General features: G+C 38.4%; 2 protein-coding genes and 1 long non-coding RNA gene across 3 annotated transcripts; 2 read left to right on the top strand and 1 right to left on the bottom strand.

Annotated features, from left to right (window-relative positions):
- Positions 1–15694: 15694 nt before the first annotated feature.
- Positions 15695–18339, bottom strand: LOC131537517 (uncharacterized). The gene is made up of 5 exons (XR_009270307.1): positions 18325–18339; positions 17853–18013; positions 16957–17030; positions 16203–16829; positions 15695–16083 (listed from the first exon to the last, which is right to left on the bottom strand). It is a non-coding gene; the product is annotated as an uncharacterized LOC131537517 (long non-coding RNA).
- LOC131537500 (protein NLRC3-like) lies at positions 17985–50098 on the top strand. The gene is made up of 10 exons (XM_058770998.1): positions 17985–18085; positions 25470–25591; positions 25899–26018; positions 27378–27497; positions 28158–29987; positions 30644–30793; positions 32249–32446; positions 47160–47330; positions 48348–48394; positions 48493–50098. Exons 2-10 carry the CDS (start codon positions 25491–25493, stop codon positions 49023–49025), a joined length of 3270 nt encoding a protein of 1089 aa, XP_058626981.1. The 5' UTR covers positions 17985–18085; positions 25470–25490; the 3' UTR covers positions 49026–50098.
- Positions 50099–53287: 3189 nt separating this feature from the next.
- LOC131547693 (caspase b-like) lies at positions 53288–64340 on the top strand. Its single transcript, XM_058788288.1, has 8 exons — positions 53288–53638; positions 56253–56529; positions 59075–59214; positions 62101–62274; positions 62440–62695; positions 62815–62913; positions 63626–63735; positions 63872–64340. The coding sequence occupies exons 2-8, from the start codon at positions 56262–56264 to the stop codon at positions 63977–63979; spliced, it is 1155 nt and encodes a 384-aa protein (XP_058644271.1). The 5' UTR covers positions 53288–53638; positions 56253–56261; the 3' UTR covers positions 63980–64340.
- The last annotated feature ends 7749 nt before the right edge of the window (positions 64341–72089 follow it).

The following is a 72089-nucleotide window of genomic DNA, read 5'->3' as shown; positions in this document are numbered from 1 at the left end:
GAAACAAGAGACTGAAATAAATCCCGAGGGGGATCCTCTGATGGCTACTTTATTCAGACAAGCTGTAATTGATGCCATGCCTCTAGCCGTAAAGAGCAGGCTAGAAGAGGTTGTTGGCTTGAACTCAAAAACTCATAAAGAATTTTGTGATCATGTGACACATGCAGTGGAGCAACACAGAAAGAATGAACTAAAGCTCAAGACCCAAGAGAAAGAGCTACAGCGCAAGCTAACTCAACTACAGCTTGAAGAGCTGACAAAGAAAAATAAACGAAAGGTTCAAGCTCCAATGATGAAAGAAGGAGAGGAACAAATGACAGTTATGTCTCCTATAAGTGCTCCGCAACCAACTATTCAACCAAGCCCTTCTACTGCAGGCCCTCCAAACACACACCAGCTTCCTGTGCCTATAATTAATGTTTACCCTCAACAGCCAGCTCCAGTGGGGTGGAGAAAAAGACCAATGCAGAGAGGCCAGAGAGGAAGAGGCAGACCTTATACTGGCCTTCCAGATTTATGCTGGATCTGCAATCAGCCAGGACATATCCGATATAATTGTCCCACTTTGTCATACCAGCAGTACCCTCAAGGGGGCAGAGGAGAAGGTTGGCAGCAGTCCATTCGAGGTACAGGAGAGGGCCCTGTTAATCCGTGGAGGGGACCAAATCAGGGATATTAGGGGTGCCCAGAGAATCCTACAGGGGAGAACCAGTTACCAATGTTAACAACTAAAGCAGATCAAGAGCCTATTATGCAAATTAAAATAGAGGGTAAAAACACACCCATGATGTTAGACACAGGAGAAATTTTTACTTGCTTAAATTCAAAATATGCTTCACATCTCCCCTTGTCTGGAAAATTCACAAAGACAGTAGGATTCTCGGGACAAATGCAATTAATTCGATGACAGCTCCAGTGTGTCTACAAACAAAAATCAAAGTATAACAATGCCCATTCTTGTGTCAAATCAAACTCCTATCAACTTGTTAGGAAGAGACGCATTATGCAGATTGGGGTTACAAATTTGGTGTTCTCCAGAAGGAATATTTATCGATGCAATAGGAACAGAAATGCAAATGGTAATTACGGAGCCAAAAGCAAATGTCTATTGGATAGGACAGATAGAACAAGATGTGAGACAGACAGTAAACAAATGGGGAAAGTTTATTGAAGCACAGATTCCTGAAGCATGATTAACAAAATCAGAATTTCATTGTACCATGATCTATGATCAGGACAGAGATGAAAAAATAGAACAAAAATGGCAGGAAGAAACTAAAGATCAAAAAGTCGAGACAGTCTCTGAGTATATCATAATAGGTAAACAAGGAGCGGCTTTAAATATTCCAAACAGCGAATTTGTAGAAAAATGGTTCAATGTAACTGATTCTGTCCCACATATTGCGATATATGTAGGAAAAAACTGGGAAACAAAAGATTTAGGACCAATGATGAGAGAAGCAGGAAAGATCAAATGGGAATCAACAGAACATCCATTGATTTTTCATTCAGCTGACAAAAATTACATCAAAATTTTGTGTGCAACCAGTTTGCTGGGTATTCCACAGGAAGTAGAAATCAGTCAAAAGAATTTAACACAGATGACCACAACATCTGAATTACTAAACAATACTGAGACTGAATTGTTTAGGGAAATGGAGAGACAGGTACCAACTGAATTGTGGTCACAACATGATACCGATGTAGGATTAATAAAATCAGCTAATCCAGTAAGAGTCCAACTTAAACCAAATGCACATCTACCCAGAAAAGCACAATATCCTTTGAAACCAGAGGCTGAGGCAGGCATAAAAGACAACATTGAAGGTTTAGTGAAGGCAGGAGTTTTAATAGAAACATCTAGTTACTGTAACACTCCAATCATGCCTATACTAAAAGCAGACAAAAACCGATGGCGTCTTGTTCATGATTTGCGAGCAATCAACGAAATAGTTGAAGATTTACCAGCTGATGTGCCAAACCCACACACGTTACTAACGAACGTCCCTCCTGATGCTAAATACTTTACTGTAATTGATCTCTGCTCCGCCTACTTCAGCGTACCATTAGCAGAGGAGAGTAGATACCTGTTTGCGTTTACCTATGCAGGAAAAAAGTATAGTTATGCAAGAATACCTCAAGGATTTAAGCATTCGGCACATATATTCAATCAAGTGCTAAAAGCCGATTTAGAAGATCTTGAAATAGACGGAACGCTAATACAGTACGTAGATGATTTACTCGTTTGTAGTTCTTCGTTAGAACAATGTCACAGAGACTCAATTAAAGTCTTAACAAAGTTGGCTAAGGGAGGACACAAAGTGTCCAAAGACAAAATACAGTATTGTCAACCTCAAGTTGAATACTTAAGAAGATTGATTGCCTATGGCACACGAGCTATAGCATCCTCTCAATTAGAAGGTATAAGTAAAACACCGATGCCTCAAACAGTAGGACAAATGATGACTTTTTTAGGAATGACTGGCTTTAGTTCAGACTGGATAGAAGACTATGCAGTAAAAACAGGACCATTAAGAGAAATGATGAAACAGGCAGGGATTCAGCATCTAAGTAATCCTTTAATATGGAACACAGATGCAATACTGGCATTTGAAACAATAAAAAAAGAATTACAACAGGCACCTGCACTAGGAACAGCCAATTATAATAAAATGTTTCACCTCTATGTGTCTAACAGAGCTGATGGGTATGCATCAGCTATACTAATGCAGGAAACCTGCAGTGGGAGGAAAAAACAGCCTGTAGCTTATTACAGCACAAAGCTGGATAATGTTGCACCGGGATACCCTCCATGCTACCAACAGGGCCTGGCGGCAGTATATTATGCTTATGAAAAAGCATCCACAATAACTATGGGGTACCCAGTAACTATTTATACTCATCACAAAACTGTGGAATTGTTAGAGCAGGGAAAATTTGTTCTAACACAGGCTCGAATTTTGGCATATTCCTCATTACTTACGTATCCAGACGTAATTATTAAGCGATGTCATACAGTCAATCCGGCAGACTTGATCCCTTTGTCTTTTGAAGGAAAACCTCATGATTGTGTGAATGAGTCGTTGGCATTTACCAGATTACGACCAGATCTTGAGTCGACACCCATTTTTGAAGCAGAAGTCACTTACTTTGTAGATGGATCTAGCTTTAGAGACCATGAAGGAAATCATACAGGATATTCAGTGATGAAGAAGGATAAGAAAGAATTTGTACCAGTAATATCACAGCAATGTGTACAACCTTGTTTTGCTCAATTAGCTGAACTGAAAGCTCTTACAGCTGCATGTCAGTTAGCAGAGGGACAAACTGCTAACATTTTCACTGATTCAGCATATGCTCACGGTGTATGTCACCTATTTGGTGCCGTGTGGAAACAAAGAGGTTTCAAAAAGAGTGATGGGACTCCCATCCAACACGGTGATCAAATAGGGCAATTAATTTCTGCTATGATGCTACCGAAAAGATTAGCAATAATCAAATGTCAAGCACACAAAAAAGGAAATGATTATGTCATTAAGGGAAACAATGCAGCAGATCTACAGGCTAAAAAGGCAGCTGGATGTCAAATAGCAGTATTAACACCTGTAGTACTTATAGAACCTCAACCTCAATTGGATGACATAATTCGAATTCAGCAACAAGCAGACCCTTACGAACAGTCAATGTGGCACCAGAGGGGGGCCAAAAAAGACTCACAAGACATTTGGCGTACACATGAAGGACACATGGTGGCGCCAATTTCACTTTTGAATATTCTTATCGCAGATGCGCATGGTTTTGACCATTGCGCAAGGGGGGAAGTGGTAAGAAAAATTAAAAAACAAGGATATTGGTCTCCTTATTTGTATGCAACAGTAGATGAATTCTTGTCTACATGCGAAATTTGTGCGAAGTACAATGTGAGAAAAGGGATAACGACACCCATAGGGCATATACCGGTACCGGACGGACCTTTTAAACATCTGGTCATAGACTACGTGGACATGATAAAGCGGGTACAAGGTAAAAGATACATGTTGGTGATCGTTGACAGATTTAGCAAATGGGTGGAGGCAGTACCGTCAGCAAATTTAGGAGCAGGGACAGTAATCAAATTTCTAATAAGAGAAGTAATTCCTAGATTTGGGATACCATCAGAAATAAGTTCAGATAATGGTTCGGCTTTCATTCAAAAAACTGTAAAACAAGTGTTGCAACAATTGAGAATAAAACAAAGACTAGGGTGCATTTACCATCCTCAAAGTCAAGGACAGGTAGATAAAATAATTGGAATTATCAAGGCCAAGATAAACAAAATATGTGAAAGTACTAAACTTAATTGGATTGATGCTTTGCCTCTAGCACTAATGAGCTATCGCATGCAAACTAACCGCACCACGCATTTAACACCTCATGAGATGCTTACAGGTCGGCCTATGCCAGTGCCACATTGTAGAGGTCCCTACAAAGGACTGCCTCTAGAGCAGTTACAAATGGAACTTCGTTCATATATGAAGAAACTAACTGCCATACATAAAGCTATCTATTTACAGGAAAAAGAAAGGAGCCCAGCGAGGAAAGCGGAGACAACGTGTCCAGTTGTCCCAGGTGACCAAGTATATCTGAGGGTGTTCCGAAGGAAATGGAATGAGCCGAGGAGAGAAGGCCCGTACACAGTGGTGAGAGCAACTCCGACAGCAGTGCAAGTGGAGGGCAGTACAACTTGGTATCATCTAAACCACTGCACGAGAGTTCCCAAGAAAAAGACAGAAAGGGAGGAAAACAGACAGGTGGACAATGCGACAGAGAGTGACAAGGGGGAACCAGAAACACAGGACGAAGTGCAAACAAAAGACAGCGCAGAAAAGGTTTCACAAGGAGTTCCAGTCGTCCTGTCAGAGGAACAGGAGAGGGAAGGGAACGAAACAGACAATGTGTTTGGAGATCCTCTTATGCTTAATGTATCTAATAATGCAACTCCAAGCTCAACCCATAGAAAGCAATCAGACTTCTCTCCAAATGCAACCCCAAGCTCCAATAATAGAAAACAACCAAACTTCTCAACAAATGCAAATCCAAGCTCCACCAACAGACACAAGAGGTAACCAACAGCAACCAGACATCCCAAGAATTGACTTTTCAGCCCGCAAATGAATCTAGCAGTGACTTTAACTTAATGCAAAATGAACAAGCACAGGTTGAGGAGGAAAAAATATCTAGACAAAATAGACACATTGCAGATGACAATTATAACATCACTATTAAAGGCAATTCAGATATATTATGGGAAAAGGCAGAAGATAATAGTTGGTATAAATGGGTAAATTACACAGCCGAAAAAGAAGAATGGGAAAACTGCATAGTTTGCCTTGAAGCGAGACCTACTTTATATATTGTACCAATACCTATACACAGTTCTAGTTGCAAAATATTTCATGACGAATGGTTTAAGACATGTCCAGGACTGTCAAACGTAATGGGCTTGGATGTATTAAAAATGGGAGGTAAATGCTTTATTGAAAGAGGTAAAGCGATAAATGTCTTTAGAAACTGTACCCAAAAAATGGCATTTTGCCCATATTGGTGCCAGTTTCTCCAATCCACAACGATTTACAGAGAAGCTACTGAATTGCAATGTGAACGTACCCGTAAATGGCCTATTATACAAGAAACAAAAGTACAAAAGCCGCAAGGAAGAATACAATTAATGGCAGATCAGGAATTTGAATGTTATGAGAAAAAGGGAAATTTTAACGTAGGAAGATTTAAAGGAAAGTGTAGCAAAATATGGCAAATACCGCGATGCACAGTTGACTATTTAGTGGTAAAAGAGGGCCCACCACCTATATTTGATGACATTGATATTCCACTGGCAGACATATGGTGGATATGTGAATTAGAATATGGCCTTTTGACAACATTGCCAGAAAAATGGTCAGGATTATGCACTAGGGTTATGTTGACATAAAATGAGTCACATCTCTTTAGACGAAGGAGAAACAAAGAAGAGAAATCTAGATCGAGAAGAGCTTATGAAAAGACCCTGCAGTTTATATAGATTCAATTGGTCAACCGAGAGGTATACCTTATGAATTTAAAGCAAGAGACGAAGTTAAATCAGGATTTGAATCAATATTCATTTGGATTGCAAAATAAAAATACAGAATGGATCAATTATATCTATTACAACCAGCAAAGATTTATTAATTACACTGATGACGCCTTATCACTTTTAGGAGAACAATTAGATGCAACAAGCGAATGACATGGCAAAACAGAATAGCTTTGGACTATTTGCTAGCTGAAAAGGGAGGAGTCTGTGTTATGTTGGGGATCAATGCTGTACTTTTATACCAAATAATACTGCTCCAGAAGGAGCATTCACAGAAGTAATGACCAAATTGAAAAATTTAAGAGTTGAACTTAAAACTAATGCTGGGACAGACGGGAAAATGTGGGATTGGTTTGATCTAAGGTTGGGAGCTTGGGGAGCATGGTTTGCTAAACTAGGAATGTTTTTAGGAGTTGCCATAATGATAGGAGGTTTATTATTTTGTTGTGTATTACCTATACTAAGAACATTGGTCGTCAATGCTACTGTGAAACAAATGGAGATGATAAAATGCCAAACAACCAGCGAAGAATCACAGAAAGAAACTTGGATGAGTATTATGAAGGATTGCTAAACAAGCTGATCTTAAATGAGCAAACTTCGGATGATGGATCCAGCGACTCTGATGACTATGAAAAGGAGATATAAAGATGAGCCATATCCTGGGTGTAAGTGCTAGCCTAACCTCTGCCCAAGGATGGCTCTCTACAATGCGCAAAGTATCTGGGCTGAAGATCAACGGATCCGAACTATTGTTTCTTGGAATATTCAATGTATTATGTTTTGAATGTGTTTTTAAGTGTTTTTATGTGTTTGATATACATAACTGTGACAACCACAGGCAAGCGCAGAACCAATCGCACGCTCATGCTTTCAACATTGTATTTTACTATAAAGGGGGAAAGGAGACAGAATCTTTTACTCTCTTCTAAGTAAAAGTGGAGAGAGACGTTTGGTTCTGATTCTCCGCCAGAGTGCTGCCGCATCATTTAGTCGTTGATGGTAAACCTGCGTGACTTACTTAGTCACTAGATAGTGTTAGCTGAAAGGACTGAATTATGAAGTAGCACTCTGGGTAGACGTAAACAAATTGTGAGACTTAATGAAGTCTCAAAGGGAGGAATGTAGAAGATTTTTATTGATATTAATCAGAATTATTTAGACTTAATCAAGGTGAATCTTGCCAAAAATGTATCTATTGAATCTACCAATATGTTCTGAAGGCCTTTTTGTCAAAGTGTGTACGTGGCAAAGCACATCTGGAAGGAGTGAGGAGGGGGCTTTTTTCCCTTTACCATAACAAAGTCAGGATGGTCTTCTCTCCTATGGGACAGATAGAAGTATGTACACTAGTAAAATATAGGATGGTACACGTGGGGTTCAATGTATAGAGACCCCCTCCCTTATGTTAATTTTTTGAGTATATATACGAGAGACGACAAGTTCTCGGGAGAACTCCTTTGCAAACGAGTTTTCAGGTTTTGTTCTATTAGAAAATAAAGCCTACTCTGGAATCAAACTCTGGCACTGCGTCTTGTTCTTTGAATTGCGGCGGACGACACTTCACATGCTGTCGTCATTCTTGAAGTATCGGAAGTGATGTTAAAATCCTTACATCTAATACTCTGAATCCACTTATTGCGAGTTTCTTCATCCAGGGGAGAAGTGTGAAAAACCTTTGAGAACCTCACAAAATGGGACACAGCAGGGGCCACCCTCACGGATGTTTAAACATTATGGAACTCTTCATTAAATAATTATATTACTGTGGTATACTTAATTTGTTATATTATAGCAATAAAATGGATAAATATCAGTTTATATTAATCGTTCATTGACAAAAGATTACGGCTGGTAATGCACTCACGCTATGGCTGAATACAGACCCGAAGCTTTTATGCCCCTGGAGATTTCACCTCTGGCTTGCTCAGTTGGGGACACTTAATTTCTAGCGATTATCGCTGATTTGATTGCACAGATACTATTGAAACTAAACTGAGCTAGACAATGACATCTCTGAATTCAATAATGAAATGCCATTAACTGAAAATTGAGTGTTTAATCTTATCATTATACATTACTGACACTCTATCTTACAATTTGATACTGTTAAGTGCTTTGACGCAATCTGTATTGTTAAAAGCGTTATATAAATAAAGGTGACTTGACTTGACCGGAAATACGTAGCTGCGTGTCGTCCACTGGCGAACATTGAAGAGAAGGGTCTGCGGACTGCAAGAGAGGGGCGTAACTTGAAGAAAGGGGCGTAACTTGAAGTTGTCCAAATCACACAGAACCACGCGAGATGTCAAAACGAGATGTTGTTGGGCTGTGTCCAAAACCGCATACTTTCTTCAATAAGTACTTACTTAACAAGCGCTAAAAAAGTACATACTCTACAGCCTGAATGCGTTAAGTATGAATGTGATTTGGATATCATCCTTTATGTTGAAGTTATCATGTGACCTAAGACGTTATAACAAGCGCAACAAAAGATATGAGTGACAGGTTTAATTCATCTTTCTCTAAGTATCTTGATACTGATGACATTTGCTCATTTTGTGGTCTTGTTGAAGAAGCTGCCCTTTTATTTTGTGATTGTAGTAGTCAATACATTTTTTGTTGATTTAAGTTCTTATATTTGTAACTCCACTAGTGTGATCCACAGTTTTATCCTTAAAGCATTTTTTATTTTATTTTTATTACAAAAATGTCTCGGTTACGTATGTAACCCTCGTTCCCTGAAGAAGGGAACGGAGACGTCACGTCGGATGACCGACGAATTGGGATCTCGCCAGAGAGACCAATCCACTTCGAGTGTAACTAAACGAGCCAATGGACATTGGCATGCGATCATTGCATCCAGCTGCCGCTGATCACAGCGTGAGTATAAGAGGCAGAGGGTGCACCGCATTAATTCATGCTTTCGCTAAGGAGCTGAGCTGGTGGCCCGCCCGCCCAGCGGTGGTACAGCGACTGTGGCGACGGGACGTGACGTCTCCGTTCCCTTTCAGTCGGTCACTCCGAGTCACGTCGGATGACCGACGAATTGGGATCCCTACCAAAGCGCCACAGGAGCTGCCCCTTCCAGTGCCCTGTGTAGGCCTCCTGACCCTTCCTACAAGGCAGACGATAGGACCGGGCTCTACACAGAGAGGGTCAACTACTGTTGTTCCTTGGGCAACCCAGACAGTAGGACTTGGATAACACTGGGAAGCGTGCCCTTCCATTTGGAAGAGGCACACTGCGGAGTCACCTCCTCCCAGAGGGGGTTAAGTGACATTTAGACATGTGAAGTAACCCCGTAGGGCCCTATTGCACATGGAAGTCTCTGAGATGGCTTAGGCTGCATCATTAGAGATAGCAGAACGTGGTCTGCCAGAGGAAACACGGCTCTAATAAGCATACCGTGGAATACACATATGGGATCCCGGCAGGGTCTCTCATATGGGCACTAGCCTCACATCAGATTTCAAGAATTCATTGGCTGAAAGGCCTAGCGCCGGACGCTCCGCCACGTCCGGACGCCGGAGTGCTGGAGGACTCGACAGGGTTTGCCTGGTTAAGGAACTCTCTGGAGAATTAGGCGAAAGAACACCGCAAGCCGACTCTGAGCCGGGCCTCTCAGTGCCACTACCCGTTTGAGGTGAGAACACAGGAGGAAACCGGTTCGACATGTAGGCTATAAAACCTAGCGAACGTGTTAGGAGTCGCCCAACCCGCAGCTCTACAGATGTCTGCTAGCGAGGCACCACGAGCCAGCGCCCAGGACGATGCGACACCCCTAGTGGAGTGAGCACGCAAGCTGAGCGGGCAGGGCACACCTTGTGCTTCATGGGCCAAGGTGATGGCATCCACTATCCAGTGGGCCATCCTCTGCTTGGAGACAGCCTTCCCCTTCTGCTGTCCTCCGTAACAGACAAAGAGCTGTTCTGAGGTCCTGAAGCTCTGAGTTCTATTCACGTACTGTCGCAGTGCACGTACAGGACAGAGCAAAGCTAGGGCTGGGTCTGCCTCCTCCAGGGGCAGCGCTTGCAGGTTTACTACCTGGTCCCTGAAGGGAGTGGTAGGAACCTTGGGCACATAGCCGGGCCGGGGCCTCAGTGTTGCACTGGAGTCAGCCGGCCCAAACTCAAGGCACGATTCGTCGACCGAAAATGCCTGCAGGTCCCCCACCCTCTTGATCGAGGCCAACGCAGTCAGGAGTAGGGTTTTCATAGAGAGAAACTTCAACTCAACTGACTGCAAAGGCTCGAAGGGGGCAATTTGTAGGGCTCTTAGCACCAATGCCAAATTCCAAGAGGGTAGGGAGGGAGGCCTAGGAGGGTTTAACCTCCTGGCCCCCCTAAGAAACCTGACAACCAGATCGTGCTTCCCCACCGACCTCCCCTCTACGGGGTCGTGGTGAGCGGAAATAGCAGCAACATAAACCTTAAGGGTGGAGGGGGACAGCCTACGCTCCAACCCTTGTTGCAAAAAGGAAAGCACGGCTCTGATCGAACATCTCCGGGGGTCCTCACGGTGAGAGGAACACCATTCGACGAACAGGTTCCACTTCAGCGCATAGGCCCGTCTTGTGGACGGTGCTCGTGCTGAAGCGATAGTGAGAGCTACCTCCTGGGGCAGATCACCTAGAACCTCCGCGTCCCGTCCAGGGACCACACATGGAGTTTCCACAAGTCTGGACGCGGGTGCCAGAGGGTGCCCCGTCTCTGAGAAAGCAGATCCTTCCTCAGAGGAATCGGCCAGGGAGGGGCTGTCGCGAGGAGCATGAGTTCCGGGAACCAGGTCCTGTTGGGCCAATATGGAGCCACTAACAAGACCTGCTCCTCGTCCTCCCTGATCTTGCACAGTGTCTGTGCTAGCAGGCTCACTGGGGGGAACGCATATTTGCGCAGGCCCAGGGGCCAGCTGTGTGCCAGTGCATCCGTGCAGAGCGTTGCCTCGGACAGGGAATAGAACCACTGGCAGTGGGTGGTTTCTAGAGACGCAAACAGGTCTGCCTGAGCAACTCCGAACCGACTCCAAATCAGCTGGACCGCCTGGGGATGGAGTCTCCACTCCCCAGGGAGTGCCGCTCGAGACAGCTCGTCGGCCACCTGATTGAACACTCCTGGGATGTGGATGGCACGAAGGGACCTCAGATGCTTCTGACTCCAGAGGAGGAGGTGGCGGGCGAGTTGCGACATGCGACGGGAGCGTAAACCGCCTTGCCGGTTGATATATGCAACGGTCGCAGTGTTGTCCGTATGGACCAGAACGTCCTTGCCCCGAAGGCGCCCTCTGAGGCGGTTCAAGGCAAGGCGTACTGCCAGCAACTCGAGGCAATTGATATGCCAACGCAGTTGGGGACCCGTCCACACCCCTGACACTGCGTGCCCGTTGTACGTGGCTCCCCAGCCAGTGGCCGAGGCATCTGTAAATACCACAGCATGCCTGGATACCTGCTCCAAGGGCACTCCTGCCTGAAGGAACGAGGGATCTGTCCACGGGCTGAAGGTTTTGCGGTAGGCCGGTGTAATCTGAACCCGGTGAGTACCGCGTTTCCACGCCCACCTCGGGACTCGGCCATGGAGCCAGTGCTGAAGCGGTCTCATATGGAGCAGACCGAGCGGAACTATCGCCGCAGCTGCAGCCATATGCCCCAGGAGCCTCTGAAAGAGTTTCAGTGGGACCGCCGTCCTGCCTGATAAAGTCTTGAGGCAGTTCAGCACCGACTGAGCACGTTCCTGGGTGAGGCGTGCTGTCTGGTTGACCGAATCCAACTCCATGCCGAGAAAAGAGATTCCCTGCGTTGGCACGAGTTTGCTCTTTTCCCAGTTGACCCGAAGACTCAACTGGCTGAGATGCCTCAGCACCAGGTCCCTGTGTGCGCACAACTGCTCTTGAGACTGTGCAAGTATGGTATGAGCCAGTCGTCGAGGTAGTTGAGTATGCGCACACCCCGTTCTCTCAAGGGAACAAGGGCCGCCTCTGTGACTTTGGTGAAGACGCGAGGCAAAAGGGACAGCCCGAAGGGCAGGACCTTGTACTGATATGCCTGACCCTCGAACGCGAATCGCAGGAATGGCCTGTGTCGCGGGAGAATCGAGACATGAAAGTACGCGTCCTTCAGGTCGATCGCTGCAAACCAATCTAGGGGACGGACGCACCCAAAAATGCGTTTCTGCGTCAACATCTTGAACGGCATCTTGTGAAGTGCACGGTTCAAAACTCGCAGATCCAAGATCGGTCGTAACCCACCGCCTTTCTTGGGCACAATGAAGTAAGGGCTGTAAAACCCCGACCTCATATCGGCTGGAGGGACCGGCTCTATCGCGTCCTTCGCCAGCAGGACTGCAATTTCCGCACGCAAGACAGGGGCATCGACGGCCTTGACTGAAGTGAACCGGATGCCACCGAACTTGGGGGGACGCCGGGCGAACTGAATCGCGTAGCCGAGTCTGATGGTCCGCAGGAGCCACCGAGACGGACTGGGGAGCGCTAGCCAGGCTCCGAGAGACTGTACCAGCGGGACCAACGGGGCCACCTACATACCCGCGGTGGGGCAGCGAGGTGGAACACAGGGACCCGGCCCGGAGCCTGTGACGGCTTGGCCTGTGACGGCGGGGGGCGGGGTCTGGGTGTGCAGTGTAACACTCACCTGATTCCTCCTCGTGAGGGAGGAAACACAGGGACCCGGCTTGAGGTTTGTGACAGCCTGGCGTGTGACGACTTGAAGCGGGGACTTGAGTGCTACCGCCCTTACCTGGTTCCACGAATGGGCAAGAGGGGTGCTTTTGGGCAACCCACTGCTGCCTGCTGGCGAGAGAGGAGAAGGGAAGTGATCCTGTGATGCACGGTTCACCACTCTCCTCCTCTTGAGACCCAGAGATTGAGGAAACTGCTCTTTTACTGATGTTTTGGGTACCGCTGGCTGCTGGGCCAGCGGCGGAACAAAAACAAAATGAAACAAAGGATTCTCCACCCGGCCCTCCTCCGGGGGAGGGAGTGGTGCGGTCACCATCTCCCGACGAGCAGTCTCCACCATCTCCGGGTCGCCCGTCTCAGGGCATCTTGCACTTGCGCTTGCCGCCAGGTTTGGCGGGGGCCTGGACGGGCTGGGCGTCCTGCCTGCGACCGGCTCCACGACGCTGCCTGGTGGAAGGCTGCTGCGGCTGCGCGGGAGCGGGGGCAGCCGCAGGGCGACGAGCAGGCTGAGGGGCTGCAGCCGGAGTGGAAGCAGCAGGTTTGATCGCCTCAGTCTGCTTCTGGGCTGCCGAGAACTGCTGGGCAAAGCTCTCGACAGCGTCGCCGAAAAGGCCGGTCTGCGACACGGGAGCATTCAGGAACTGTACCTTCTCCTGCTCCTTCATGTCAGCAAGACACAGCCAGAGATGGCGCTCCTGGACCACTAGCGTGGACATCGCACGACCCAGAGACTGTGCGGTCACCTTCGTCGCTCGAAGCGCGAGGTCCGTCGCAGCACGCAGCTCATGTAGAACCGCCAGGTTCATGTAGACCACCCTCGTGCAGGTCTTTCAGGGCTTTGGCCTGGTGGACCTGCAGTAACGCCATGGCGTGAAGGGCAGAAGCCGCCTCCCCACAGGCTCTATAAGCACTGCCAGTTAGACCTGACGAATACTTACAGACCCGCGAGGGGAGACACAGGTCACCCCGCAGAGTGGTAGCGGCTGTTGGACATAGTTGCATGGCCACAGACCGCTCCACAGAGGGGATGCCCGCGTACCCCAAAGCGGCTCCACCATCGAGGGTGGTGAGGGGGGAGGAGCCACAAGATTTGTTTCGGGCAGTGAAAGGTGCCTTCCACGATCTTGTGAGCTCCTCATGCACTTCCGGGAAGAATGGCACCGGAGGGGGGCGCTGAGACCCCCACCGAGAAACCACTCGTCCAGCCTTGAAGGATCGGGATGCGGTGGAGGATTCCACACGAGCCCGACATTCTCGGCGGCCCGGGAAAGCATAGCCGTCATCTCTGGGTCTGGCTCAGACAACGCTACCACACCCGAAGGGGGAAACGCAGCCGGGTCGTCATCCCCGGAGAGAGAGGACTCGCCCTCCGATGCAGCGATTGACATCTGGACGTCAGAGGGGGCACCGAAGGAAACGCGTGGTGCACTCTGTCCAGCAGAGGGCCCAGCGCGCTCCTTCGGCAGCTCCACCGGCTGCGGAGTGCTTGAGGGGTGAGGAACTCCTCTTGGGGAAGCCCTCGGTGTCACCCTCAGATCACCTCTGACTCCACCGGATACAGCGCCGCCCCGGGAACGAACGCTGGATCGCGGCAGAGGCAGAGGGACTCCGCCATGTTTGACATAGCGGAGTCTATTATGCAACTCCGAGATGGTCATGTCCCCACAAGAAGAACATGAACCAACCACGAAAGCTTCCTCAGCGTGCTGAATGCCCAGACACGTGAGGCAGCGATCGTGACCGTCCTGAGGCGCCAGGAAACGACCACACCCAGAAACGCACGGGTGATAAGACATCTTTAAAAAGACGCGATCACCCGAGTTACTCTTTTAGAGAAAATTTGCTCTTTATTAGTGCTGAAGCACGCAGGGGAGCTGGCCACCACACACTCCTAGTGTGACTGTCTTCACGGGAATCGATCTCTTCCTCCCGTGAGACCGCGACCACCGCTGCTGCGCTGTAACGCCCGCACTCACTCACTCACTCGCAGGAAAGGAGCGCAGCAGTAATTCACCACCGGCTCGGCTCCGAAGCGAAAGGATGAATTAATGCGGTGCACCCGCTGCCTTTTATACTCACGCTGTGATCAGCGGCAGCTGGATGCAATGATCGCATGCCAATGTCCATTGGCTCGTTTAGTTACACTCGAAGTGGATTGGTCTCTCTGGCGAGATCCCAATTCGTCGGTCATCCGACGTGACTCGGAGTGACCGACTGAAAGGGAACCCAAAATTGTTATCTCTTGAATATTTTAATTATTTTATCATCCACAAGCAAAAATGGCTTAAATCTCCTGTTTTCTTCTTTTTCTTGTTGAATTTAACTTTCTTTTTTCATCGCTCAGGCTTCTAAAAAAAAGCTGTTTTTCTGTGTATATTATCTCATACTATGATGAACACATGACATTTTTGTTTACCGTTTTGTGCCATTTATGATTGTTCATTGTTAGATACAACCATCTTTCCCTGATCTTTTATGTAATAAGTTCGGCAATAATAAAAAAAGAGGGACAGGTGCACTAACACCTCATATTATCACTAACTCAACTATCTAGTGCGGTTTTCCTCAGCGTTTGAGATGTCAGCACAAAGGATATGTCGGGCAGCTGCTCGAAGATCTCACCTTTGGAGAAGATTGTTGATTTTATACTCTAAAAATGTAAGTATTTCTACTTAAAAGTTAAGATTACCCCAGAATGAATTGCATCATTTGCCCACCCCAACACTTTCACGCAATAATAATAAGTGCTAACCAATAATTATTACTTTTTTTTTAACTTAAAATGACAAACAAGTAAAACAAGCAAAATGTAATTTTTGTCGTGACATGCATATACACTAGTTGAACAAATGCAGTCGATGTGAATACATCAATTTTCAGTCAAGCAATTAATACATTAAGAAAATATATTTTATTTAATGACAACAATAAGAAACATAAATAAGTATAAGAATGAATAAAAGGAAGCATCACAATAAATACATACAATATACAAGTCAACAACAGATGAAACAAAGCTTCATTCAAAATTATTGTTCTAACAATCATGTTTTTACAGACGGTGAACCCCACATCCTACTGCCATCTCAATACAGATGTGTCAATTCTGCAGCTGCGCTGTGCTTCACAATCTTGCTCTTCTCAATGAGGACATCGTTGACCCAGAGGATGAGGAAGACCATGATGACACCCCTGAACCACACAACCTTGAGACAAGAGCAGGAGAACATGTGCAGGACAATCTGGCTGCTGCTGTGCCTGCTCTCCATAAGCACCACTACCTACAAAACATTTAAACAGAGTTAAACATTTACAATTCATGTTGTCAGCTTTCCATTTCTTGACAAATTTCATTTCAATTTACAATCACATGCATTTTTTTTAGTTGTAGCTTTATTACTTCTGTAGTTGGCTAAACCACTGAACTGGTGAGCAGAAGGTTGCTGGCTCGTCACCATCGGTGTGTCTTTCAGCAAGGCTCTTTTCTCCAGGTTGATCCAGGGGATTGTAGGTCCCTGTAATAAGAGCACTGGAAATCACTTTCGATAAAAGCTTCATGACTATTTTTTGATGATGCTTGTGAAGCTTCTGAAAGTCAGCCTTCACTGTATGAACAGAGACCAGCAGAATAAACTTGACCAATGTCACATCCTCGATGTCTTTTGGTCTTTCTCTAGATGTTCTCGCTGGCTCTGGGGTCACTGATAATGAAGAGACCACAGCAGCATCTGGTCCAGATGAGGGCAGGTGCAGTGATGGAGCGACTCATTCATGGCACTGGATCATTTCCAGGATGCTGCTGTGGACTCTCCATCCTCAGCGCTCACAGCAGCCTGCAGACATTTCAGATCATACAAAAACACCCAAACATAATACACAAGCAGTCATTTTAACAGCACAATGTCATCTGATCTCTGTATTAGAAGTAACAAAATTATCTTATTTTATCCTTTTGTTTCAGGTTTTCCCTTTTTCCACAAATGTCGCTGTCACCTTGCCTTGCAGGTCCTGCTCCACCACAGAAGATCTGCAGCAAATGCACAGGAATCAAGAATCAGAAAAGTGCTGTAATAGTTGTTTGAAATTACAATAATTAAAATAAACTACAATTTAAGATTTAAAAGATGTTTAATTCATTTCAGTAGTGTACTCACTGAGAGGCTTTGATGGCAGCATTCCTTCATCAGTCACTCTGCACCGGATAAACACACGTGTGTCTCATCTGTCCCTGTAACATCAGACAAGAGTCAGTCAGCTGTGATTTATCTGCTCAATACTGCATTCACATGTTGAGGTAGTTGCTGATGTAACTCCCTTTTTATCCAACACAAATGTTCCTTAAATTATCATTATTACTAATGGCTAAATAAAATGGATAACTTATGTTCAGTTACTTTATGTAGATTTGTTTGTTTACATGACTTGCATTCATCTAAAGCAGTGTTGACAACAGTGAATTCTACATAACAGCACACATACATAACACACTCAGATCTGTTTCGTGTTTATTAGATGTGCTCATCTGCAATACTTATCAAAGATAATCCTGTCAGATGTTAAATAGACATTTAGTAATCATCTTTAAGATGTAGCCTATATGGTTTATGTAAATCCACTTTTGAGACGTATGTGTACTTAATGGAGCACTCCTGTTAGTTATGCATTATAAAACGTGTTTTTACAGCAAAATCACAAATATGTTATATTATGTAGATCACAGACAGGGTTTAAATAAAACCAGGATTAGGCCATAGTTCAATTAGGACATCTGAGTAGCTTTTATAAACGTGCCTTGGATAAAAACACTACTGATGGGCATCTTGAGACAAAACAATTATTTTAAGATCAATCAGTTCAAGTTGCTTTCAGTTAAAACAGCCCAGACATGCATTTTAGTCTGGGACTACTCTTGACTAGCCTTGTTGTGAAACCGGGGGATAGCATCTTTACACATTTTGAATTATATATTGCTTACACCTTAGTTTTAAAAGATGATAAACTCCATAAACAATACCACTATATGAAAATAAAAAATAAAAAACATTCTCACCTTGTCTCTATACAAGCGGCCATCTTGCCAATAACATCTCGTTTTGACATCTCGCGTGGTTCTGTGTGATTTGGACAAATTTGAGTTACGCCCCTTTCTTCAAGTTACGCCTCCTTCCAGTTACGCCCCTCTCTTGCAGTCCGCAGACAGACGCTGTTTTACTTGCAAAACGAAAGTAAATCGAGGAAAAGAAGTGGCACATTTGGAGATTTTAAAGAGCTTCGTAGTTTGTGGTAAGTTCAGAACTTATTCCTCATCTAATGTAGACATGAAAATGCCGATTGTCATTACAGGCTTTGCTGCTGGTGCTTACCTCGTGTATTTTGTTTGTTCGTTTGTTTGTGATTTAAAGTCTTATTTATTTAAACTTATTTATTGCCAATATGAATTTTGCACTATTATGGATATTATTCTACCTCATGTCACTCGCACCTGGGTACCATTGCTGGCCAAACCAAAAAGACGCTCTCACCTACACGCGTGAGGATTTGCTTTCTCTTCATTCTGCTGCCGGGTCCTCATCTATAAATCTTTCAGAGGATTGTTATGCTATCAGGCGGCGTGAAAGATGTTCGGAGAGACGAAAGAAAGAGCGGAAAAAGCGTGGTTCAAGAGGAGGTGTAAGACATCGACTCTGGAAACGTCGGAGCAGATTTCCCCTGCCCGTCATTACCCTGTCAAATGTGCGTTCAGTAAGCAATAAACTTGATGAACTTAAGATAAGAGCTAGATATGACCGTGAATTCAGACAAAGCAACCTTGTTTGCCTCACGGAAACCTGGCTTAAAGATCATCATACAACCCCGTGTTTAACAGGGTATACTACAATACGAGCGGACAGAGACGAGCGCAGCTCATTTAAATCTATAGGAGGAGGGCTGTGCGTGTTTGTCGATAACAGCTGGGCCACACAGTACTGTGTCCGGGAAAAAGTATGCACGCCGGACTTTGAGATTTTAACGATCTCCTTTAGGCCATTTTATCTCCCGCGGGAGTTTGGCCACACTGTAAAAAATTGCTGTATAATTTACAGTAACTTACTGGCAATTTTGGTTGCCAGTAAGACTGTAAATTTACAAGAGTACTGTAAATCAATAATTACAATTGTACTGTAAAAATACAGCAAACTCTTGCATGCTGTAAAATTGTTGTGATGGTGTGTAAACATTTGGTAAACTTATTTCATTTGATTCTACTAAGAAGGAACGTTTCTTAATATAAAACTGCAAACACTTAATTTGTAATAGTAAAGTTACTAAAAACATGACTTTAACTCAAATCGTTGCAGTTTATCATCAGCTATAGCACACATGCATGTGGTAAAGCACTTAACAAAGAGATCATCACTGTATCAGCAACTCTACAGTTACTGTCTTTAAATAAAGCAGCAGAACATCAGTGTTTGTGGCTCATCATTGACTGAAGCACAGGCTCTACTCTCCACCACAATGGTGACCCACAAAACTACATTAGATCTCTCTTGTGCAAAATAATACAGTTCAGTTAAATATTTACTCTCCTTATAGATAACACCTGCTGTTAACAAGCAGAATCACTGAATGAAAGAGAAACAAGAACTACATCTGACTTCAGCCACAGCCTTAGATGAACTCAACTGAAATACAAGACATCATTAAATCTCTCAAGATCTGATTAAACAACTCCACAAACAGCATTACCAGCTTCACACATTACAATTTGACTTTATTTCTGTCATATGTCTATAAAAATGATTTGAGAATTAACAGAAGTTTAGTTGTTTTATTGAAAACGTTTCGTTTGACCTCACCATTGTGGCGGTCAGGGTTTGCTTTAGTTGGGCTCTTGACCATCAAATTTTAGTCTTAGCTTTTTTCTGGCTGCTGTAACTGTGTTTGTAAAGCACGTTTATTGTAGCATGAAATGCCAGGAAAATGTGTGATTACACGCTTTTGATTGATTATTGATAATGATGTAATCATTATCTAGAGACCTGATTCACTGATCTCATTCAGAGGCTGAAAAAATAAAAGCACATAGTAAGAATTAAAGACAATAAGTGGACAATTCAGCGGCATAATTTATTCATGCCGCAATGCATGCTGGGATTCATGGGTGACTTTTGTACTGTGCTGGTACCCAGCATGAATTGCAGCATTAAGCTTTTGATTGTCACCATTGTTGAGATTCATACACTGATTCTTGATGTCTGTGTGTGTCTAATTGCTGCCGTAGAACTAAAAGTTTTGTGCATAAGACATTTTTTTAATTTTTCAGTAGCAGTTTGGCATCTCATTCAGGGTCATATAGCGGCTGTAAACACCAAACTAACAAATAAAAGAATCCACATCATGGCTTTAAAGATCAGCCTCTGATTGAGATCAGTGAATCAAGCCACTAGATAATGATTACATCATTATCAATAATCAACCAAAAGCACGTAATCACACATTTTGCTGGCTTTTCATGCTATAACAAACATGCTTTACAAATACAGTTACAGCAGACAGAAAAAACTAAGATTAAAGTTTGATGGTCAAGAGCCCAATTAAAGCAAACTCTGATCGCCACAATGGTGAGGTCAAACGAAACGTTTTCAATAAAACAAATAAACTTCTGTTAATTCTCAAATAATTTTTATAGACATATGACAGAAATAAAGTCAAATTGTAATGTGGGAAGCTGGTAATGCTGTTTGTGGAGTTGTTTAATCAGATCTTGAGAGATTTAATGATGTCTTGTATTTGAGTTGAGTTCATCTAAGGCTGTGGCTGAAGTCAGATGTAGTTCTTGTTTCTCTTTCATTCAGTGATTATGCTTGTTAACAGCAGGTGTTATCTATAAGGAGAGTAAATATTTAACTGAACTGTATTATTTTGCACAAGAGAGATCTAATTTAGTTTTGTGGGTCACCATTGTGGTGGAGAGTAGAGCCTGTGCTTCAGTCAATGATGAGCCACAAACACTGATGTTCTGCTGCTTTATTTAAAGACAGTAACTGTACAGTTGTTGATACAGTGATGATCTCTTTGTGATTTACCACATGCATGTGTGCTATAGCTGATGATAAACTGCAACGATTTGAGTTAAAGTCATGTTTTTAGTAACTTTACTATTACAAATTAAGTGTTTGCAGTTTTATATTAAGAAATGTTCCTTCTGAGTAGAATCAAATTAAATAAGTTTACCAAATGTTTACACACCATCATAACAATTTTACAGCATGCAAGAGTTTGCTGTATTTTTACAGTACAATTGTAATTATTGATTTACAGTACTCTTGTAAATTTACAGTCTTACTGGCAACCAAAATTGCCAGTAAGTTACTGTAAATTTTACAGCATTTTTTTACAGTGCAGATTACTCTTATATTCACTTGAATGTTGGTGCTGCAGGGGAGAGAATAGCGGAAAGTTTTAACGATGCGCTTGCCCGATCTGCAGACCAACCTGTTTTAATTATTGGGGATTTTAATTCTTGTGACTTATCTGAATACCTGCCTACACTTCAACAGTATGTGGACTGCCCTACCTGCTTAAATCGAACTATTGATCGCTGCTATGGAAATATCACCAATGCTTATAAAGCGGTTTGCAGAACTCCCCTCGGGAAATCCGACCACAATGTAATACATCTCTTGCCCAAGTATAGGGCTGCTGTGAAGAGAGCGAAGCCTGTTATTAAGCAGATACATGTGTGGTCTGACAGGTGTAAAGAGCGACTAAAGGACTGTTTTGAAGAGACTAATTTGGACATTTTTTTTTCAGTCATGTTAGGATGCCGATGAACTCACAGACACTATTACGTCGTAGATTCTGTATCTGAAACTAAAACTGTGAAAATTTTTCCTAATAACAAGCCTTGGGTATCTAGACAGCTGAAAATGTGTCTTAATGAAAGGAAGATTGATTTTTGCTTAGGAAATACAGAATTACTGTGTGTGAAAAGGAGACAGTTGAGGGGGGAAATTCTCAAAGCAAAATTTGATTTTAAAACGAAAATTGAGAGTAATTTTTAACAGGTACTGTCAGACAGGCTTGGAAGGGACTAAATACACTAATGGGCAGGTCACATAAAAAAGATTATAGTTTGGTCAGAAATTGTCAAACCTTTATTAATGATTTGAATAATTTTTATTGTAGATTCGACACAGTGGAAGGTCAGACAGAATGCGATGAGATGTGTAGAGGAATCTATAGTTATTAAGGAGACAGATGTTATTGCAAGTCTTAGAAAACTAAAGTCAAATAAGACCTCGTCTTCTTAAAGACTGTGCTCCTCAATTAAAGGGAGTTTTTACAAGGCTATTTCAATTTCTCTTGGACAAAAGTGCAGTGCCAAAATTATGGAAATACTCAGTGATTCAACCTGTGGCAAAAAAAAACAGGTGCAAGTATGCCAAATGATTATCGACCTATTGCAATAACTTCTATATTATGCAAAACTATGGAGCGAGTTTTAGCTAATCATTTAACTTTAAGTGTGGCCTCTAAGCAAGATCCACTTCAGTTTGCATATAAGAGAAATAGAGGCACAGATGATGCTGTACTGACTCTTCTTAATACAGTTACTAAACATCTTACAAATCCTAAAGGATATGCTAGGGTTTTATTTGTAGATTTTAGTTCAGCTTTTAATTCAATGAAGACACATCTTCTTTTAAAAAGGTTAGTGGATCTTAATATCAATCAAGGGCTCGTCCTCTGGATTAGAAATTTTCTCTCTTGTCGTCCACAAAGAGTCTGTGTTAGAGGGGTGATGTCTGATGTGCTCACTGCGAGTAATGGTTGCCCACAAGGTTGTGTTCTTTCCCCTGTGCTGTTTTCTATTTTTACTAATGAATTTACAATTAATGAGGAAAATTTCAGATTATTTAAATATGCTGATGATATGGCCCTGGTTGGCCTGTTGGACAAAACAAATCATGCATATGATCTGGCCTACCTGACCCACATTAAGGCTCTTGAAACTTGGTGTTGCTCTAGCCAACAAGAAATTAATGTTGCCAAGACTAAATAATTAATTATGTGTACAAAACGAGATGTGATATGTGAGCCGATTTCACTTGAGAGTCAACAAGTTGAAATTGTGGAACATTTTAAGTATCTCGGATCAGTTTTGGATTCTCAGTTGAGTTTTGCTGATAATTCAGAGTATATTTTTAAAAGATGCTCTCAGCGACTCTTTCTTCTCAGACAGCTCAGTGGTCTTGGTGTTAGTAAGCACATTTTGGAACTTGTGTATATATCCATTGTTGAAAGTGTTTTAACGTTTCATCTTTCTGTCTGGTATGAGCATCTAAATTGCAGACTCAAGAACAAACTTTCCAGAATTGTATCCTTTGCAAATAAAATAATTGGCAGGCCTCAGAATCAACTAACACAACTTTACGTGGAAAGGACAAAGAAGGCGGCGAGAGTTATTCTTGCAGATGGCTCTCATCCTCTTTTTAGCCAGTTTGAGCTCTTGAAGTCAGGTAGACGTTATAGAGTTCCCCTAGCAAATAAAAATGTGAATAAGAGGTCCTTTATCCCAAATGCAATTAGAATTATTAACTCAGCAACTTTTTAATTAAGCAGTGTGTAAGGCTTGAATTGTATCCATTTTTTCTTTGTGTTGTGTGTGTAACGTGACTAGTTATTGTGATTTTATTCTATTTGTATGTTGTTATTAATTTTGTGTTGGTGAGCCAAAGACAATTTTCCACTCAGGTGGACAATAAAGTTGTACTTTAAACATTAAATAACTCACGCTTTTAACTAATGCTCGTGTGATGCGTGTGGCACACTACAAAAGCAGAATACTGCGTTTCTGCTGCATCTAAATGACCACTCCGTTATTCAAGCCTGTAAAAGGCTGCAGTGAAGATAGTTTGCGGTTTGATGTTCAGATTTATTTTGGATATAAGTACACAGTGCACTGTCATAGACAACCACCGAATGTCATTCTCCATGATTTGTGAATTCATGAGGTGACGCTGTCCTCCTGAAAAATCAGCTTTTTTTTTCGTACCGACTCTTAATTGTATAAACACAGAGAATGCTGGAATACATAATCATTGTTAGGTTGAGCTCGATTTGTGGAAACTTTCTTAATCGCATTCCTTCGCATGTCAGTGTTTCTCTTTGCTCTGCCCCCTTTTTCTTGTATTATGACATCACACGGCGCTGTACCATTTCGAAACCATTACATAAATCAGATTATAGCGTGCTACTAGTGGAACTCAGGCTCCCTCTAGTGGTAAGCAGATGAATCACTAAATGAAATATTAATGTTAATACATTTTAATTTAATATTTTATTTTTTTGTTTTGTTTACATTTAAGTACAGTACAGTTTTTATTTAACTTTTGCTACAACACATTTTAATTTAATCATTATTTAAGTTTTTTTTAATTTACCAAAATGTAAGCACAGTGCAGTGTTGATGTTCAAACTGTGTATTTATTGCAATGTTAAAGTGGCTGACAACAATAAATATTCTTATTAGGAATTAAACTGCCTCTGTGCACTGTGCAGAGCTGTAGCTGAATAGTTAGGCCTACTACGCTACTGAAATTTAATGTTGGTCATTAGAGTGGTACTTGGAGAGCCAAATCTTTTCTGAAGTGGTACTTGGTATAAAAAGTTTGAGAACCACTGGGTTAGAGAATGGTCATCTATGGAGATAGAATTGTTGCTTGATTCCAAATAAATAGATTATGATTCACAAATAAATCTTAGAGTTTCACAAAAATGAATTAAATTCACAAATAAATAAAATGAGATTTGCAAATAAAAATCATATTCACAAATATATATTCATGTCACAACCAGGTGTGGATTGCTGCAGCCTATATCAGGTCAAGATGCTTTCATTTAAGACCGATGAAACAAGTATTTTAGTCTGGGACCAGGTTTAAGCCATGTCTGTAAAACCAGGCATAGATACTGGCATAAAGTTGGCTTCACGTTGGACGTTCGATATTCGCATATTTAGGGACCGTCTCTAAAGTTACATGCAATATTGGTATACATTTTTCTAATTTCAATAGCATATGAGCAGAATGACTTACAGTCATAACACAAACTGTAAACTGTACATCTAGGTGTCAACTATAATGCACAGCTTTTACATTTTAGATATTTAATCAAATCTACTGTAAATCATATGTAAAAATGCTATTTTTCACTACCGAATGGGCTCAAATGTAAACTATGCCATAATTTAAAGCTCAATAGCATTTGAGGAGAATGACTTACAGTCATAACACAAGCTGTAAACTGTTCATCTAGGTGTCAACTATAATGCACACCTTTTACATTTTTGATATTTATAAAAATAAAATGGAAGGTCGATTTGTTGCTAAAAGTTGCTAAATGACGTTGTGATGTCATTGCGCGATGACATCTTTGCGTAATTACGACGCAAAAATGTGTCACTACATCAAATCTCAGCAAAAACTATATTTTATATATGTTAATTTAGATTTGTTTGTAAACAAAGTTTGTACTACTTAAAGGGTTTGTTACTGTCGTTATTCTGTCATTTACTCACCCTCATGGAGCACAATCATGTATTGATTTCTTTTATTTTCATTTTTAACTTTTTTGCTTAAAGAGTCAATCAATTTACCAACATTATTTTTTTTGGAGAAAGGAGCAGCACAGTGCCTCCAAAATGAGTCTTTATGAAGAGAGAGAAGATGAGGACGCTGCCTTTAAAATCAGTTCTCCGACTCCAGGACGAAGCTGTGATCAGCCGATGACTTCTGACCCCAGGTAGGGCTTTTTCTCCACAGCAACTTACAGTGCATTCAAGATATATAAGTTAATTTCCTTTCCGATCTGTACCCCTCTGATTCTGAATAATTTTGGATCTTTGTATTGCAGCACTTCTCGTGTCATTGAATATATTATTGTATCCCGTATTTGTAAATTGATTTGGTTAAGAGTTTCTTCTAAATGAATAAATGTAAATCAAAGTTGGGTTCAGGTTATATACAGACATTAGCCAGTGCTTGAGACAAAAGACCGAAAAACAAGAGATGTTTTATTTTAAAATGCTGTTTTATTGAACTTTTGTCAGCATCACGAGGAAAGAACAGAAATCGGAGTTTCCAGAACCCAGCTGTGTGTCTATGAAGAGTGACGCATCCATGATAAAACCCCTTGGATTCAGTGATGAACCAGTGACCTCTGACCTGACGTTAGTAAAAATATTTACTTGCTAATTTACTGTAGAGCATCTCAAGCGAATAATGATTTAAGGATTAATGGAATAACGTTAATTGTAATCCAATACATGCAACATGCACCACACAAGGTCTTCAATCTCATATATAGTAACCAATATGTGAGCCTGGACCACAAAATCAGTCTTAAGTCGCTGGGGTATATTTGCAGCAATAGGCAAAAATACATTGTATGGGTCAAAATTATTGATTTTTCTTTTATGGCAAAAATCATTAGGACATTAAGTAAAGATCATATTCCATGAAGATATTTTGTAAATTTCCTACCGTAAATATATCAAAACTTCATTTTTGATTAGTAATATGCGTTGCTAAGAACTTAGGTTACACTTTACCTGAAGGGGTGTGCATAAGACTGACATGACACCATCATAATCATGACATGACACATAAGTGTCATTCGCTCAGTTAATGCAAAGATGACATTGTTTGAGATGTCTTTGTTATGGGCTAGGGTTAGGGGTAAGGTTAGGGTTAAGTCAAATAATGTCATCTTTGCATTAAAAATGACATAACTGAGCGAATGACATTTAATGACAGCTGTCATAAACATGCATAAAACCTCCTTCATATTCATGACATGGGTCATGTCATGATTATGACGGTGTCATGTCAGTCTTATGCACACCCCTTCAAGTAAAGTGTTACCAGAACTTAATTTGGACAACTTTAAAGGCGATTTTCTCAATATTTAGATTTTTTTGCACCCTCAGATTCCAGATTTTCAAACAGTTGTATCTTGGCCAAATTTTGTCCTATCCTAACAAACCATACATCAATGGAAAGCGAAAAATTTACACTTATGACTGTGGTCCAGGGTCACATATACAACCCCAATTCCCAAAATTTTGGTACACTGTGAAAAATGTAAATAAAAACAGAGTGCAATTATTTGAAAATCTCATAAACCCATATTTTATTCACAACAAAACACAGAAAACATATTGAATGTTTAAACGGAGGAAATGTACCATTTTAAAAAGAAAAAATTATAATTTTGAATTTGGTGGCCACAACACAATCCTCTCTCAAAACTCCAGCAACTGGTCTCCTCAGTTCCCATACATACACAGACTGTTGTTGAAAGAAAAGTGGATGCTACACAACAGTAAACATAGCCCTGTCCCAATTTTTTTAGTTGTGTTGTTGTCATCAAATTTAAAATTGTCTAATTTTTTTCTTAAAATGGTACATTTTCTCAGTTTAAACATGTTATATGTTTTTTGTGTTCTGTTATGAATAAAATATGGGTTTATGACATTTGCAGAAGGCTTGTTTTATTTTAAAATGCTGTTTTATTGAACTTTTATCAGCATCACGAGGAAAGAACAGAAATCAGAGTTTCCAGAACCCAGCTGTTTGTCTATGAAGAGTGACGCATCCATGACAAAACCCCTTGGATTCAGTGATGAACCAGTGACCTCTGACCCGACGTTAGTAAAAATATTTACTTGCTTATTTACTGTAGAGCATCTCAAGCGAATAATGATTTAAGGATTAATGGAATAACGTTAAAGGTAATCCGATATATGCAACATGAATTGCAGAGGGTCTTCAATCTCATATCTAGTAACCAATATACAAACCCAATTCCAAAAATTTTGGGATGCTGTGAAAAATGTAAATAAAAACAGAATGCAAATATTGCAAATCTCATAAACCCATATTTTATTCACAACAAAACACAGAAAACATATCAAATGTTTAAACTGAGGAAATATACCATTTTATACAAAAAAAATAAATTTGGTAATATTGAATTTGGTGGCCACAACACAGTCCTCTCTCAAAACTCCAGCAACTGGTCTCCTCAGTTCCCATACATACACAGACTGTTGTTGAAAGAAGAGGGGATGCTACACAACAGTAAACATAGCCCTGTCCCAACTTTTTGAGATGTGTTGTGGTCATCAAATTCAAAATTGTCTTCTGTTGTGAAAAAAATATGGGTTTATGACATTTGCAAATCATTGCATTTTGTTTTTATTTACATTTTTTCAGAGCATCTCAATTTGTTTTTGGAATTGGGATGTATTTTGGAATCTGGTGGTCACCAATAATATTGTAATCATTGTGATTATCTTTTCTCACAGATGCTCTCTGACCCGCATGTCATCCCATGAGACTGGAGACCTGCAGAAACCAGTGGAGGATGTCCTTCACAGAGTCAAAGAACAGCACAAAACCAGCATGAAGAACAAGTATGAGCGATTATTTGAGGGACTCAAACTAAAAGAGAATGAAACTCTCCTGAACAGGATCTACACACAGCTCTACGTCATAGAGGGAGAGAGTGAAGGAGTGAATGAAGAACATGAGGTTTTACAGATGGAGAAAACAGCCAGAACAAAACACTCACAAGACACTCCAATCTACTGCAATGACATCTTTAAGGCCTTGCCTCAACCAGGATGTGAGGAGAAAGACCAAATCAAGACTGTCCTTACTAAAGGCATCGCTGGAATCGGAAAAACCGTCTCTGTGCAGAAGTTCATTCTGGACTGGGCCGAGGGAAAAGCCAATCAGGATGTAGATTTCATGTTTGTGCTTCCATTTCGGGAGCTGAACTTGATCCGAGATCATCAGTACAGTCTTCACAGACTTCTGCTGGACTTTCATCCTGAACTTCAAGATCTGGACTCAAAGATTTATGAGGAGTGTAAAGTTGTGTTCATCTTTGATGGTCTGGATGAAAGCAGAATCACACTGATGTTTTCAGACGATCAGAAAGTTTGTGATGTGACTGAGACTTCATCAGTGGGTGTGTTGATGTCAAAGCTCATGAAAGGAGAGCTGCTTCCCTCTGCTCTCATCTGGATCACCTCCAGACCAGCAGCAGCCACTCAGATCCCCTCCAAATACATCAACCGTCTGACAGAAATTCAGGGATTCACTGAGCCTCAGAAGGAGGAATATTTCAGGAAGAGAATCAGTGACCAGAATCAAGCCAGCAGAATCATCTCACACATCAGAAGAGCAAGACACCTCCACATCATGTGCCACATCCCCGTTTTCTGCTGGATCTCATCCACTGTGCTTCAGAAGCTCCTGGAAGAAGATCTGAATGCAGAAATCCCTCAAACTCTGACTGAAATGTACATCCACTTCCTGCTGATTCAGATCAACACGATGAACCAGAAGTATGAAGAGAAAAACCCAGATAAACTCCTGCAGAACAACAGAGAAGTGATTGTGAAACTTGCTAAAGTGGCTTTCAAACAGCTGATGAAGGGCAATGTGATGTTCTATGAGGAGGACCTTATTGAGAGTGGAGACGTCACTCACGCCTCAGTATATTCTGGGATTTGCACTGAGATCTTTAAGGAGGAATCTGTGATTCATCAGAGGAAAGTCTACAGCTTCATTCATCTGAGTGTTCAGGAGTGTCTCGCTGCTTTCCATGTGTTTTATTACTATGTGACTACAACGATGAAGGAACTGAAGAATTTTGCTTCAGTAGAAAATTTGCTTAAAGGTGCAGTAGATAAAGCCCTTGAGAGTGAGAATGGACACCTGGATCTTTTCCTGCGGTTCCTGCTGGGCGTCTCACTGGAGTCCAATCAGAGACTTTTACAGGATCTACTGACACACACAGAGAACAGCTCAGAGAGCATTAGAAGAACCACACAGTACATTAAAGAGAAGATCAAAGATGGACATGAACTCTCCACTGAAAGATCAATCAATCTTTTCCTCTGTGTACTGGAAGTGAAAGATCAGACTCTATCCAGAGAGATTCAGGAGTTTGTGAAATCAGACAAACACTCAGAGAAGAAACTCTCTCCTGCTCACTGCTCAACAATCGCCTACATGCTTCAGATGTCAGAGAAGCCGCTGGATGAGCTGGACCTCAAGAAATACCACACTTCAGATGAGGGTAGAAGAAGACTGATACCAGCTGTGATCAACTGCACAAAAGCCCTGTGAGTGTGTACCTTGTTAAAAGATGAAATGTTACTTTTCCAGTAAGTAACATTTCTGCTAAGAAAGATACCACCTGTGTTTTTAATTTTTGGCACAAATTAGTTCAAAAGAAAGAAGAAATGAGTGAAAAGTTAAATGTTTATAAATGGCTAGAGATCACCAACTAGGAATAAAAATATATTGAACCAAGGATCTAAAGCATGGTTCCTAAGTCTGGCTCCGGAGGGCAGTGGGCTCCAACCATCAAAAACAACTAAGCAAACTAATCAAGGTCTTCAGATTTACTCAGCCTCCATTACCAGCCACATTTTTGATAGATAATGATTAATATGCTTAAGGAATGAAAATTTGGTCAGATCAAATTTCAGTGTGGGTGGGGTCACACTGTGTTATGTTGCAGAAATAGAAACCGAGTGACCAACATAATGTAGTGTTGCTTGCCAAAATCAGGCTATTTGGACTCATTTATCACAAATGACAAACCAGGAAGAATGTTTTAATAATATTGTAATATCTATGTAATACTTGTATATACTAAGTTCTCTGTTTTGCATTTTAGTAGATTCAATTCTGTTTCGGTTTTCAAGACTATAATTGACCATTAATAACCTGTTGCAACTGCCATGAAACTCTTTTGTTTTATATTTTCTTTCAGACTTACTGGCTGTAATCTCACTGATCAGTCCTGTGAAACTGTATCATCAGCTCTACAATCCTCAAACTGTGTCCTGAGAGAGCTGGACCTGAGTAACAATGATCTGCAGGATTCAGGAGTGAAGCTGCTCTCTGATGGACTGAAATGTACATCCACTTCCTGCTGATTCAGATCAACACGATGAACCAGAAGTATGAAGAGAAAACCCAGATAAACTCCTGCAGAACAACAGAGAAGTGATTGTGAAACTTGCTAAAGTGGCTTTCAAACAGCTGATGAAGGGCAATGTGATGTTCTATGAGGAGGACCTTATTGAGAGTGGAGACGTCACTCACGCCTCAGTATATTCTGGGATTTGCACTGAGATCTTTAAGGAGGAATCTGTGATTCATCAGAGGAAAGTCTACAGCTTCATTCATCTGAGTGTTCAGGAGTGTCTCGCTGCTTTCCATGTGTTTTATTACTATGTGACTACAACGATGAAGGAACTGAAGAATTTTGCTTCAGTAGAAAATTTGCTTAAAGGTGCAGTAGATAAAGCCCTTGAGAGTGAGAATGGACACCTGGATCTTTTCCTGCGGTTCCTGCTGGGCGTCTCACTGGAGTCCAATCAGAGACTTTTACAGGATCTACTGACACACACAGAGAACAGCTCAGAGAGCATTAGAAGAACCACACAGTACATTAAAGAGAAGATCAAAGATGGACATGAACTCTCCACTGAAAGATCAATCAATCTTTTCCTCTGTGTACTGGAAGTGAAAGATCAGACTCTATCCAGAGAGATTCAGGAGTTTGTGAAATCAGACAAACACTCAGAGAAGAAACTCTCTCCTGCTCACTGCTCAACAATCGCCTACATGCTTCAGATGTCAGAGAAGCCGCTGGATGAGCTGGACCTCAAGAAATACCACACTTCAGATGAGGGTAGAAGAAGACTGATACCAGCTGTGATCAACTGCACAAAAGCCCTGTGAGTGTGTACCTTGTTAAAAGATGAAATGTTACTTTTCCAGTAAGTAACATTTCTGCTAAGAAAGATACCACCTGTGTTTTTAATTTTTGGCACAAATTAGTTCAAAAGAAAGAAGAAATGAGTGAAAAGTTAAATGTTTATAAATGGCTAGAGATCACCAACTAGGAATAAAAATATATTGAACCAAGGATCTAAAGCATGGTTCCTAAGTCTGGCTCCGGAGGGCAGTGGGCTCCAACCATCAAAAACAACTAAGCAAACTAATCAAGGTCTTCAGATTTACTCAGCCTCCATTACCAGCCACATTTTTGATAGATAATGATTAATATGCTTAAGGAATGAAAATTTGGTCAGATCAAATTTCAGTGTGGGTGGGGTCACACTGTGTTATGTTGCAGAAATAGAAACCGAGTGACCAACATAATGTAGTGTTGCTTGCCAAAATCAGGCTATTTGGACTCATTTATCACAAATGACAAACCAGGAAGAATGTTTTAATAATATTGTAATATCTATGTAATACTTGTATATACTAAGTTCTCTGTTTTGCATTTTAGTAGATTCAATTCTGTTTCGGTTTTCAAGACTATAATTGACCATTAATAACCTGTTGCAACTGCCATGAAACTCTTTTGTTTTATATTTTCTTTCAGACTTACTGGCTGTAATCTCACTGATCAGTCCTGTGAAACTGTATCATCAGCTCTACAATCCTCAAACTGTGTCCTGAGAGAGCTGGACCTGAGTAACAATGATCTGCAGGATTCAGGAGTGAAGCTGCTCTCTGATGGACTGAAGAGTACAAACTGTCAGCTGGGGAAACTGAGGTGCGTCAGAGTTTTTTAAGTATTGTTTGTTTCTGTTACAGTTTATTCCTATGTACTTTAGTATAACTAAATATAAACCAGCACAGGTTTTTAGGGAGGCTGGTGACACACCGTCTGGTGCTTTCCTTCTTTTGTTCTTTCTGAAGACCTGGCACACATCATCCTCGCTGATCCGAATTGTAGGTGTGGGGGAGAGGGGGGTTGCTGGAGGTGGGGTGTTTTTCAATCCTGCAATAAAACTCATTTAGGTCATCTGCCAGTTGTTGATTCTGCACAGTGCTGGGGGGATGGTGTCTTGTAATTGGTGATGTCTTTCAGACCTTTCCACACTGAAGCAGAATCACTGGAAGATAATTTGTTCCTTAGCTTGCCAGAATAATTCCTCTTTGCCACTCTGATCTCCTTCTCCAGTGTGTATTTGGCCTGTTTATACAAGACTTTATCCCCCTTTCTGTGAGCATCTTCTTTGGCCTGACGGAGCTGTCTGAGTTTTGCAGTGAACCATGGTTTGTCGTTGTTGTAGGTTAGATGAGTCTTAGTAGGAATGCACAAATCCTCACAGAAACTGATATATGAAGTGACAGTCTCTGTGAGTTTGTCCAGATCAGTGGAAGCAGCTTCAAAAACAGTCAAATCAGTAAGGTGGAAACAGGCTTGTAAAACCTGCTCTGTTTCATTAGTCCATCTTTTAACAGTTCTTAATACAGGTTTTGCAGATTTAAGTTTCTGCCTGTAGGACGGTATAAGATGAACCAAACCGTGATCAGAGAGACCTAAAGCTGCTTGTGGAACAGAGTGATATGTGTCTTTTATCGCTGTGTAACAGTGATCCAATATATTACTGTCTCTGGTGGGACATGTGATGTGCTGTCTGTATTTTGGCAGTTCACGGGAGAGATTTGCTGTATTAAAGTCCACGAAAATGATTAAAACAGAGTCCGGGTGTTTCTGTTCTGTCTCTGTGATCTGATCAGCGAGTTTCTGTAAAGCTTGCGGAGGAATGTAGACACTCACGAGAATGAACGAACAAATCTCCCGCGGTGAATAGAACGGCTTGCAGTTAATGAAGAGCGTTTCTAGATCTGAACAGCACATCTTCTCACAGTTACATCTGTACACCACCTCTCATTGATGTAAAAGCACGTCCCGCCGCGGTGCGATTTCCCCTTTGATTCTGCGTCGCAATCTGCTCTGATCAGCTGGAAATTAGGCAGATGTAGCACGCTGTCCGGTATGTCGCCATTCAGCCAGGTTTCCGAAACACAGAGCAGCAGAGTTAGAAAAATCCTTGTTTGTCCGGGAGAGCAGAAGGATTTAGTTTCCGGCTCACTTCCCCCGTCTTGAAGTGTTTGACCAGAGCTATGGCTCCGCCAACTACAATGTCCAGCAAAACGTCCGAATAGTGAAAATCCGGTAAAAGATTTTGTGTTGTGTTCTGCCGAATGTTCAGCAGGTCATTCTTGGTAAAACTGATCGTATTTGAGAAGCAAAAAACAGGAAAAACAGAAGTACAAACACTGAAGAGCAACGCACAGTAGCTGCCATCTGCGGCGCCATCTTAGATCTTAAACAATTATATCTCTTAAACAATTATATCTCATGTTTAACCACTATAGAGACATCAGAGCCAGTGGTACATTCCAGAAGATCTGGCCGCGGTCAGGTACTCTCTGTGGGTGTAATGAGCTCTGAATGGTCGCTGAACTGATGGATCTCCCGTCTCCGAAAACTCTTTATCTTTATTAACAAACCGCATATTTGAAGTCCAAGTAAGCACATTCTCGCCTAAAAACCTCTTAAAACTGCATTCCGTGACACAAAACAGTATTATTTTTTAAATTATAGTGGATTTGGCCGCCTGCCATGACACTCGCTGTGAGAAGTGATACAAATGGTGAAGAGGACTAGGAGCTCTGTTTAACTCCAATATTGCATACCTATCAGCCAATCAGATTCGAGAACCAGAAAGAACTGTTGTATAAATATAAATATATCATTGAAAGTTCATTATTTTTGTTGCCAATTTCAATATCACAAAAAAATAATACTAGCCTAAGTAAAGAGTCACAAATTAGGCTACAACAGAACAAAGATCATAAGAAATTGACCTACTTGAAAAACGTAAAGCACTGAAAAATAAATATTGTATTATATAAAGAAAATGTACAAATAGACTGAATAGTCTTCACTGTATAAATTCAATATACATTAATTCTTATTTATTTTACAAAAGTGATTCAGTCAAGGACAGTAAGTGATTTTCTTTCTGATGTTTGATTTACATTATTGACACAAATGACAACGGCAGCTATATTAGGCTGCTTTTAGGGGTGTCCCCGACTAAGGATTTTCATAGTCGAATCGGAATTTTCGAATCATGCCGATAGTCGACTGATATTCGAATCATATATTTGGGGGCGGGGCAAAATACATTACCAAGAATCAAGTCAGACATTCTACAGTCATAAATACACAGGGAAAATGTGTAATGGATGCCTCGCAGATACAAATGGGGTAAATAATGTTTTATGTTTTGATTAAAAGATAGTTAACGTTAAACGTCAGCGAAACCCTTAAGAATTCACAACAATTTTTTTTTTTTTTACAATAGTGCTCTCACTATAACTTTATCGTAGTTATAAAGTTCTGTATTTCTGTTTTGAGCTGCGCGCTCCAAAGAGGACCAGTAGAATGAAGCAGCAGGTTTTTAATAAATGGGATTTAACTAATTTACCTCACATATAATATGCTTCGTTATTTATATAACATAACGTTAATATTACCACTTATAGGCTATCTGCACAAAATGCCCCGAATGCACATGAACGCGTCTGCGCGGCTCTGAATGAACTCGTTTTGTGGAAACACAACTAAACAGTAAAAAAAATCGCAGTGTTTTATTATAATAGTGTTCTCATTATAATGCTATGTACAATATATGACAGTGCCAGTCATAGTTATTAATATTCTGCATTGTTGTCCTGCTCGCACCGCGCGCTGAAGAGATAATCGCCGTACTACAATAAAGTGCTTTACTGTAGCGTAACTCAACCAAAGGCATCTTATACTAGATATACACGATACAAATAAACCGACTGAAACGTTTTAAAATCACTTATACCCTACCTGATCGAGAAAAAAAACAAAGTCTTCCACTGTGCAGCAGTGTCAATTTGAGTCTTGTTAAAGATTTAAATCCCTGCCGCCAAAATGCTCCTCTGTCTGTCACGGATTAGAAAGTGAAACTTTAATCTATAGGGGAAGTTGGATTTATTCACGCACCTTAAAATATTTATTTAAAGCTTCTTTCTTTTAAGATTCTTATTTACAGCATTATCATAATAGGCTGTACATTAACTTATTGGGAGAAAACCGGTAGTTCGATGTGAAATCAGACACTGAGCACCCCATATAGCCAAAATGGCATGATAATAATAACACCCCGCGAATATTCGACTGAGAGATTGGGAGTCAAATCAGGCTCCTCGAATCAAAGCATCGAATCGTCGACTATTCGGGGACACCCCTAGCTGCTTTAGAGGAATAGTTCACCCCAAAATGAAAATTCTGTTGTTGTTTTAACCCTTTATGAGTTTCCTTCTGCTGTTGAACACAAAACAATATATTTGGAACAATACGGGTAACCAAACAGTTGCTGGGCCCCCATGACTTCTGTAGTATGAAAAAAAACAAAAAACTATTGGAGTCAATGGGGACCAGAAACTGGTCATGATCATTCTTCAAAATATATTTTTATGTTGAGGAGAACAAAGAAATTCATATGGGTTTAGAACAATTTGAGGGTGAACTATCCCACTCATCATATAATGCAGGATCTCATATAGCCTCATAGGCCTACTACACATGATTTATCTTTAACTATGTTCATTTAAGACACAAATAACTGTGTTTAGAGGATTCTCGCAAAGACGGGCATTTTGCAACTATGCGTATTTGAACGTTTAAGCACAAGGAGCAAAAAAGAACTCCGGTTTAGTCCGGTGCTATACGAGCAGGTGCGCGCCGCACATATCAGGCTGAACCCATCTTAACGCATGCATTTACCAGAACGAATTCTGCCCCGCTGCTTAATGTCCATGAACAGTTTAAAACCATTTGATTTTACTTGCTTAAAACGCGTTTAAATGATAAGCTTAGCCTACATCATGACACGCAAACCGATTGATAGGATTTCTAATGGATTTTCTCCCCACCCTTAAGCGAAAATGTAGAGTTTGTTCAAACACAAAAAGCAATATACATCCATCAAGTTGATAATAAAACTAACCTAAAATCTGTGGGGACGATGATGCTGTGTTTTTTTCTGCTCCATGTGTGCGGTCCACTCGCTGTTCTTCCACTCCATCAGCTTTAGTAAAATAATCTGATACCTGGGATTTTACTCATTTATGTTTTCTCTGTTGTTTGTCTTTTAAGTTTTTCATTTATTGAGCCCTCTCTCTCAGAATTGCTGACATTTTTGCTTATCAAATATTGTTCTTTGTGCGACCATTTCCAGATCTGAGTGGAGGTGAATGCGGGCATATGGGGCAGCGATCACCTGATTGATACATGCACATATCGTTAAATGAATGCATTTGATTGGTAAACCAAATTCAGATTTTATGTTTTAATCTCTAATGGAATTTACGGAAAAGGTCCACTATAACAGCACTAAGAGGGGGATGTGGTGAGGCTTTGGCGGTCCATGTTACAGATGGCCAGTCAATATAGTCCTTGCTCTGGCCTCGGGGCTTCAGACCCGCCTAGCCCAGGCGGCCAGGCGCCTGCCCCCAGCATACCAGTCAACTCAATTATCTAGAGAACATCAGTGGAACATTAGACACAGACATTTGAATATTGGCTGAAGGAAACACTGCAGACTGGATTCGAACCCGGGTCGCTGCCACACACGTGCACTCGCTTTACCAGATGCGCTACCAAAGCAGACATGCGCTGGGATAAACTGCGGCACTTTGTAGTCTTTCTTTAAAAAAACAAAAAAAAACAAAAAAAAAACACCATCTTTCGGATGAGACGTTAAACCAAGGTCCTGACTCTGTGGTCATTAAAAATCCCATGACACTCATCGTAAAGAGTAGGGGTGTAACCCCGGTGTCCTGGCTAAATTCCCTCCACTGGCCTTTGTCAATCATGGCTTCCCAATAATCCCCATCCACTTGATTGGCTCTATGACTCTCTCTCCTTTCTACCTGTAGCTGGTGTGTGGTGAGCTGCCGCCACATCATCCAAGTGGATGCTGCACACTGGTGGTGGTTGAGGAGAGACCCCCCATGATTGTAAAGCGCTCTGGGTGTATTGCAATAGCGCTATATAAATGCCTCATTCATTCATTCATTCATACACTGTTTTTTTTTTCCTTCAATGACAGCACAAATTATATGGACAAATTATATAAGACTGCGAATCGCAGTGTGGGGAAATAAATGTGAAACGGCCTGTGTAGAACAAGAAAGTGCGTTAAACTTGAAACTGTTAAAAGTCAGCAGACACAGCATTAAATATTATCTGCAGAATGTTTTGCTTCCCTTTTACCTGACATGATCAGTCATTAACGCTGCATGAAACAATTGGATAAACCGGAATAACATTAGTTTTATTCTTGTACATGCACTAAAACAGACAGTTCCGTTAGTTGGTGGAAGAATGTGAATGTGCAGAACTGTGACATATGAATTGAAATTATTTAAATACATTTTGTTACATTTCATGTAGTCAACGTCTCTGTATTTATTTGACATTTTAACTTTTTGTGTAGTTTTGAGGGCAGTAAATTGAGATTTATACATCATCTGAAAGCTGAATAAATAAGCTTTCCATTGATGTATAGTTTGAAATTTGAAAATCTGGAATCTGAGCAAAAAAAAAAAAAATCCAAATATTGAGAAAATAGCCTTTAAAGTTGTCCAAATTAAGTCCTTAGCAATGCATATTACTAATCAAAATTAATTATATATATGTTCACTGTAGGAAATTTACAAAATATCTTCATGGAACATGATGTTTACTTAATATCCAAAGTACTGCATCATTATAAATTATTGTTATAATTATTTGCAACTCAAAACACTTATTTTTATCTATACTATTGTTATACTCAACAAGTAGATCTCAAATACAGTGTATTGTATTGTACATTTAATCATAACAGGTCAGCAGAGGATTCAACTAAAATAAATGACTGAAATATTACTTCAATATTTAACAAATTAAATAGTATTATTTGCAAATCCTCCATTGTTACATTTGTGATGTAGGCAAAAGTTGTGTTTGGAAACTCTGCCCTTACAGCACCTGTTAGCAGAAACACTGGATGTTTCAATTCATACCTCACATTTTCTTTGGTTTGCTCGAAAGCAAAGTCTCATCTTAAAAAAAAAATAAATAAATAAAAATACTAGCATCATCTTAAAATAATCTTATCATTCTCAGATTTGAAATACATGGTGAGACTTGTGTCTTTAGCTGCAATGAGTTTCTAGACTCTAAAGGTTTCTTCTGAAAAATGCAACACAGATTCCCAATAGTGTGCCCTCTACCGAGTTCAGATGTTTAGCAACAGTACAGCAAAACCGATTGTTGGTGAATTTCAGAGCTCATGAAGGTATAAAGTGAAGAGAGACTTAACAAGCCCCCTTCACCGAACATACTATAGCTTATATTTAGGCCGATGTTAAAATCACATTATTACAATACTTAAGACACTTTTAAGGGATGAAGGAACAAACAAGTACCAATACACAGAATGTGCTATTGTGTCTTGTGCCATAGTCTTAGGTGAGAACTCATACAGCGGCCTTGCTTACGTAAATGATATGACAACATACAATGCAAACAATCCCCACAGACATACATTATATGGCCTTCATACAGCTACAGGATCATAAGATGAGTTGCTTCATTCATCTCTTATCAACAGTTGTTGGGCTGAGTGAGTATGTATGGAGTCAATTTAATGCCGCATATATATGCAAAAGAAAATAAAGTTTTGCAAAAGAAAATGAAGTATTGCAAAAAGAAAATAAGTTTTGCAAATAAAAATAAAGAATTGCAAAATAGATAAATAAAACAGAGCAAAAGCAATGATTTTGCAATACATATTTTCCATGGCCATATCTACTAATTTATTTGCAATGCAGCTTTTATTTTGCGTTTCAGTCAAGTTTGAGTTTGCGATACCGTTTTCCCTTTGCGCTTCACATTTCTGTGCGTCTCGCTTTGTGGCGCTGTTTTGACATGGGGGTGGAGTCAGGGGACAGGGGCGTGTCCAACAGGCCTGCGCATGCCTCCCTGGAAGTGACGTCATCGGCCCGAGACGCAGATCACAGCTGATCCAGGCACCGTCACTGAGCAGAGACATGCGGGTGGATCGTTTCCTTTTATTCACTAGCTTTAAAACATGCATGTTTTCATTTTATTAACAAATCTATATGTGTATTAGCAGAGTTTGCTCAAGTTAAAGAAGTTGTTAATATGAACATCTGCTGTTTATTTCTCTCAATGTGTGCACACTTTTATAGCATTAAAATGTGTATCGTTTCATCTGGTTAACTAAATGTGCATTAATAGTGTAATAGTGCTTGTTTAAAATCTCTTAACCTGTGTACAGCGCTCTTTGTTTACATTAGTTCAGAGTTACTGCTAGTTTTAATGTAAAATAATGCAATTAACTTCACAAACTATACATCATTAAAAAGGTCTAAGACTCAAGCTTCATATCCATCTCGACTTCGTTTTTCATTTACATAACTCCTGGCATAAATTAAGAAATGACTGGCACTGGAAGTTTAAAAAAAGATTAAAAAGTATTTTTGGTTTAGTTTTGTCGTGGCCACGAGATATTAAGTCGTGGGAACGTGATAATACTGTATGTCGTGGCCATGAGTTTAATCATGCATAAACAAACCCGCGTGACCATAGCAACCTGGGATTATCAGAGACTGATCAAATATATTTATCCATCCCACAGTCCGTTGATCGTGTCTTTTTATGTAATATATGTGTATATTAGGCTATTATTATTATTATTATTATACAGCCCTGAACGTTAAGAGATCGAAATGAAGGGAAAATAAATTAAATACATAACAACGAATATAAAAATATTACCAATACTAATAAAATACATGGACTTACAAGACTTGTGGGATGGATAAAAATGTTTTCTTGTCGGCCTATTTTATTATACTTTATGTAACATTTATTCATAATAAACTTAATTCGAATGTTGTCTACATCGTGATACAGTCCAGTACGTAGCCTATGGTTAACACTTCAACCACCAGAGGTCGCTGTATACCTAAAAGCGCCAGCGGGTCAAATTCACCCATGCCATGACTACTGTTTTGATATGGCTAAAAACGTAGTTTGTCACTGTATTATGCCACTGTCTTCACAATGTCTAGAGTCATAAAATTATCATTTTTAGTCATCAGCTATGTTTTTGTCCTGTTGTTTTAAGTTCACAGCTATTTTTAAGCAGGTTACACTAATCACTTTTCTTAATGATGAATAAACCAGCCTGCAATGACAACGAGAATTACGAGGAAATAAATACATATTTGGGTGTTGTAATATTATAGCTAATAAAATGTTTCAAGATAACCCATGTTATTTAAATGACTAAAACACCCTAAATAGACTATTATAAGCAATACTAATTCACCACATTGCAAAGGATGTACAATGACAAATTCAAGTGCACAGTTTCACCTAATTAATTAATTTGTTTAGTTATATATAATTTATCATTTGAATAAGAGAACAACACCAATAAACTTGGGGTAATCATAAAAATTGTTTTATTCATTACATCATAATTCAGATTTTTTTTTTCAGGAATAAATAAGCAACACAGTAGCGAACCATAAACGATAAAAAATTGCAAACACAAATTAATATTTAATCCAAAGTTTGAACATTTATGAGTAGAGGAATAAACATCTTCATTTGAACGTGATGACAGGAATTATGCGTAAATTTGTCCTGATGGCGCTTATAGGTATAAATGCCCCATTTTTGTTCTGGTTTTATCTAAACAATTTTTTTAACAATAAACAGGGGATTGTAAATAACACAATTTCAGTAAAAGTCAATGACTGTAAGACTTGGATATTTTTAATTGAAAATATATTATGTAGCCTATTTGAAAAACAGCCATGGGTAAAATTACCCCGTGGTGGTGTTAATATAATAATTTAATAATGTATTTTTTTTTTGTATCATTTCTTAATTACATCTCTGATAATCCCAGGTTGCTATGGTCACGCTGGTTTGTTTACCCATTAGTATATCGTGGCCACGAGAAATTTAAACCAAAAAGACTCAAGTTTTTTTTTTTAAACTTCCAGTGCCAGTCATTTCTTAATTTATGCCAGGAGTTATGTAAATGAAAAACGAAGTCGAGATGGATATGAAGCTTGAATCTTAGACCTTTTTAATGATGTATAGTTTGTGAAGTTAAATGCATTATTTTACATTAAAACTAGCAGTAACTCTGAACTAATGTAAACAAAGAGCGCTGTGCACAGGTTAAGAGATTTTAAACAAGCACTATTAATGCACATTTAGTTAACCAGATGAAACAATACACATTTTAATGCTATAAAAGTGTGCACACATTGAGAGAAATAAACAGCAGATGTTCATATTAACAACTTCTTTAACTTGAGCAAACGCTGCTAATACACATATACATTTGTTAATAAAATGAAAGCATGCATGTTTTAAAGCTAGTGAATAAAAGGAAACGATCCGCCCGCATGCCTCTGCTCAATGACGGTGCCTGGATCAGCTGTGATCTGCGTCTCGGGCCGATGACGTCACTTCCAGGGAGGCATGCCCAGGCCTGTTGGACACGCCCCTGTCCCCTGACTCCACCCCCATGTCAAAACAGCGCCACAAAGTGAGACGTGCAGAAACGTGAAGCGCAAAGAGGAAAACGGTATCGCAAACTCAAACTTGACTGAAACACAAAATAAAAGTTGCATTGCAAATAAATTAGTAGATATGGCCATGGAAAATATGTATTGCAAAATCATTGCTTTTGCTCTGTTTTTGCAATTCTTTATTTTTATTTGCAAAACTTATTTTCTTTTTGCAATACTTCATTTTCTTTTGCAATTCTTTATTTTTCTTTGCAAAACTTATTTTCTTTTGCAAAACTTTATTTTCTTTTGCATATATATGCGGCATTAAATTGACTCCATAAGTATGGACATGTCTTTGGGGTTATGAAGTGGCGTCCTCTTTCAAAGGTTTCGTCCAGTTAGTTTATATGGTATGAATGTGTGAAAATCACTTTTAACAAGTTTCAAACATGTTGTAGATGGAATTAAGAACCTAGCCAGTGTACTTTCTTAAAGATGAATACACTGTAAAAAAAAATCTGTTAAATTTACGGAAAAATACCGGCAGCTGTAGTTGCCAGAATTTTACCGTGAAAAATACGGTAGCAACATTTTAGGATTTACAGAACTGTTTAAATTTACAGTGAAAAAACGTATCTCATTAACTGATACAATGTTAATACACAAACCTTTCAGTTAACTCATCTTATTTGCAGAAACCGACTACGCTTAAATTATCCAACTGCCATTTGTTTATAAACTAATATTTATAATGTTTATGTAATATGAGCACAAGAGTATTGAGAACTATTTAGTTTAAATCCGTGTAGAAAATCTTACTGATTTATGTAAAGTCATCAATCCAACCCAAATCTCTTGCAAATAACAGCAGCACACATGCATGTGCGATTAAAACTAACAGCTACATAGTTATTGCCTTTAAATAAAGCAACATGCAGCATGACATTAGTGTCCCTCTCTCCGTCCTTGACTTAAGCACAGGCTCTACTCTCCAGCACAATGGTGACCCACAAAACACAACAGGAAGTTGACTGTTAGGTTTAACAGTATTTTGCTGTTTTTTTGTCTTGATTTTACGGTTAAATACCGGCAGCTGTGGTTGCCAGTAATCTACTGTTTTTTACAGTTTGCTTCCGTAAATTAAATTTACGGTATATTTCTGTTAAAATTACATTTCACAGAATGTTTTGTCATCTCACAAATTTAACCCTTTAATCCCACAGCAAAATCCTCAGTTTTAAAGAGCACTTCTATGTGTCCACACTACAGAGTGTTGAAGTAACACTGAAGCAGTGATGAATTAATGAGAGAATTAAGTGACTAATTAAATTAGGATTATGCTTTATTGATGAACACCTGCTGTTAACAAGTAGAATCATTGAAGGAACGAGAAACAAGAAAAGATAAATAAAACTTACAGCTAAAGCCAAGATGAAATCAACTGAAATAAAACACATGAAATCTCTCAAGATTTCAGAAGAGGGTGATTAAACAACTCCACACCAGCATCTTATTACTAACCACTTTTACTTTATGTCATATGTGTACAAAAGCTCTTATTGAGATTTTAGTTATTGTACTTTCATTTGAAGTCACCATATTGGCGATCAGTGGTTGCTTTAGTTGGGATCTTGAATCGTGACTCTTTAACATTGGTTTTTGTTTGGTTGTTTTAATTAGCTGTGTTTATTAAGCATAGTTTTTAAAGCAAAAGAAGCCAAAATAATCTTTAATCATCTGAGACTGATGTTTGTGATGTCAAAACCAACATGATCTAGTTTAATTCACTGATTATACCACGTTAAGTCTCTTATTAAACATGTGATATGTTAATTGCACCATTGATTACTACAATCGAATATTGTGAAACAGCTCTAACCAGAATATGCACAAATAAATGTTTTGAACTACGGCAGAACTTAAACACACACAGACATCAACAATCAGCGTATGAATCTCAAAATTGGTGACAATCAAAAACGATATAAAAAAAAAAAAAACGGTTCAACTCTGAACATCACAAAACAGTCTACTGAAAAGTAACAACAAAACAACACCTAAATAAAAGCAAATAAAGAAAATATTAAGAACATTCAGCTGCATAATTTATTCATGCTGCAGTGCATGCTGGGAGTTTTGTACTGGCACCCAGCATGCTTTGCGGCATTTTTTTTTAAATTTTATTTTTATTATTAGTAGTCACCATTGTTGAGGTTCATGTGCTGATTCCTGATGTCTGTGTGTCTAAATGGTGTTGTAACTCTTATGGTTTTGTGCATAAAAGGCTTTTAAATTCTTTCATAATGGTTTGTCAGCTTAACTTGTAGAGTAATATTACTACCATATACAATATGAAATTAATTACGAATCACCCATATTGTTTGACACTAACTGAAATAAATCAGTGATGATGATCACCAATAACAGTTAACCAAAAATATTTAACTACAAGCTCTCTTAGCTTTTCTTGTCATAACAAATGTGCTTTACAAACACAGTTACAACAACCAAAAAAAAACTAACCTTAAAGAGTCAAGGGTCAAGAGCATAACTAAAGCAAACACCGATCACCAAGATGGTGAGGTCAAACAAAATATTTGAAATAAAATATAAACCTCTGTTAATTCGTCGATATATGACAGAAATGAAGTCAAACTGGTTAGTAATAAGTGGAGCTGCTGTTTGTGGAGTTGTTTAATCATCCTCTGCTGTTTTATTTCAGTTGATTTCATTTAAGGCTGTGGCTGTATGTCAGTTGTAGTTTTGTTTCTTGTTCTTTCCTTCAGTGATTGTGTTTGTTAACAGCAGGTGTTCATCAGTGTCTGAATTCACTCATAGGTTCTCAATCACTCTGTCTAATGGACTATATAGTGAAGTAATGTAGGACTAGTGATGAGGGTGTAGGGAGTGGTTTCAGACACAGTCTATGAGTGTCGACTCTGAGGCTACTTTCTCGAAAACAAAGGTTAGATCTATTACAGTTATTCACTGTATGTAGTAAGGAAACTTACTCTTAATCATTTAACAGGTTATTACTGTGGTATTTTACAGTTTTTTACTGTTAAAATCACAATCATTTTTTACAGTGTATGTAAGGAATAATTGATGACGGGCCGTTGAATTATTAGAAAAATAATGCACACCCGAGGTGGTGATGCGGTCACGACGCAAAGCGGAGAGAGAGAGAGATTACCTCTGTGCATCTCTCAATAGTGTTCGGCAGCAATGTCTAGTTATAGTGAAACTTAGTTCCTTTTGTTCACGGACAGCGCTGTTGTTGTTACCTCACTTGTGAGAAGTCATGTAGTTTTTAAGTTGTTTACTGATAAAATCGTAACAACATTAGTGTGATGTATGTTAGTGTGTGTGCAAACTGTAACTGTTATGTATGTGCGGTCTGTGAGGGAGAGAGAGCGGGAGAGATAGAGTATGTGCTTTCCGTACATAATAAAGCATAATTTTGTGGCAAAAACATGGACATGATCTGTCGTTTTTATCATATTGTTTACTATATTTATTTATTTGGCCAGTGTCGTTGTGGGTTTTGGTTATTTTGCTGTTGTAAGACCTTTGAAATAACAGAAATCATTTGGCGAAGTGATATGGTCATGTAATGCGGTCAAGAGCTGCCTGGAACTAAGTTAGCTGTGCGTTTCCTGAAAATAATTGCACATCTTAGAACGTTCGGCAGCCAATCAGATTCAAGCATTCAACGGCCCCGTAGTATAAATATAGTTCATCCTTCCCCAAATGCATTTGTAATAAGTATAATATTTTACAAATTAATTTGTAGTACACTAAGTTTGTGCTTGATGAAAGCATGAAATAACTACATTTAGAATGTATTTTCAGTTAGTATAGACATGTCAATCTATTTTTAGTATACTTATTATTAAATATATATATTTTGAATACAATTAAGAATATTTATTTTTCACTAGGTTGAATGGAAAGCAAATGGAACATTTCTGTCTGACTAGATTTTTTTCTGGTGTTTTGAATTGTTTAATATGCAATATACAGATCCTTTTGACCTGTTCTTGAGTCACAGAGGGTGCTTCTTAGGTGCTCTGGTAAAGAGCAGATGCAATGTGTAAGAAAGAAGGTCCAAAGCACCACCATGCCAAGAATAGCAATGTACAGTGAGAGATTTACAAATCCTTACTTTTACAAATAATTGCAACAGCATTTCAAAAATATTTTGATACAAAATGTTGAATATTTTTCTATTAATATATCAGTCTTTACATTGCTTAATGCACATCTGTTTTAATATTTTTTTTTTGTCCCATCCATGGCTATGATTATCACTATGTCAGTCATTGCATTAGATCTTTTATTTACATTGTGTCCACATTTTGTTATAATGACACAATTCTGGAGTGTGTAGAACACAACACTGAACAAAAACTCAGCCGTTTTGAGAAGTGGGTGGATTCTGACTAACTTAAACACCTCTGGTTGGCCTTTGCATTTAAGAGATGAAAAGATACGTCTGTGATTGGCTACATTGCTCAACATTGCAAAAACACATTATAAATAGAATCTGTTGATGCTCTTCAGAGCACAAACACAAATATGCACTGAAGCATGAGCCAAATCTGTTTCACCAATATGTTATTATTACAGGACATTGTAATAAGGACATTGGACTAGAGGTGAATGTTAAGAGTAGTTGATAATGAAAATCCTAGTTGTAGCAGTGTAAATTATATGGTTGTGGTAAAACACCAACTTAGAGCAAATGATGTACATGTCTTGTGCGGATGCAGTTTCAGTTGTGCTGATTTGGTTGTTCTGTGTCTCTCTCTCTCTGTCTGCAGGTTGTCAGGCTGTATGGTGACAGAGGAAGGCTGTGGTTATTTGTCTTCAGCTCTGAGTTCAAACCCCTCACACCTGAGAGAGCTGGATCTGAGCTACAATCACACAGGACCATCAGGAGTCCAGCTCAAACACAAACTGGAGGATCCAAACTATAAACTGGAGAAACTCAAGTATGTGGGGCAGTCAGGGGTGGGATTTTCCTTTTAAGTCAGTTCAATCTATGGCCATATTGACGTTGCCTCCTGGCAGCCATTCAGCATTACAATGGAATAGTAAAAATAGGTGTACTGTCTTTTATGTAGTAAAAATAAATAAACAAATGCATAAAATAGTGATTAAAATAAAACAAAAATACAGATGATTAAGAATTATTATTACACAGTTCTCTGGAATATTTGATTCTGATTGGTCAATTGCGCCACCTAGTGGTTTGTTATTCCACAAACTGATAACACAGGCTCACTCAGGTAACTGCACTTTGATTTGCATTTGGTGAGCTAATAAAATATTAAAATAATCTCACATCTCTGTCATAGTTATCAATTATATTGAAAATGAAATCAGACTTCAGTAATAACTGTACTGTAATTTTGTTGCTATGTTCATCACATTTTGTACACTCTCTAGATTGTAAGATAATAAACAAGTAAGATTTTTAAATGATTTCATCTCAAATCAATATCTCTTGCACCTTTTGTGGTAAAAAGCTGTGTAATAATGTGGTATGACTGTACCGTATCCCTTAAAAGTTCGTCTAGTTTGAACTTGCCATTTGCTTGCAACAGCTTTCTTCATGGAAGCTTTGCGTTCAGTGAGATAAAATATTTAGACTGAAATCAATATTTTGCAGCCACTTATTAACTATGTGTGAAGTAGCTGTGTAATAAGCTGGATAATGTACATCCAGCTGGTTGTTATTGCAAAATAAAATATTCTCAGGTAATCAAGACCCCTCGGCTTGATGCCTGGGTCCTCATCTCTCTGTCAGGTTTTATTCTGTGATAACAACTGGCTGGATGTGCATTATGCCTTACTTAATCTTCTAGTCAACAATAAAGTGCCATTGCCATTTCAGCAGGAAATATTATGTTTATGATTGGACTTGTTTATTATGTTATGAAGTTCAACATAATCAGCCTTTTAATAATTAAACGTTTTTCATTTGTAATTTATTTTTATTTTTCTAGTTTGGACCACGGAGCCCTTTTCAGAATCACACCAGGACTGAGAAAATGTAGATATTTTATCTCTCTCACACCCACCTGCCCACACACACACACACACACTTAAATGATTCATGTCATTCATGTATTTCTCTCTTCTTGTGTTCAGATGCCTGTGATCTCACACTGGATCCAAACACAGCACATAATCATCTCCGTCTGTCTGAGGACAACAGGAACGTGACCCATGTCGAAGAGCCCCAGTCGTATCCTGATCATCCAGAGCGATTTGAGAACTATGAGCAGGTTCTGTGTCGGGAGAGTCTGACTGGACGCTGTTACTGGGAGGCTGAATGGAGTGGGACGAGGTGGGCTGATATATCAGTATCATATAAAGGAATCAGCAGGAAAGGAGGGAATGACTGTTGGTTTGGATACAATGACAAATCCTGGAGTCTCTTCTGCACTTCTAATGGATTCCATGTCTGGCACAATAATAAGAACACTGACATTCCTGCCGTTTCACCATCTAATAGAGTAGGAGTGTATCTGGACTGGTCTGCCGGCACTCTGTCCTTCTACAGCGTCTCTGACACACACACACTCACACGCTTACACACATTCAACACCACATTCACTGAACCCCTCTACGCTGGATTCAGGGTGTTTGAATCATCATTATCTCTATGCAAAATTCAGTAACCTGCTGTGAGAAACAATATTTTATTAATCCTTCACAGGAAATGATATTGTTACAGCAGCAACCACAAATCAATCCATGCACACAGACATATCCACCTAAGTATACACAAAAAAAAAAAATTAATAAAAAATTGCACATTACCCAATAAAAATACACTACAATTGTTACACACTAAAAAGCCTGATAACAGCAGGAATATTGCACATTACCCAATAAAATACATTACAATTATTGCACATTTAAAAAACCTGATAGCACCAGAGACACGCAACCAGCCTCGTTTTGAAGCAGTCACAAACCTTTCTTACATAAAGTACAAATGTATGTTAAAGACCCACAAGACATCAAATCTGAAGTGTTATTCTTCTTAGTCTATTAGTGTTTAGCTCACATGCATGCTAGTGTACATCTAAACTTTTACCAAATCTGTTTTCACAAGCTATTCTCCTATATAGTACTGTAATACAGTATTTGCAATCAAGGTGTGTGCGGCCGTCCGCATTCAAGGACTTTGTGTGTAAGTGTGAGAGGGTCAAAACTTATTTTCATGTATGGCTCTTTACTCATATTCTACCTGCTCTCTCCACCCAGATCTTGATGTGTAATGAACTGATTCCAGTCATTTAGATTCATGCCAGCCAAGAGAGCGAATGGGGAGTGAATGATCCATGAGAAAAATATATTGTATTAATTGTTCAAGCATTCTGTAGTTTAATACTCACATGTACACGTTTAGAAAGATTATATGATGCTTGTTTGTGCCACTACATTTCATTTACATGCCTGCATTATAGAACACGCACGGGTATGATTGCTGAATCTGATCACCAACAACTACAGGCCTTTAAAATAAAGTGTTATTTTTGTGTAACTGTTCATTAGCAAGTTTATGTAACCAGTAGTGATTTTAGATTCACGCCAGCTGAGAGAGAGAGAGAGAGAGAGAGAGAGAGAGGTTGGCTGTGAATGTACAAATGTAATTGCTGAATCATAGCAACACTGTTCAATCCATTTCCAATATAAAAGAATAAAAATGTATCCTAAATCGTGAAATGGTGTCCATCGTGAGTTCTACACAACACAACACAGAGACAACCCTGTTACACATTATTTTTATTTATTTATTTTTTGATAGAGGCTTGTAGGGATGTTAGATTAAATAGAGATTAAAGGTAATGAGAGTAAAGCTTGAGTATGATCATGTGGACTAAAACTAATTGTGAGAAGCTTGAAAAAAGTTATTCAAAATTTATACACAATTTAAAAAAAAAATCTAATGCTAAATCTGGCTTCACTTCATTAAAAATCTATTCATAAGAATCAACTGAAAATTAAAAACTCCTAAAAGAGAAAACAAAACAGCTATGTCTCACAGACATAAGACAAAACAGACTGAGAGATGAGAGAATAAATCAGAAAGACACAGGAGAGTACACAATGTGTGAGTGTGACGTCTGTCTGGTTATTGTGCCGCCTCAACTATTCGATTAAATTTATATCCATGGCAGAGAGAAGAGACTTATAAAGATTTTTTAAAGTAAATAGTTATAATATTATAATTAAATCAATTATAATAAACAAATATATTTTTATCTAAGCCTCACTTTGGTCTTCAGTCGACAGCAATCCATTTTGAGCAACTGAGTTTATTTTATTGTCTCATAATTATGTTCACGTAGAATAGTCCCTCAGTACGGAGGTATTTTTGTTGCATTATTCCAAGTCAAGTCATATTTATATAGTGCTTTAAGGGTAACAGAGACTACATGAAATGTTTCTGTACCCTTTCCCAGATCTGTGCCTTGATACTATCCTGTCTCAGAGGTCTACAGACAATTCCTTGGACTTCATGGCTTGGTTTGTGCTCTGACGTGCAGTGTTACCTGTAGGACCTTATATAGACAGGTGTTTGCCTTTCCAAATCATGTCCAATCAACTCAATTTACCACAGGTGGACTCCAATCAAGTTGTAGAAACATCTCAAGGATGATCAGTGGAAACAGGATGCACCTGAGCTCAATCTTGAGTGTTATGGCAAAGGCTGTGAACACTTATGTACATGTGATTTAAAAAAAAAAAAAATTAGCAAAGACTTCAAACAAACTTATTTCACATTGTCATTATGGGGTATTGTTTTTAGACTTTTTTTGGAAAATAATGAATTTAACCCATTTTGGAATAAGGCTGTAACATAAAATGTGGAAAAAGTGAAGCGCTGTGAATACTTTCCGGATGCACTGTACAGGGGTGTTGAATGTTGGTGGAAAACCAGAGCCTGTGTGCTTCAGCACCATCTCCATGTGGAGATCTTGAATGCCACGAAGCAGCCACACAAGTTATATATTTTATTTTGATGACCTATTCAGTCAGTTTATAATGTATACCATGTTATTGTTGTTTTTCCTTCAGTCGGGTTAATAAAACTCAGTTCAATTGCAATTTATATCTGTTGTCTTTCTTGGTCACAGTGTTTATAGAAAATCTTACAGTGAATTTGAGGAAAAAATAACTATTTATATGTTAAGCTGTATTTGTCTCTTAAATGATCTCTGTGAGATCAAATTGTTGACTGGGGAGTCCACTCTTATGAAAACGAGTGAGTGAATTCGGACACTGAGTGCACCAGAAGGACTGCCGCTTTTGCATAGTTTGCTTGCTGTTTAATAATCGCTTAATAATCGTTTGAAACGGGCAGCTCCAGTAGTAAGATTGAAGGATTAATCTTGAACTCTGTCACGGAAATTATGTAAACCCTAATAGTCAATTTACAATTAGTTTGTACCTTTGTTGTATTACGCTGTGGACGATCGAGCGCTTCTTAAATTAAATTAGCAAAATCTGTACAGAACCGATCACCGGTGATCACCGCGAGGTGCATGCCGGTTAGTAAAGTGTCCGAGTTACGTCCGCCTTGCTCTGATGTCATGCTGACCTGTGCCAAAAAACTCCCGCGACGGTGAGGCGGCTGTGTCGGATTGAGCAGTCGCGCGCAGTTGCTCTCCACCGACTGCGCTGACCAAAAGCATGATGGGAAACGACTGACTGACGACACAGCTTAATGCTCATTGGTTCAGACAATCGTGATGCTGCATCTTCTAAAATGTTTTATTGAGTTGGTGGGTGAATCTGCTCTTATCCAAAATGACACATGCAGGTATATGTGAATATGGGAATAAAATCCATTTTACACAAGTAATGTTTAGTAATAAGTTACTTTATTATTATTATTTTTTTTGCATATCAGTTTTTGCAGTGCACATCAGCCATGTCAGAAGCATTCAAGGAGGAGACAACAGCAGGAAGTTTTATGTGATGCTTTTGATACGGTTTACATTGTACAGCACTGACTTTTACTACATACCAAGCCTGTAACGAATTTAAAGGCTACTTTATTAAACAAGAACAAAAGAATGTTGTTGTTTTTTTAAATACTATAATTGTAAAACTAAACTTTCATAACACAACAAAATATGATTTTAAATAAAGGTCATTAATGAGCCCATGGTTTGTTTTTTGTTTTTTTCTTTCATTATAAGTTTACTGAATGTTTGATTATTTATATAATACAAATAAAACATGCACTATGAATGCATAAGCATCTCTCTCTCTGTGTTTGTGTATATCCTTTATTTACACATTGATATGTATACGTACACACACACACACACACACACACACACACACATGTCTGTGAATGATCAGTCTAGAGATGATGCTGATCGACAGAACAAGTTTATTGTTCATTGCAGCCAATCCAAAACAGATGACGACAACGCATGCATTAGGAGCTATTGCCTAAGGGTAAAATAGGTCATTTTCACACATCTTGTTTATTTGACTGTAAAATTCTAACAGAATGTGCTATTTTCAAGTGCAAGGTGTCATTTTTTTTCAGAAAATAAATGGCTTTCAAAAAAGTACAGTTTTTGACCATTAATCTTGTGTTTTGAGTTTGTAAACATAATTTAAATAGACAAAAATAAAAAAAACGGAATATTTTTTATTTATTTTTTTTTAGAAAAAAAAGAGAAAAATCATGATCGAAATAATCCAACACTTCTTACTTCAAAATTCAACTATAATACATATATATATATATATATATATATATATATATATAAGTATTTTTGGGACACTGGGTTGCACAGTTTTCATTCAGGAGGCTTTTTGTTCATACACGTACACATTTACACATGCATGTACATGCATACACCCATTCATTTACATGCGCGGACTCATTACAGCGACGCACACACCACATGTGAAAAACTTTCACTCAGCCTGCTCCCAAAGTCTCATCAAAAATCATCCTAATCGACTCTTATGCTGTTTACTCCTCCTTGACCATGTTTTTGTTCATTTTGTTTATTATTTGTTCATTTGTTTATGCAATCCAAAACTCCGCGTTCCCTATCTCTCTATTCAAATTCACAAATTCATTATGAATGAACTGAACTCCAGCTAGAGGACATCCTCTAACGCATACCATAGTAAATAAACACATTCAAGTTGTTAAAAAACTGACACGGAAACATATGAGGCGGACTTTAGTCCAGAAAGCGAAACCTCTTAACAAAGAAAGAGCAAGCAGACTGTACACGGAAAAGCTATCGTAAGTAGAGTTATTTACATATAAATTTATGTTTTTCTACATGGCTTTACAGGTTAAAAGCAACTTTACAGTAATAAATATGACAAAAATAGCATCAGCGTCGCAAAGGTCTTTTAATTTTAATTATTCATGTTCAACTATACTACAGGGGATAATGTAGCTGAATGTGGCAATATTTAATAAAAACTGAATGTGACAAAATTTAGTGTGGGCTATCTTTCTTCAAGGAGTAGGCAATATTTTTGCTTTGATCTTGTTCAGCACAGATTCATAGAAGCTCGTTTTCACTTCGGAGAAAAATACAAATAATTAAAAAGCGGAGTGAATGTTTTTTACTTGATTAGTGGGGGGCAGGAGTGTACTGCAAATTACTTATACTATTAAGCTACATTTCAGTGAAAAAGTACCTGGATTAAACTACTTCCAGGTGAATCTAAAGTGTGCTGGCTTGCCCAAATACCCACACTTGAGGCCTTATGCTGCCTTCACGTGCTATCGGAAATTTCCTATTTCCCACTTATGAAGTCGTGATTACGAGCTTGTCGTATTCAAGTGCTTTAATGTCGGAAAGAATAAAATGTAGCATCCCATTGGTTGACAGTCATATAAACATTCACCGCGCTATACATGCAGTCTGCTGACAATTCTGGAATTTCGGTCAAATACATGCTTATTTCACTGCTTATAAAACATACAAAATGCCTCGCATGGTCGTTCATATCTAGCCTATAAATACACTCCTTTAGCCACAAGACAAAGGGATGTAGTTGTGAGAACAGCAATGGTTGTCCCCTCCACCTCTGTAATTCTCAAACACTTTTGTAGAAGTCTGACAGAAATAATGTCAGTCTGGTTAGTAATAATGATGCTAGTAATGCTGTTTGTGGAGTTGTTTAATCCTCCTCTGCTGAGATCTTCAGAGATTTAATGTATTTTATTTGCAGTTGTTTTGCAGGCTGTGGCTGGAAGTCAAGAGTAGCTGTTGTGTTTCTGCTCCTCTCTTTTTTCTTAAGCAGGTGTTTGTCACTAAATGCCTAATCAGTACTAGTTTAATCACTTAATTATCTAATGAACTGCAGTGCTGCTTCAGTCTTATTTTTAGCACTCTGTAGTATGCATACTGAGCAGAGTTCATTTCATTGTTTCATCTGGGCTGACCCATGTGGGGCCCTCATGGAAACCGAGGACAAAACTGGCTGGGGCCCAGTTAGATAGCCCAGGTGCCACCCATCTGGGCCCCACATAAGATTGTTGGCTGGGTTGAGAAGTGCAAGCCTGTCCCAGGTCTTTAAAACGTCAAAGTGCTTAACACACACTAAATCCATACTGTGCATTGCCAAAGGAGACAAAATGCCTTGGTGCTTAAACTAATTTAATAGGCCATAACTTGCAGAGTCCTGCAAGTCACCTGTAGAAAAAGACAAGACCCGCAAATCCGTGGCCACAGTACAATGCGTACAAAACCACTAACACTTAATATGACTTAATGCATTAAAACAGTGCTATTAAAAGACCAAATTCGATATACAGTTTATTAACAAAATGTACTATGTATATTGTGTTTTTCTCCCATACTGCAAAATCCTTAATGTGGCATAACGAACTGTGATAAAGAAAAATAAATAAATAAATAATAATAATTTAACAATACTTTAACCTGTTAACTGTCGGTTCCACTTTTTGAGTATAGGCCTCAAAATTACATTTCCAACTTAAATTGTTATAAATTTTGAATGCTTTGCAGCAGAGACTTAGGTTGATATCTCAAAAAATAAGCTTTCAGTGAAATTTTGTTTTGGCGTAGTACCAAGCATTTCCACTAGATGACCATCAAACCCCATTAGTAACCATATAAGGGTGCCTCCATTTCCATGCATGGTTTGAGTGATCTGAAACATGTTTTTCCATACTTTTCTCAATATTTATGATGTAGACATCACATTCAGAAGTATCAAGTGTAGTATGGCAGTATTTGATTTCAATTCAACCACGAAAAAACACATAAAAGACATGCGACAAGAACCCTGAATGTACATTATAGTTCATGCTGCATCAAAAATTGAGATCCTATTGTTTTTTCTTTATATTCGAAACACTTTTAGACCTTTTTTTCTCAAAAAATAGAATGAATGTTATCCTTTGAACACTTGACATGAACATGAATGGAGATTTTTCATGATTTTTTATATGTATCATTATTTCAAAGTAAAGGTCAGAACTCGCTCTCTGAATCTGATGAGTACTGATGAGTACTCTTCTTACAAATTAATAAATTACAGTTGCTCTGTAAAATATTAAAAAAATTAGTCACCAAATATGAAAACTAGAGTCTTTAAGCTTTCAAACGATATATAGTTTGTCAAGATTGCTTTAGGTTCAGACTAAGATATTACTGTTTAAAACATGTAATGGCAAGTGGGCCCACCGGTGGGCCCGTGACAGTTAACAGGTGAACAAGATCACAAGTACAAGAAAATCAGAAAGACATTGTGTATGCATGAGATATTAAGCATGCACTTAATAAGACATTAAACACACTGGAAAACATAGTTCTGTTTGTTAAGCGAACTGTTTTAAGAGCACAATCAAGACTGATTTGTCCTTTTTCTCCTAGTGACATAAAATGGACATCACTAAAAGATTGATGTTGGATGCACTTGACGAACTTGTAAAAGCAGAGTTCAAAGATTTCATCTGGCACCTGTCTAATGGTGTGGCAGAAGACATCAAACCTATTCCTCGAGGAAAGCTGGAGGAAGTTGATCGTTCGGATGTGGTGGACTGCATGGTAAAGCAGTACAGTGATGATGCTGGGAAGATAACAGTCCAAGCACTGCGCAACATCAAACAAAATGATCTCGCTAAGCGCCTTGAGTTGAAGTTCCGGGAAGGTATGAAATGTGAATATATTATAATGCAATAGAGTAAATATGCATACACTCTCAAAAAGGATGTGTTAAATAATACATTTTTTGTGTTATGGCCATTTTAACACATTTTGTTTAATTTTAAGTTGATCATGTTTAAAAAGAGAGAGAGAGAGAGAGAGAAACAACACAGTATGTGTTAACTATCATCCAGTCATATTGCTGCTGCGTCACTCCACAAGCTGTTAACCAAATCCGCGTCTCTTTTTTCATGACGTGGATATCATGTCAGGTATATGGATTTCCCCGTTAGAAATGTAATGTTCCCAGAGCATTCTCAGAACATCCTGCTGGTGTTAATGACATTCCCAGAACGTTTCCCGAGATGCTCATGATGTGGAGATCTTTAAAGGGTTGGGGACGTTATTTGGAGGAGCTTCAGGGATGAACACTGCTCAGAGTGTGTTTGGTCCCACAATACAGAGTGTTAAAGTAACACTGAAGCAGTGTCTTTAAAACGAGAGTTGAACTTAATGAGAATGTTAACAAGCAGAATTACTGAAGAAAGAGAAACAAAAAAAAAGAGAGAAACGAACAGAAACACAATTACAACCGACTTAGTCACAGACTTCAACAGGAAATCAACTGAAATAAAACACATTAAATTTCTGAAGATCTCAGCAGAGGAGGATTAAACAACTACACAAACAGCATCACCAGCTTCACTTAATACTAACCAGTTTGACTTTATTTCTGTCAGAAAAAAAGTGCTTAATGAGAACTAACAGAGGTTTAGATGTTAGTTTCATTTCACAAAACGTCACCATCACCATCACTGTGGTCAGTGTTTGCTTTAGTTGGGCTCTTGACCCTTAAATCTACAAAATCATGTTTGTTTGTTTTTTTGCTGTAGTTTTGCGTTCACAAAGTACATTAACGTAGCAAAGAAAACTTGGAAAAAACATGATGCTGGAAGCATGTTCATCAAATGTTGCCTTTCACACTGTTGAAAATAGAAGCTTGTTTAGAAGTTTGTTTCTGCAGATTGAATTTGAACTGTGTTTGAACAATTAAAACAATTGTGCACGAAAAGCACACATTGACATGAATAATCTGCATATGAATCTCAACAATGGTGACAATCAACAAAATATTCAGATAAACATCTTTGAACATCACAAAGCAAGCTACTAAAAAGTCACATCAAAAATAGCAACAATTAAAGCAAATAATAAGAATAAAAGAAAATACTAAGACAATTCAGGTGCATAATTTATTCATGTTGCAATGCATTTTTGGAGCCATGAATGAGTTTTGATTGGTGCACCCAGAATGCACTGCAGCATGAAGCTTTTTATTTATTGTCACCATCATTGCGATTCATATGCTGATTCTTGATGAATGTTTGTATCTCAGTTGCACAGACGTTCAAAATGCATTGTGCAAAATGTTTTTTTATTATTATTATTAAATCCAACAAATTATTTGAATAAAACTAAAACACTAAATTAATTTAATATCAAACATAATCACAGATTTACACTATTGTTATTATTATTTTAAACAGATCACTGATCAGTCAAAACCAACTGATCATGTTTTTTTTTCTGGCTTTTTTTGTCATAATAAGAGTGTTTTGTAAACACAGATTCACAACAGCCAAATAAAAACTAATGTTATAAATTTATGACCAGTGATGGTCATGGTGACATTTGTGAAATGAAACTAACATCTAAACCTCTTTTAATTCTCATTAAGCACTTGTTTCTGAGCAGTGTTAATCCCTGAAGGTCCTCCAAATAACGTCACCCAACCCTTTAAAGAACTCCACATCATGAGCATCTCGGGAAACATTGTGGGAACGTCATTGACACCGGCGGGACGTCCTGAGAACTTTACCTTTCTAGCGGGGTAGATGTTGCTCATTCTAACAGTGCTTGTGAACTACTTTTTGTATTATTAATGTTCAGTATTCAAATCACATGTGAAAATTGACTTGGTGTAAATGTAGCAGTCAAGTTTTAATTTTATATATATTATATATATATATATATATATATATATATTTTTTAATAGCTTTTTTTGTATTGCATTCATTTGAACTGGTTAAGAATAGCACATATATGACACAAATCATGTGATTTATGACACATTAGTGTGTTAAATTTTAACACATTGCCTGTGTTAAGAAAAATAACACACTGGTATTGTTAAAATGTAATTAACACAAAATGTGTTGTCCTTAACTAGACACACAGGTGTGTTGTTTTAACACAGGTTGTGTTGTTTTTAACACATCTGTTTTTTTAACACACTAATGTGTCATAAATAACACAATGTGTGTCATAGATGTGCTATTCTTAAAGGTGCACTATTTAAATATTTGAAGAATATCAACCTGTGTTAAGAAGAATAACACACTGGTTGAGTTAAAATTAACACAAAATGTGTTGTCCTTAACTTGACACACAGGTGTGTTAAAATATAACACAGGTTGTGTTGTTTTAAACACATCTGTTTTAAGAGTGTAGAATGATGCACAAAATTATGTTTGTTTTTCTGGCTTCAGTTCAGCAGCCTGTGCAGGATGCAAGACATGCTCCAGTGCCTGTGGAGCCGCAGCCCCTCCAGTCTGATGGGAAACTCCGCAACATGACTCAATCCAGCCAAGAGTTTAAGCAAAAAATGCTTCAAGATGTGGGAGATGAAGCAAGTATCTCTGTTTCTGTTAACTTCTGTGAAAACAATACCTTCAGGTGTAGTCAGTCCTGCTTTTGGAGGGCCGCCTTCCTGCGGGATTTAAAGCAGCAAGGTGTTCAGTGTTACCTGAAGATTACAGACAGGTGTGCTGGAACTGAAGTGACCCTCCAGAAGCAGAGTTTGACACGCCTGCACATTAACCTTAAATTGTTTTCCAATGTAAATTGTCTGGCTTCACAGAAAATATATCATCCAGATAAGGCAGATTCTTTGGTTTTCCAGCATCTTTTGCAATTTTGAAATGTATCTTCTGAACTGTATCCATCTTTTCACACTAAGGTCAAATGCAGAGGCGGACAATCCAGGGGTCAGAAAGTAAAAGTCCTGCCATATTTTTGTTCCACCCATGAACTCAGCAGCTGATTTCACCAGAGGAGGAACCAAGTCATTCCTTTCAAGTCACAAGCAAGTCTTCAAGTCAAATCCCAAGTCCTCAAAGAGTTAAAGTTAATGAGATAATTAAGTGACTAATTAAATGATGATTGTGCATTAGTGATGAACACCTGCTGTTATTGAGAATCACAGAGGATCAGATGTTGATGTTTTATTGGTTAAAATAATGCCACCATCATGGAGATCAGTGCTTGCTTTAGTTGGGCTTTTGACCCTTTTAGTAAGTCGAAGTAATTTGCTTATAAGCAAATGCAGTATTATTTCACAGCAAACATTTGTGCATTGCTGAATCAAAAGCTTGATGTAGCAGTTTAGCTAACATTTTCTGTTTTTAAATCGTTTGAGTGAACACCATGAAGGTGTCACGCTTTGGTTTATTGAGTGATATTCTGCTATTAATGAATTGCAGAAAAACAAAAAGTCCTATTAAACATATGCCACTGTATTGATTACATATTAAGGGGGAAGAGCTGTGTGCTTTTAGACATGAACGCTTATCATACAATCCTCAATGGTGGTGACAAAAAATATTCATACTGCAGTGCATGATGGGAGTTTTTACTAAGGTCTTACCCAGCATACATTGCAACAAAGAATTTTGTTGGTTGTCACCATTGTTGAGATTTATATGCTGGTTTGTGATGTCTGTGTGCGTCTAAATAGCAGAAGAGTTCATATGCATTAAGTACAGTAGATTTCCATTGATTTCATTATAGCTATTAGAACGACACGTTCCTTGCATGCTGTAGTTTCACAGAATTAATTTTTCAAAATCTAAACATACAAGTGAAAAGCAAAAACAATCATTCCAGCCGTAAAAGCATAGATGCTCATCGTGCAGCACTGATCTCTCTGCTTTACAACACCACATGCATTGTTACAAAGAGAAATCTAACACAGGAAGTCAAGGGTCAAGAACCCAACTAAAGCAAACACTGATCTCCATGATGGTGGCATCATTTTAACCAATAAAACATCAACATCTGATCCTCTGTAATTCTCAATAACAGCAGGTGTTCATCACTAATGCACAATCATCATTTAATTAGACACTTAATTATCTCATTAACTTTAACTCTTTGAGGACTTGGGATTTGACTTGAGACTTGCTTGTGACTTGAAAGGAATGACTTGGTTCCTCCTCTGGTGAAATCAGCTGCTGAGTTCATGGGTGGAACAAAAATATGGCAGGACTTTTACTTTCTGACCCCTGGATTGTCCGCCTCTGGTCAAATGAGCGCTGAACGGCTCACATCTCCAAAATTGTTGACACAAATTTTCAAATAGACATTATCTTTATTAACAAACTGCATTTTTAAGTCTAAACAACTACATTCTCACCTAAAAGAACTCCTAAAACTACATTCCATTACACAACAACAATAGTATTTATAAAATAATAGTGGGTTTGTTTGATTCGAGGACCAGAACAGTACAGTTACGGTGCAGCAGCAGGTGAGGAGCGAGTAGAAGGTTGGATCCAAATGCAGCACTGGTATTTTATAAAAAAAAAAAAAAAAAAAGACACACAAGAAAACTTCTCTATGATACAAAACTAGAATTTCAGAAATGCAGAATAGAAATAACACCATCAATATTGACAATAACCAACAAACTGGGCAGCAAAGTAACAACCAAACAAGACACAGGTGGTGAACATGATCAGTTACTATGGAAACTCGCAGGACATAATCAAAAATTCAGACAACCAATGAAACAGGAACTAAAACTCAGGAAACTAGAATGCAGTAACAGAAGGGAGAACAGAAGAAAAGAAGAGTCTTCAAAACTGAACATACATCTTAAAAAAAGTTTTGATTTTACAGCATTTTTAAACTAGAGTCTGTTTATTTTGTAAGGGTGATAGCAATCAGTCCAATTTGTGATTTCTGTAGCTTCTTCTACTTGAGTGAGCATGTATTGAACTCGAGTAACATCCAAAAGTTAAGTTAGTTTAATAAAAATGAACTGGAACTGTTAAACGGTCAAAAAACTCTGTCGCTCCAGTCTCACATAACAAATTCTAATTGTCCTTGCTGGAAATTACATTAGCATCATTTTCAATATTTATATGAAATATATTAAATTAAGTACAATTATTTAACAACTACTTAATCCACACAATCACTTATGTCACATCTATATAAATAAACATATAACTTCAATGGCTTTTACAGTCGAAATTGATCCAGCACAAATTTTAGAGGCTTCTGTTACTGTGTTTTCAAACTTATGGTTTATATAGTGAACAATGATAATCTTCTGCTATTAAATATACCTGTTATATTTAATTATTTATGTACCTATTAATGCATTATTATGTTTTTCTCATGATAAGAAAACAACTGATCCAAAATGTGCACTGCTAGGGTTGAGAAACACTGATTCTGTTATTCTGCAATTGCTCTGTTAAGTTGGCTTAATTGTGGTGTTTCTTCATAGATTTATAGACCAGCAAGTTCTCAGAGGAAAGGCTCAGCTCTGCTGATCACCAACATTGTATTTGACTATAAAGAGTACAACAGGGTCGGAGCAGAGATAGACGAGGAGAACATGGATTGGCTGCTGAGAGCTTTGGGTTACAGCGTTGTGAAACGCAGAAATCTCTCTGGAGAGGTACGTAAAACAAAATTCCTCCCTCATGAAACCAATACTGTCAAGTAGGTAAAGCTAATAGATTAATAGTGTGGAAATAGAAATGTGAACACATATTTAAGTCTAATTATACTATGCACTTTATAGCATGCATTTCATTTAAAAAGTTTGTTTATTTATGCACAGGCAATAGATAGAGAAGTCAGAAACTTCTCTAAACTTCTCCCTGAACATCGAGACTCAGACAGCACCTTTGTGGTCATCATGTCTCACGGGAGCAGAATTAACAATAGAGATGCCATTTTAGGTGTCCATTATCATGAGAAGAATAACCCCAAAGATGTCTACTTTGTTGACGAGACCTTCTCCCATCTGAACTCAGTGAACTGTCCCGCTCTGATTCATAAACCGAAGGTTATTCTCATTCAGGCCTGCAGAGGAGGTACAGCATGACTGATGAAACTCAGTGGTCATGATATTGTTATTTCTCATTTTCATTTCTCAGCGTGTATATACATTAATAGAGTCTTCCATATTGTTAACCATATCTCTGTCACTCAGACCACCCAGGAGGTGTGGAAGTTCGTGACCAAGTGCCTGAGTCAGACTCCTGGTTTCACGAGGAGAAAGACTTTGTCTGCTTTATGTCCAGCCTCCCTGGTGAGTCCTCAAAAACACCGAATTTGATATTGTAGTTTAGGTGAGGGAAATCTAAATCGACAGCGGACATGGAGACACGGGATGCTATTCGCTCTGTTGTGGAGAATATTCCCGGCATTTGCCAACTGAAGCCCGAACAAGAAGGGTGTTTGGTTCACATTTTGAATGGAGGTGATGTTGTGGCCCTAAGTTTAATTTATCAACTGTTACCGATTGTCAGCGAGAAACTGGGGAGGACAAAGTCCGGCAAGGCAATAATTGTGGAAGCGTAGACTTACTTCACATAATCTGCAAAAGTCGTTCACAGCCATCTTCACTCCGGTATTTCGCTCGATGGTTTTGTTTTCGCCGCATACCTGTGTTTACAGCGGATGTTCGAGGCGGCTGAGCCAGCGCATAACATACATCATAACCAAACGTTATGTGATTGGCTTACGGGTACACCAATGATTTTAAACTTCAGACAAGCGCCCGCCCACAAGAAAGTAAACGCTTGTCAATTATGCCCTTCCAGACTGTCTACGGAGCAAAGCGAAGTAGCAGAGTTTGGTATTACCAGGCTAGATGAAACCACTCAGATGGGTGAAGAAACATCATTAGCAAATACAAAAACCACAGTCTGTTCATGTCGGCCAGTGTTTCTGCAACAATGAACAAATGAGGTTGCTTTGTGTACTTTATTGTATAACCTACCAATGTATTGTCTCTACAGATACTGCATCTTACAGGAATGCTATAACTGGAAGTCACTTTATCAATTACATAGTGGATGTTTTCTGTGAACGGGCTCATGAACATCACATTATGGAGTTATTCACGAAGGTAAATTGGAAAAGAAAGATCATTTAAACTGATTTGCCTTAATTGTCATTCAAAGTCATCCCTTTAGTATACTGCTCTGTTAAAATGAATACGTTTTGTTTCTTGTCACATTTATTTATTTATTTATTTTTTTTAGGTCACCTCAGGCATGGCGACACGCCCAGGAAGAACACGTGACAAACTCTTGCCGTGTCTAGAAAGAACATCCCTTACAAAGAAATTCTACCTGTTTCCTGGGCTCTGATGTACAGGTTAAATCAAAATTGGCCTTTCGTGCTAAAAACCTGTGTTGTAATTGTAACCTTTTACATTTTATTCATTCATATATATATATATATATATATATATATACTCATTCGTTCCATTGCCATTTTTATATAGGCAATCAATTTTAATTTTTCGACTTAATCTCATCTCATTTTTCGACATTTGCTCACACACTGTAAAAAAATGTTTCATTTTGAAAAAGTGTTCTTGCTTTTAACTTTTACTTAAATATCCCAGTTACCACATAGTATATACCATTTCAAGTTGACTAAACTTAAAATCTTAAGGCAACAAGTACACTTACTTTTTCTTTACAGTGCATATGTTTCTATTACCAAATTAACCATAAAACTTTTTTTGGAACATTTCTAAATCTTTGATACTTCAAAAATGTAATCATTAAAGTTTTTCTAATTTGCTACCATGCCTTGTCTTTTGCCTTGCTCTTCCTTCTGCATCTTAATTTGTAGAAGAATTAAACATACAAGACACTGACTCACTTAGAAGACTCAACCTGATATTACTGTAGAGAGAGAGATTTAGCAGCCAAGTTCAACTGCAGGCTCTAACAAATTGGTCCTGTTGTTCCTAGTCAGAAGCCTTCATTTACTAATTACTCTCTTGTGACCCCTTCCATTAATGTTTAGAAGCTGTCTTACTTCACAGAAAAAAATCACATACATGACACTATTTACAATTAATTAATATGTCATATAATATTATATCAAACATATGAGGAGAAGTTGAATCCGAAAAGCTGTAAGCAAATCTTAGAATCTTTATCTGAGGCTAAAAGATGGCATCAGTCCACTGAAGGCATGCCGCTGCAGACCATTTAAAATGGTCAATACTCAAATTAATAGTAGTTACTAGAATGTTCTACATTTGCATTTACATTTACATTTAGTCATTTTGCAGACGCTTTTATCCAAAGCGACTTACAATTGGGGAATTCATAAAGTGATTCATCTTAAAGAGGCAATCAGACAGAGGAAGTGCTCGCAACACCAAGTCTCAGGCATTGTTAAAATAAGTACAAGCTAGCAAGGGAAGGAATAAATAAAGAGAAAGACAAAGTTTTTTTTTTTTTTTTTTTATGTTTTTTTGGACGGCAACATTAATCCCATTTTGGTCAGAGTTGTTAAATGGTTGAAACATAGAGTTCCAGTATTGAAATTCCATGTAGGCCTACTGAAAAGTAAAAATCTCAAAGCATCTGATTTTTATATGACTATGTTACAATAAGTTCCGACTACCACAAAATATACAGATGTTTAAATACCTGAATTGTGTCTTGTTTTCCTCAATTTTTACTTCCGTACCTGTATAAAGGTGGGTCTTTTCCTGTACTCCGCTCATATGAATAAAAATAGCATTAATAATAGTACCCCCTCTATTGGCGCAGAGCCTCATCACATTTGTTTTGCTTTTTAGGTCAGTTCCGGAACTTTTGAAGCCACACTCAGGCCTCAGGGGTGTTTATATATATTGTTTTGCGGTGCTAAATTCCATACACCTTCTACCTTATTTTATTTATTCTCAGGTTAGGTAAAGAAAGTCAAGTCTGTCCTATCCTATAAGCATGTCAATTTTCATACTTACAAAATAGGTCTCAGAAGACTTCTCCGTGGTCTGTTCTTGCTCAAGTCTATAAATCAGACTCTTCAGGCAGGCGAGCTTCTTTATAATTAAATATAGTTTTATTGTATATAGGTTAAATACATTACAAATAAAATACTGATATAAAAAAACGGAAATAAAAACAAAGGTTTGCAAGCTCGGTTGTCTAGAGGCATCTCTGGCAAGGCCGCCAGCACCGGAGAAGCTGTCACACAGAACCAGCATCTGATTCTCTTCATCGTACTTCAGTCCTTTATAGACAGCAGGTGGATTCCAATGTCTTGACTCATCATGAGGTCTGGGAATTCCCTACGAAGACTCCTATATAAAGTCCTCCATTTTCTAATTTTTCTTCTCCGGGACTTTCTCCTCAGATGCCTTCTTCGCTGCATCTGCAACACATCATTCAACGGTAACACTCCTTTCCTTAAAGCTCTGGCTAATACATATTTCTTTCCTGGCTATCTTCCTATTGATATATGCTATAACATTGTCTTAATAAATGCTTAATACAATAACACGTGTGGTCTCTTTCTTAATAAACCACTTTCAATAAAATGAATACAATAACATGTGTTGTGTCTTTCTTAATAAACCAACACATATAATAACTTGTAGTTACAATAAAAAGGAATTAAAGAAATAAAAAGGCAAACTTGCAATAGGACAATTGCTCATTTTCCTTAACAATTTAAACTATTACGGTTCTGAAAACTCAAAACGTTTAAAAGAACAAAGTGTGACTATATGTATAGATTGCAATAGATTAAACAAATTATTTGGTTTAATTAGTCACCTGCCAGTTAACTAGTTTCGTCTGCATTTGCAAAAAGTGTTGGTAATCCTCACTACAATAAGAGTTTTGTACAAGTGTATGTCTGATGAGATCAATCTATCTTCAGACCCAAATATTTTTAATTTAGACATTAAGTTTGTTTATTTTTAGTTGATTTTATTATAAAATAAGATGCATGTTTATATTGAAAACATCTTATTAAATATTTAAAAAATAAATTTATCTTACAACAAAATCACAACAGTGGTACATTAACTTGAGTAATTTTATTTTCTACTTCTACGAAAGTACATTACAGAGGAAATATTGTACTTGATAATCCAAATTTGTGATTGTCATTACTTAATCTACACTGTAAAAAATTGCTGTAAAATTTACAGTAACTTACTGGCAATTTTGGTTGCCAGTAAGACTGTAAATTTACAAGAGTACTGTAAATCATTTAGTACATTTTGATTGATTCACTGATCTCATTCAGAGGCTGATCTTTAAACACATGGTGTGGATTATTTTATTTGTTAGTTTGGTGTTTACAGCCGCTATATAACCCTGAATGAGACAACAAACTGCTACTGAAAAATTTAAAAAATGTCTTATGCACAAAACTTTTAGTTCTACGGCAACAATTAGACACACACAGACATCAAGAATCAGTGTATGAATCTCAACAATGGTGACAATCAAAAGCTTAATGCTGCAATTCATGCTGGGTACCAGCACAATACAAAACTCACCCATGAATCCCAGCATGCATTGCGGCATGAATAAATTATGCCGCTGAATTGTCCACTTATTGTCTTTAATTCTTACTATGTGCTTTTATTTTTTATTTTTTTGTGTTGAGTTTTAGTAACATGTTTTGTGATGTTCAGAGTTGATCTGTTTATTTATTTTGTTGATTGTCACCGTTGTTGAGATTCATACACTGACTCTTGATGTCTGTGTGTGTCTAACTGTTGCCGTAGTACTAAAATTTTGTGCATAAGACATCTTTAAAATTTTTCGTTAGCAGTTTGTTGTCTCATTCAAGGTCATATAGCGATTGTAAACACACACAAACACAAAAAAAAGATATCCACACCATGTTTTTAAAGATCAGCCTCTGAATGAGATCAGTGAATCAGGCCTCTAGATAATGATTATATCATTATCAATAATCAATCAAAAGCGTAACAAAAACATAAACACAAATTTTTCTGGCTTTTCATGTTATAACATATGTGCTTTACAAACACAACTACAGCAGCCAGAAAAAAGCTAAGACTAAAGTAAAGCAAACCCTGATCGCCACAATGGTGAGGTCAAACTAAATGTTTTCAATAAAACAACTAAACTTCTGTTAATTCTCAAATAATTTTTATAGACATATGACAGAAATAAAGTCTAATTGTAATGTGTGAAGCTGGTAATGCTGTTTGTGGAGTTGTTTAATCAGATCGTGAGAGATTTAATGATGTCTTGTATTTCAGTTGAGTTCATCTAAGGCTGTGGCTGAAGTCAGTTGTAGTTCTTGTTTCTCTTTCATTCAGTGATTCTGCTTGTTAACAGCAGGTGTTATCTATAAGGAGAGTAAATATTTAACTGAACTGTATTATTTTGCACAAGAGAGATCTAATTTAGTTTTGTGGGTCACCATTGTGGTGGAGAGTAGAGCCTGTGCTTCAGTCAATGATGAGCCACAAACACTGATGTTCTGCTGCTTTATTTAAAGACAGTAACTGTAGAGTTGCTGATACAGTGATGATCTCTTTGTTAAGTGCTTTGCCACATGCATGTGTGCTATAGCTGATGATAAACTGCAACAATTTGAGTTAAAGTCATGTTTTTAGTAACTTTACTGTTACAAATTAAGTTTTTGCAGTTTTATATTAAGAAATGTTCCTTCTTAGTAGAATCAAATGAAATAAGTTTACGAAATGTTTACACACCATCATAACAATTTTACAGCATGCAAGAGGTTGTTGTATTTTTACAGTACAATTGTAATTATTGATTTACAGTACTCTTGTAAATTTACAGTCTTACTGGCAACCAAAATTGCCAGTAAGTTACTGTAAATTTTACAGCAATTTTTTACAGTGTAATTATCTGTTAAGGTGTGTCTACTTGATATGAAAAACTATAGTGCAGTGATGATTTTTAGTCTATTGTAAAAAATCACCTTTTATATCACTCATTTTATTCACCAGAATCACACAATTGACAGGATCTGGCCTGAAATTAATAACAGAGTTAATTACACTTTGAAGGAGGCTCTTGTCCATCTGGTCGACCAAGAACTCATTGATATGGACTGCAACATAACAAGATACTGTGTCTCTAACCTCATCTGTCAACTGTGTCATCTGGGCATTAGCAGGGTAGTAGAGGCATGGAACAACCACAGGATTCCCGGTACAGTATGCTAAATAATGTTTAAAACAAAACTCTTCACAAGTAATTGACATTCACAACATTTAACAGGAGTTAACATTTCCCAACTGTTACAGGAAAAGGAATCCCCAACCAGCTTGCACAGGGTGGTTCTGCAAAAAAAAAAATTCAGCAGCACTATACTGCCCAATGGAACTGAAGCAGCTGATCTGTACATGGACACACTGGGATCCTCTTTGATAAGGGTTTCTTCCTTTGGAATGGACCCTTTCACAAGCGAACATGAGAAGGCTACAGTGGAACAACTGTTTTCAGAGAAGTGGCCAGACATCGCTGTTTTGTTCAATAATGCAGTCAACAAAAACTTTTTGCCTTTTAAAGAGGCTTTGATCACTCTAGTCACTCTAACTCAAAGATACTCATAAAGAACATGCTTATTGGTTGTTATATGCTGTTTTCCAGAAACAAAATATTAGACTAACTGTTAAGAATCAACATGATGCTGACAGATGCAATTAAAAAAAAACGTTTTTTTTGTTCTTGTTTCAACAAAATAAGCTGTCCATTAAACCACTGAACTAAACGTCAATCACTTAACAGCTAAACAATTTTCTGTGTAATGCAGGGCTACTCTACCTTAATAATGTCACTAAGAGCAAACAAAACTTCAGAAAGACCCGCTGCAAGAAAGACATTGTTACTGAGATCTTCCTCCCTGCATTTCAAGCACTGTGATGCAGTACAACACAAAGCTTGCATCCGATCAGGCTTCTACAGCAAGCGGCAAATACTGGTTGATCTGTGGGTCCTAGAAAATATAAAATGTCACAAAAATCAGATGTTGTGCGCACGGTGCAGGGTTTTCACAAAAAATAAATAAATAAAAAAATATTAAAAAAGTAAATGTTTTAATGTTTTATCCTAGCTACCACGAAAAAGACATCAAAGTAAAACACATAAATACTGATTCTCACATGACATCACAGCTCCAAAAGTGCAATTAAAAGGACCATTTTCTGAAAATTGTCATCATCTACCTCATGCAAATTATGATATCTTTAATGAAATCAGAGAGTGCTGTTCCTCCTTTGAAAGTCTATTCACCCAAAACTCTTCAATCCTCAAAAGCATTCATAAATATATAGTAAAATAAATCCATATGAATATAGAGGTCAGAGTTTTGGTTGAACAGACTTTCAATAGAGGGACAGAAATCTGTTAGATTTCATTAGACACCATGAAATGAAATTGACCGTATTGTCTTCAATTGAATATTGCAGTATTTTTCATAATTTGTTTGTGCAAAATATTTTATGTGGCCTTGTAATCTTTAATCAAAAATTCTCCTCTTCCTCTCCCTCACATGAAATCGACTAATGGCAAACCACAAACATCTAATCAATTCCCCATGGACAAAATCAAGTCCATCAACTACATCTTGTACCAAAAGCAGTTTCACAAAAGTGTGTCACATGAGGGAAGAAAAGACTTGCACCTTCCATTTCATGCGAAATACATTCATTTGTGTTCCAAAGATGAATAAAAGTTTGTGGGTGTGGAATGACATGAGGTGAGTACATGATGACAGAATGTTCAGTTTTGGGTGAACTACTCTTTAGCAGCATTTACAAATATATGAATTCCATTACATTAGAACCAACTCAAAGTGGCATTTACTGAATAGATAGCAGGAATATGATTGCAAGCTAAATGCTACAACAACAACTGAATTTGCAATTTTACCCAAGTCATTAGGAGTCCAAATAACTTGCCTTCATTTTAAAATGTCTATTATATTATAATTTAAAGAACAAGTTTATTTTTCTAAAATGTTTTCCTTAAATTGTCATCTTTCTTCAATATTTTTTTCTTTCTTTTTTTATGTTAATGGAACTCATATTTGACAATACCAATTGTGCACACAACACTTACCCTTGCAGATTATGCAAGTGAAAGCTGCTTTTTTTTCTCCATTTGGACTTCAGTCAAGGTTTTGGCAGATGTTTGACTGGACAGCTATCTTTTCGTACACATCTTGTAGACCTGAAGTCTCATCATCTTTTCCACTTGAGCTAAAAAAGTAATTTTTAAATAGATGAGTCATAGACTTGAGCAGTTGAGAAATATATTCACAAATATTGATTCCGTACCTTCTCTTTCTCTTGGTGCCCTGAAACTCTGTGAAATCTTGTTCGGAGATGGCAAAAACCTTCCGGGCATTCTGCTTCCAGTAGAGGGACCCTGGGTACATGGGGATGGCATGACCCAGTGATTGCCATATAATTCTTAATTACAACAGCTTAAAAATACAAACATAAAATTGTAATACATACACTGTAAAACCCAACAAGTTAGGGTTACTCAAAAGTTTGAGGAAACTGATTGCCTTAAAACATTTAAGTTTTTTAAAACTAATAGTGATGAGTACTCTGAACTTATTTCAGTTGAGTTCACTAAAATAAGATATACATTGCAGTTAAGTAATTAAGTGATTAATTAAGTGCTGATTGAGCATTAGTGATGAACACCTGATGTTAACAAACAGAATCACTGACAGAAAGAGAAACACAAGAACAACAACTGACTTTAGACACGTTTAGATGAAATCAACTGAAATAAAATACATTAAATCTCAAGATCTGATTAAACAACCCCACAAACAGCATCACCAGCTCCACTTATTAATAACCAGACTGACTTTATTTCTGTCAGACATCTACAGAAGATCTTATTGAGAATTAACTAAGGTTTAGATGTTGATTTATTGTTTCATTTGAAGTAACCATGTTAGAGATCAGTGTCTGCTTTAGTTGGGCTCTTGAGCCTTGACTTCTGTGTTGGTAGTTTTTTTTGTTTTCTGTTTTTCTCTGGTTGTTGTAACCATGTGTTTTTCAAACATATTTGTTATAACTCAAAAGCCCAGAGGAAGTGATCAGTAGTTGGTTGTTATATATTCATAATGACAATCATCTATTACTGAGCTGATCTCATTGAGAATAAACACAACTCATTGTGTGTCTAATCTCTGGTTAAATGAATGTATTGATAATAGTAAAAGTGATTCTAAAAGCCACTGGTTCTGTGGCAGTCAGTTAATATAAAGGACTTTCTAAACAGTTTGTCCACAAAAAGTTTTAATCTATGGTAGAAATTAGACTCACACAGACATCAAGAACCAGCTTGTGAACCTCAACAATGGTGACCATTAAAAAAATATAATAATAATTTTGCAATACATGCTGGGTACTAGCATAGTACAAAACTCATCCATGGCTCCCAGCATGCATTGCTTCATGAT

Source organism: Onychostoma macrolepis, chromosome 01 (assembly GCF_012432095.1).
Source record: "Onychostoma macrolepis isolate SWU-2019 chromosome 01, ASM1243209v1, whole genome shotgun sequence".
In the NCBI taxonomy this organism is placed as follows: Eukaryota; Metazoa; Chordata; class Actinopteri; order Cypriniformes; family Cyprinidae; genus Onychostoma; species Onychostoma macrolepis.
This window is presented reverse-complemented; position numbering and strand designations above follow the sequence as displayed.

Bases quoted from the DNA above. Each gene is read 5' to 3' on its own strand.
- LOC131547693 (XM_058788288.1), top strand. From the start codon at position 56,262: ATGGACATCACTAAAAGATTGATGTTGGATGCACTTGACGAACTTGTA. The intron at 56,530-59,074 runs GTATGAAATGTG...TTCTGGCTTCAG, and splicing joins TGAGTTGAAGTTCCGGGAAG to TTCAGCAGCCTGTGCAGGAT. The intron at 62,914-63,625 runs GTGAGTCCTCAA...TTGTCTCTACAG, and splicing joins CTTTATGTCCAGCCTCCCTG to ATACTGCATCTTACAGGAAT.
- LOC131537500 (XM_058770998.1), top strand. From the start codon at position 25,491: ATGAGTCTTTATGAAGAGAGAGAAGATGAGGACGCTGCCTTTAAAATC. The intron at 29,988-30,643 runs GTGAGTGTGTAC...ATTTTCTTTCAG, and splicing joins ATCAACTGCACAAAAGCCCT to ACTTACTGGCTGTAATCTCA. The intron at 32,447-47,159 runs GTGCGTCAGAGT...CTCTGTCTGCAG, and splicing joins TGTCAGCTGGGGAAACTGAG to GTTGTCAGGCTGTATGGTGA.